A 50,921-nucleotide genomic window follows, 5' to 3' on the forward strand; every position below is an offset into this window, starting at 1 on the left:
TACAAGACATTTACATTTATTGCTTTGGCAGATATTTTTACGACGACTGATTTGCTTTTCCTTCAGTCCAACAAATATTTGTTTTACGTTGATTGTGAAAGGGCCGTCTGTCAACAAGTTGTTGCACATTTTTGCATAGCTTAGAGGCCAATCAGCTTGTGTCATGTAGGAAACTATGTGATTTCTTACAGATCACGTCAAGCCTGCGTCATCTAAAGTTTCATGACCAAACTAGTGATTTATAACACAAATCATCTTCATGACATTAAAATAGATCATAATCGTGCACAGCAGTTGTTGACCAGATTTGATGAGATTAAAATGACTATTGAACTCATCAGTGATCTTGACTTTGAGCTTCACTTTTCATTTCACATTTGTCTCTCATTTGAAATCTCACATGATTTAATGTTTCTTTTAGATCTGATGGACGTGAACAAGAAAGGAAAAACAGAAGCCAAAAAAGTCTGTCTGTAAATCAAGTCTGAAGATTCACAAGAGAGTTCACACTAGGAAGAAGTGACTCAGGCTTTCTCTCTGAAATCACTTCTGCTTCTCATTCTGAAGAAAGACCATTTAACTGTGATCAGTGCGGTAAACAGTTTCATTGAGCTTCAGTCCTGAAGAAACACCTGAAGATTCACACAAAGGAAAAGATTCATTAGTAATATTACAGCAGAAAAGACACGGCGGTGTGTGTTTCAGTGCAGAAGTCCTTTACTACAGAAGATGAACTGAAAGAGTGCCGGAAAATTCACACTGGAAAAAAACATCTCAAGGCATAGTTCAGGAGCTGAAGAAGAAGCCATAACACTTTTAGAGAGACATGAATCTGATATTAATTTTTCTTCTTCATTTTTCATCAGAACATCTAGTGTCTCTTCCACTTCTACTCTTTGAAATGCAAGATATACTTTCATGTATCTTTGAAACTGGACTCTTTTTCTTCTCCTCTTCTCTTGTGATGCTTTGGCTCTTATAAGTCAGTAAAGAGAGAGATCTGTGTCATTCTCCTTCACTTTTACTTTGTGTTTGTATTTGCTTCATAAAATGATTGATTAAAGTCTTCATGCATTTTATTAACATCTCATTGTTATTGTCCTTTATTTTCTGCTGATTCTGCTTGAATCAGTTCATTATTTTAGTTATTTACTTTTGAGCTCTCCATGTTTAATTTTCTCAATAGAGCTTTTAAATACCTAACTAATTATATTTCACCCACACATGACTGACATTGAGTGAGACTGCTGTCTGTCTATATTATTAACAGTTTCGCCCTTGATATCCAGTATCATTTATACATTTCAAAGTGTTTGTTCTAGTCAGTTTGATGTTTCATTAAACAATGAGGCTTCATGAAGTCAGAACAATTACTATGAACTTTAAACAACACACAGTTTTTACTAAATAAACTGAAATGATTACTGTCTCACTCTCACCACAGCTTTACACAACCAGCAGAAAGAGAGCAGCTGGAATAAAGAGAATTGGCGTGTAATCCTTATTGTTATTTTTGTGTGATTATGCTTATTGATGTTTTGTCGTTGTGAACCGTATTAAAGGGACAAGTTAGTTCACTTTGAAATTCAATTTTGGTATGTTTTAGCTTACCTCATGGGCGTAGATTATGCGGGGGATAATAGGGGTGCTTCAGCACCATGCTTAAGCTATTGTTATCCATTTTTTTTGGCCTTCAAAACATCTTAAAATGCACATATGTAAATAAGAGAAATAAAAAAATTCTCGGGGGAGCATGCCCCCCAACCCCCCTAAATACCTCACATTTGGGACCTCAGTGATTATAAAACCCTGACATATGCATGTTACTGGATGAATGAATGAAACTAGTTAATAATTAGCATTAGATCCTAAACTATTTTTTTTTTTTTTTTACATCATACCCTCATTGGGGGCTGAGCCCCCCTAAAATGAAAATCCTAGAAAATCCTGCTTTCTTTCTTTCTGTTTTATTGCTTTAAACATAAATAGCATATTAAGCCAATTAAGCAAAAACCTGTCAACAAAGGTGTGCAAAAAAAAAAAAAACTGGTATAACGCTTGGCATTCTGTCCCCCTCACTTTTGAAATGATGGCTACGCCCCTGGCTTACCTCAAGGGCATCCAAGATGTAGGTGTCTTTTCTTCCGCAGTAGTTTCAATTTTGATATTTTTAGGTCAAACCGTTCTTGTCTGTCAGTCATTTAATGCAGGTCTATGGTCACTGTCTCAAAGGGCATGCACAGAGTCCAAATTAAAACAATTCCCCATCGTCCAAATTAACCAATTCCTCATCGTAAGTACACATTGATGGCCTAAGACACGAAACGAACGGTTTGTGCTAGAAAACGAACAGTATTTATATCGTTTTTACCTCTTATACACAGCCACGTCCAAGTGATCTGAGGGCGCGCGCGCATCCTGCTGGTCTTAACGAATGCCGTAGCCAAGGCGACATCTAGTGTATATATAACTATGCACCAGTCTGCGCACACGTCACACACCAGGATGTGCGCGCCCTCAGATCACTTGGACGTGGCTGTGTATAAGAGGTAAAAACGATATAAATACTGTGCATTTCGATGATGGACTGCCTGCAGACGCACCAACGCTGTCTGGTTAATTCCTGTGTAAAGAGTATTACAATAATAGAGTTGTGAAAAAATAAAGGCATGAATAATTTTCTTACGGTCATTAAAAGAAAGAAAGGTCTTTACCTTGGCTAGAAGTCTCAGATTGAAAAAGAAGGGTTTAACAACATTATTTATTTGCTCATCAAATTTGAGTTCTTTGTCAAATAATACACCTAAGTTGTTCACAAACGTCTTATTGTACACAGCCATGGGACCAAGATTAGAATTGAGAGAAACAGAATTTACAATTGGTCCAAATAAATAAGATTAAAGAGGTTATTTAAAACATTGTACTAAATATACTACAACAATATACTATCAACATTGCCTGTAAGACGCTGATCTTCAGAAGGTGTCAGAAGTGAAGTGTCTTCTTTTTTTTTTGGTGTGCCTCTTTCACACTTTCTCCAACAAAGACAGGATGGGAGACATTTAGAGCCTCAAGAAGGAAGGACGATTTAGCTTATCATAACAATCAATATATAAGAGTATATAATGTTTAACTTCCTGACCATTTTGTTTTGACACCTGACAGTTTCCTGAAGATAAACATCTATTTCTATTGATCTTACAGCCCTGGTCAGTGTAAAGGTGTCAAATTGATGTATTGTCTGGTCTCCCAGACAATACAGGTTAGGAGACAGTTGTCTGTGATGGTTTATGTTCACGTTTACGAGGTGACTACCCTGCCTTTTAATTGTTTGATGCTTCCAGAAATAGATTGCAAACCAAATATACAACAACAACACACTGACAGGATGGGGACCGGTGCTCCTGCCATGATGGAAACATTCTTCATTTTCAATTTAGCAGCAGACCTGCATGGATCTCAACACATCTCAGGTAAGTTTCTCTTTCATCTCATCTTATTTCTTATATCTACTATTTGTATATGTTTTATTTATCAGCAATGCTTATTATTTCTCTAAACTCATTTCAGCTATGGCACGTTCTCAAATGTTTCAACTTGTGTTTAAAAGATTAAAACTAACTTTAAAATACGTATGATTAATACAATTTCATCTTATTTCATATATCTACTGATTTATCTGCTTTTATTTGTCAGCAATGCTTCTTATTTCTCTAAAATCATTTGTATTATTTAATTTTTAATCTCTTTTGTTCTTATTATTTATTTTCTTTTGGATCTACAAGAAGATATCCCTCATAAGTTTGGGACTAATGTTTGGTGCTACACCTTTCCATCCTCTTGTTTATCATTTCATTTTCACATAGACATTACGGCTTGTTGCATTCCGAAAACAAAAACCACTGACTGAGAAGAAACCATATTTCTTCTGTTCAGAAATATAAAATTTCATCTCATGTTCATATGTCATAATTTCATCTCACTATTTCCATATGTTTTAGGTAACCCGTTGTATCACTCCAGTGTAGGGTTCTAAATGAACTGATCAGGTTGAATGGGGACAGTAGCGTTACAATATAGTTAACGTCTAAGTTCGTAAGGAGGATTTGAGACAGCAATTTCACTACAACTTGTGAAAAAAGAAAATAAGATTTATTGTATTGGTACCAGTTCAAAGTTTGTAAACATACAATCAATAGAACAAAAAAGTACAATCAATAGAACAAAAAAATACAATTAATAGAACTGAAAAAAATACAATCAATAGAACTAAAAAAAAATACAATCAATAGAACAAAAAAAAAACCACAATCAATAGAACAAAAAAAAATACAATCAATAGAACAAAAAAAATAATACAATCAATAGAACAAAAAAAATACAATCAATAGACCTAAAAAATAATAAAAAATACAATTAGAGCTGCTTGGTATGACAAATAAAATAAATGGTTCCCCAAACACAGTTTAAAAAGTCTTTTCCTTGTGTTTTTCTTTCAGCTAGGCACTGTTGGCTCGCCATTCACTCGTCCACGGTCAACTCAAGAAGTACACATCAACAGGAAACAAGAAGAAGAAAAGAAACCTGCATAATGCAGAGAACTTGTCACTCATTCACATTCACTTCATCTGAATTGACAACAGATGTCTGTCATTGTTATTGTATGACTCAAACACTAAATGAAACTACTGAATGTCATACATACATATTCATCAAATCACATTCTCTGATTCTTTTACAACAATATCCCCAGAGTTAATTAACAATATCAAACTGTCATCAAATGTCTCTGTTTACACAAACCAATGCACATTAATTAGTATGTGACGCAGTTGATTTTAACATCACATTGGATTCAACTCCAATTGGTCTAATGACAAAACTATCCTTTATCTCTTCGTCACAACATGCATATTTCAATATTCACTCATCATCAGTTAGTTATCAATCATATTTCAATCAATCATAATCATATATTCATATATCATATTTCTTACCGTAAATCATTAATTGAACAGATTAACTGATTACAGACCAACAACGGAGTAACAAAACACTCACCGGAGTTCCTCGAAATAAAAGTATGAAAATATGTTTCTTCTCCTGGATTTCACTGGAAATGAACTTAAAACTTTTTTTCTTAACACACTATTACTCTCGTTTTAACTATTTACACTCTGAATCATCTTTTTTTTCTCAACAATAAAAAGACAACATGAAAAAAAAAATTACTTTCCTTATCACACAACAGATTGGGGTCATAAACACACAAACACTCAGGAAACGGAAGGTCAAAAGGGTCACAAACGCACACCTGGTCATAAAAGGTCATAAATGGTCATATAAAGCCATAAATCAAAGACACCTGCACCCCTATATAAACTACTCTCATGAGTTATTCAGTAAGTCCATATATCCCCCCTCCATTGAGATGCTACAAGGTGAGAGGAAAGATAGCTTGAGAGTATTGGCTGGTTAATGGGGTGAACGCTCAAAGTCTTTTCAGAGAGGGAGCCTTTCCTCGTGTCGCAGGTCTGTATCGTTGTATCGTCGTGGGCAGATGGATTTCGGGTGCAAGTATAAACCTAGTTTTAACATTAGTACAGTCCACTGGAATTACACTCTATTTCTGTTTTGAAGCATGTGTTCACAGAAGCGGAAGTTCAAAGGTCACTGAAGACAGCGAGTCTTGGAGTGCAGATCTGACGCCAACCGCCAGAAACTAGTGAAATACTGTCTTTTCTATATGAAGTTACATTAATCGCTTCACTCTGAATTAATAAATTCTTTAATTAGACTTTTGAGCTTTGTCATTTAGGCATTTGTTCAGAAATATGTTGTTTTGTAGTTCAGATAATGTATGAGGAACTGAATCTTGTCTTTAACTCTCTTCTGGTGTATTTGATGAAGCTCTGATCTTCTGAGGTGTAGATGAGCTCAGATTCTCACTGATGAATGTCAGAGAAACTCATTTCTTAATAAATCCGAGAAGAGACAAGAGTCTCTTTCTTTATCTGCTTCCTTACATGTATTGTAAACTCTCAATAGCTTCAAATTTTGAGTATTTTCTCCATTCATCTGGTATCTCACCACTCCCCTCAAATGTTTTACTGTAGTATGTTTCCAGATCTTCCTTAAATCTGCACACAAACCACTTCCAGTAGGGCAGTTCAGAGAGATCAGGGCTGATGCTCCATTTAGCATACTCTTCTCCTGCTGTTCTGTAATCTCTAAATAGGACTGTATCATCTGAATCATTGGGATAAAAAGATCGATCGTTGCTTGCTACAGATGATGTGCAGATCCAAACACACAAGTTTGTTGTACCCCTGAAAGCTGAACCCGTTACTGCTTTCACTCTGTGGAAAGGAACACTGTGATCTTCATCATGGTTGTCTATGGTGTTTGTGCAAATGGCATAACAGAACGGACACTGAACCCAACAGCACTGACAGAAGTGATCAACCAGAAGCTCATCTGGCCTGAATTTATAGTCCAGCTTTACTGGAAATGACTTTGTGCTGAATCTACTGCTGATGTCAGATATTATATCAGGAAGTTTGTGTCTTATCAACTCTTCTAGGAGGTTGAAATCATCAACATCATCATTTTTCACTCCACTGAGGTCTTTTTCAGAGAAGATCAGCTCATCTGAGAGCTGCTCTGTGAAACCCTTCAACCACAAACCAACATCTCCACTGTTCTCTTTAACATGTTCAGCAGATTCATGTGCTGCTTCCATGATCTTCTGCTGCAGGAGTTTAATGTTCTCCTTCATCCTGGGTAAAACACTGACACTGAACTTATCAGTGATGTACCGACTGACTTCACGTCTGATGAAGCTCCTGAAGTGATGTCTGGGATTATGAATGTAGTTCATGTATTTGTTAAAATTTTCCGCTTTTGCCATTGTCTTCAGGATGTGTTTCTCCAGATTTGATCTGTTTTCATTCAGTGATTCACAGTTTGCTTTCATTTCATCTCTCAGATCTCTGGAAGTCTTCTTGTAGACACTCTGCTCAATGGGATCTTTCAGTTTCTGACAGATGATCTCACCAAAAATGGCAGCTGATGTTGCTCCATGACAGTATTTCTGGAAAATACTATAGTACTCTTCTCTCTTCTTCTCAACATATATTACTGGATCATTGGCTTCTCTGAACAGTCTGTGTTGATCAGTGATCATCTCCTTTGATCTCTTAAAGATGGAAATAACCAAATCCATGAAGAATTCATTCTTGAACACATAATTCACTGATCCTTCCTGATGTTCTGTCACTCTTGTCTTGATGTAACTTGTGAGTTGTTGAATGCAACTGATGTTGTAGCCCATCTTTGAAATGTTAAATGACTGAATCCTTTTGTCTGTTTGCTCAGAAACATTTGTGACTAATGATCTTATTTGGGCTTCATCTTCTTTAGACATCCCTTGAACTGATCTAATGGCATTTGTAAAGAATCCTTTAAATCCACTGGATTTCTTTAACATTACATAATCAGAATAACTGGGCACAGAGAAAATATCCCTGCTCTCCCTCCAGTGATCTACAGGAGCACTTTCACAGATGTCATTGAGGAGCTTTTTCACATCTCTCATTACATCAATGTCTTTGATTGGAGGATTGTCTGTGATTATCTTCTTCACACTCTGTCCCCAAAACGAATCAAACTCTTTCTTCAGTGTTCGTTCATCTTTGGCTTTGTCTTTTAGTTTCAAGGCAAGTTCTTTGCTCTTTTCATAGAGAGTGTTTTCATGATTTATCTTCTGAGCATCGATCTTTTTCTTCAGGTCTCGCTGCTTAAGAATATTGTTTAATTTCCTCTTTGATTCTCTCACAATGTTTTCCTGAAGATCTTTGATTTTGTTTTCAAATGATGTTTTCCAGTGGATCAGTATGTCTTTATCTTTGTCTTTCTCAAAGAACTCTGCCATTGATTTTTTCACTTCTTCACTTGTCGTCTTCAGTTCTCTTTGAAGATCAGTTTCCTCAACCTCATGAATTGTTTCATTTTCTATTTTGTTGTGTAGTTTGTTCTCAGTTTCCATCATGGCGCTACGAAGACTCCAGGACCACTTGCTGTATTCGGTCTCCAGTTTCCTGTAGGCTGAAATCTCCAGAGAATTTCTGAAGCTGAAGACGAATCGTTCCTTCAGTAAAGCCTCCCAGAGATCTTTAACATGATCTTTTAGGTCTATCAGCATCATTCCATGTGAGTTTGAGGCATGAGACATAATAGTCTTCTTTAGTTCTTGTATATTCTCACAGTAGTTTGGGTTTGGTGGTGCCATTGGTGGGCTTCCCTCCCAGAGCTGAGCAAAATACTTCACATCTTTCTGAACATCAAATCCAATGACATCACTGAAACTTTCTGCATCACAGACTTCCTCTTTAGCAGCGAGTTTTGTCATCTCATCCAGTGTCTCCTGCAGTCGTCTCCTTCCCTCCATGTTTTTCTCTCCAGCTGTGATGTCTGAAACGTTTTGATGCACAAACACACAGCTAGGAGACAGGTTTACCTTCTTCATCCTCATGAAGGCCTGAACAACAATCTGAAGAATGTCCTGCATCTCAGATGGGTTTTCTCCAAAGATGTTGATCAATGTCAGATTTCCAAGACCAACAACAAATGTGGCCAATTCATTGTCATGATGCTGTGTTGATCTTCCAGCCAGTTCTAGAGCACGAAGACCCTCAGTATCAATGACCAGAATATAGTCAAAGTTAATCTGTGTTTTCATCTCGTCTGAGACTCTGACCAGCTGCATGAAAGCTCCTCTGGTGCACCTGCCAGCACTGACGGCAAACTGGAGCCCAAACATGGCGTTCAGCATGGTGGATTTCCCAGAACTCTGAAGCCCTAAAACTGACAGCACAAAGACTCTGGTCTGGTTCCCCAGTTTCTGGATGAGTTCTTCTAGAACAGCAGAGACCCAGATCACAGGAACATGAGCAGCATCTCCATCCATCAGCTCCAGTGGAAATCCAGAGATCATCATCTCTGCTGCGAGACTCGGGAGAGAAGAGAAGTCAAACTGCAGGCCTTTCTTGTTCTTCTTCACAGATGAACATGATTCATAGATCTGACCGATCTCCCTCATGATGTGCTCCAAACCAAAAGTTGCAGCTTGAAGATCGTCAGATAATTTTTCAAGGTCTTTTTGTTTATCTTTATGTTCTTCAGATTTATTATTGTCTTTCAGTTTTGAGAGACTTGAGACTTCTGACCATGTTTCATCATACTTGTGGAGTAGAGCAGAAAGGTCAGCTGATGTGTGTTCATCCAGGAGGATTCTGAGCCATTTGAGAAAAAACATCTTCTCATGTTTAGCATTTGAGTTCATTTCTTTAATGAATTTCTTCATAAAACTGCCGATGTCACATTCATGCTGTTCTACACGGATTTTCTTCATCTCTGTATTTATCGCACTTGTTACCATTTCTATATTTTCTCCTTGAGGTCGATGTAGTTCTTTGTTCTTCTGACTCCACTGATGCCACAGTTTCCCCTGATGAGGCAGAAATGATTCTTTGATTTCTGTCAAATCTTTCTCCTTCAGTAAACTCACCATCTGCTGTGCTGCTTCTCTTCCTCTCCTGCAGTCATCATCATCTTCCTCATCTACTCTGATGTCTGACTGGTTGGACACATCTTCAAGTCTGAAAGTGGAAGATGATTCTGAGAGACAATCATTTATCGCTCTTCTGAGTTCTTCAGATACATCTGACTGATTTCTGTCTTTCAGACCAATCTTGAATTTCCCTTTCTTCATCTGAGTTACAGCAGATTCATCCTCAGTAAAAAGACAAATGAGTGGCTTTCTGTCCTTGTACAGGTTTTGGATCATTGCTGCATTTCTGTCATTCCTGTCCAGTTGTGGTAAAAGAACAACATTGACTGAGGCCATTTCAGAGAGGATCTGCAGCTGTTTCTCATGGTCTCCTGCATCACCATGTAGATTACAGAACGCAACACAGTCATTGAATTTATCTGTGTCTTTCCCAGAGGGGCAGAACCAGGCAATCTCCACCACTCCATCCATCAGGACTCTGGTTCTGCTGCTGCCTGGGCAGTTCCTGTGAAAGAACGTGTTGTGTTTCTCGTTGATCAGACTGTTCATCAGCTGAGACTTGGATGAAGACATGGAGCCAAACCTGAAGAAAAACACAATTGGAGTTTCTGCTTTGTAGATAGGGAAGGTTTGACTGATGGTTTCATTGTTGGTGTTTCTCATCTTCCAGCTCTTGTTGATTTGTCTGAATGTCCAGAGAGGAAACTCAATCTGTTGTGTGAATGGATCAGGAACAAGCAGAGGCAGAGCGTACTGACACTGGGACAGTTTAGTGACCATCAGCTGCTTCAGGAAACCATCAGCACAGTGAAATACGGCCATCTGAACATCCATCGAGTGAATTTGCACAGACTGACTGGTTCCTGTGTTTGACAAAGAGGTGCTGTGAAGAGCATGATCAAAAATATCACCCTCATCGTCAGAAGAGTTAGTATCTCTTTGTTGTGTGTCATCCTGTCCATTAGTTTTAATATATCTTGCTCTGTAGTTCATCATCAGTAGTTTTTGTATGAAAGTTTGAATCAGCTCCCTTTCAGCACAAGACTCATGGGACTCTAATGAATGTGCAGATATCTGAAGAATGTCTGCAGCTCTCAGTTTATTGTGGTGGCTGTCCTCAAGATGAAGTCTAGCAAATAGTTTTCTTTGTTTCTCTTTTTCTTTTCTGTCAGTGTCTGGTTGATCTGCACTGACTTCTGCTGTACCAATGGATGTGTTTTCTCTCTGTTGAAAAAAATTAGCTGCATTACATTTACCGGTAACACTTTATAATAACTGCATGCTATTAATCATTAGTTAAGCATTCCTAAACAGTTAATTCATCATTTATAAAGCATTAATAGACATTAATAAGCAGTTTACAAATAATAAATACAAATAAATACAGCTATAAATGCTTTATTCTTGATTTATAAGCATATCTATAATGTGTTTAATAATTGTATTTTCATACTTTATTAATGATCAATTTATCATTTCTAAATGAAGTATTGCATTATTTACAAACCGGTTACATTATCATTATTTACAAACTAGGTGTTGTCATTGATTAATAAGATAACTTAGAAAGTGTAAGTAAATGTAGTAGATTCAGGTAGTTATAAAGCAGTTAGTAGTGGTCAGTTCACTATTTGTGTGAGCTCATCTAAAGTGAGGACTAGTTATGCTTTGTAAAGCATTTATAAAGGAGATTTAAAGACTTATTGGTCTTCTAAACAGAAAAAGGAGACAAACACAAAACGGTGATACAGAACATAAAAATATTGAACAGCCTTTAAATCTCCTTTATAAATGCTTTAGAAGCATGCTTCTTTGAACGCTGTGTGGGAACGCTGTGCGCATCTGGCTGCCGCTCCACGCTTCGTCGTCTATTGTTTACGTTTGCTGTGCCCGCTTCTTGGACAGTTGGTGTTTCCCTTTCTGCATCCTTCTACAAACTGGACTTAACTTTTTCTACTTGGCTGAGCGTACTTTTGTTGTTGTTACCGTTGGGAACTCTCTGCTGTCAGCCTGCTACGAGCCCTCTCACCCTTCTCTCCTCCATCTGTTGGACTGACTGTGAGGTGAGTTAACACTCTTCTTACCAGTAGTTCGATTAGCTTGCTGTCAGGTTGGGTAGCTTTCCTCTCCGTAAGCTTTTATAGATGTTGTGATGTTTGTGGTCCTGGCTAACGTGACTTTGCTGATAGCTGATTTTCTCATGGCGATTACAAACACACCAAAGGCTTTAGCACTCGTGCTGTCTCTGGTCTCCCTTATTTTTACTGGGTTACCTGCCAACATGGATTTTGGATACCTGTCACGCGAACTCAGGGCGCTTAATCGGCACCCACGCCTTGACTCTGAAACGTACGAGCACTGCCGCTCGCTCGGGATCACCCGGCGCCCGCGCTACGTGCACCGTTCAGTCCGAAGGATCATTAACTATCAGCAATCAACACCAACTGTGATCCCGTGCATCTGGTCAAATAACAGAACTCTGGTCAAACCGAAACGCCCACTAAGCGACTGTCGTCCACCACGATCGCTAGTCTGCGTAAAAAAGTCAGATTTCAATGTCAATTTAGCTGATAACTTAGTTGTGCTGCAAAACCACCTTGCTCTGCTGAACTGTCGCTCTATCTCGGACAAAGGCCCCTATCTAAATGAACTTATTACTGACAAAAACCTGGATATGATAAGGCCAAACATGAATGTTGAAATCCCCACAAATCAGGAGCTTATCAAATTTCGGAACAACATTAGCGAAAAACTCAGAAAACTCAGATAAAATCTCTGTTGGTTTTGGTGGACGATAAATGACAGCAAATAACACAGGTGAATTCAGGTCAGCCACAAACAATTGAAGCTCAACACTAGCATAACAGTAAGCAGGTAGTAATCTGCATCTATAATCATTCTTAAAGAGAGAAGCCAAACCACCACCTCGACCTGAAACTCGCGGGGTATTGAAAAAAGAGCAGCCTGGGGGGGAGGAGCTCCGTGAAAGCACAACTCTCACCTGGTTTCAGCCATGTCTCAGTCAGCAGAAAAAAGTCAAGAGCATTAGTCATAAAAAAGTCATTAAGGATAAAAGTTTTTACTCTTGACTGATCTGGTGTTGACCAGTGCCATGATCAAGCACGGTTCAGTCTCTCGTGAAGCCCGACGAAGCAGGCGGAGATTCCCGAGCACGCAGCCACATTCAGAAAGCCTCATACTCCGGCAGCGAGGAAACAGACACAGAGTTAGACAGATCCACAGTAGGCCGAAGCCACCGATAACAGCATGTCAACGATCGCCGCCACTTATAGCCGACAAACTCCGCTGGAAACCAGCCACAGGAATAGTATGGATCGCATATGGAAATTGAATCCAGGTAAGCTCGAAGCCTGACACGAACTCCACCTCTCTTTCCACGTCCCCTGCGATGGTTTTTATTTTTATTGTTACGAGGTAGAAGGCAGGGCTGACGTTGTAAAGAAGCTGGTATAGATGCAAGGAAAGGCGGTGGGGTCTTCGACTGTTTGCCAAAACCGTAGATTGGAGAAGTATAGTCCGTAGAATTGCCTATAGTTAAAAGGGTCAGGCGATCATACACCAGCAGCGGTGACACATTTTGAGAGATTAGTAATAGGAACTAGCCTGACGTCGTCATACTCAGATTCTAGTCAGAATGTGAGTCTGATACTGCTCCATTGAGCTTTGATTATGGGGCGTGTTTCAACCGAATCAGGAAGGAAAATGCCTCTGCACTCAATTGGATAGACCTACAACCAATCAGAGCAACAGAGTAAGTGACGTATGTTTTTCATTCATGTTTCAGATCGACAAATGCCTTGATCGCGGTTCTCTGTTCCTCATTTAAAATGAATGCGCTGTCGATATCTTCTATAACAGACGCGATGGCGGAATCTACACATGATGTTTCGTAAACAAAGTTCAGGAGAAGCACGTTCAAATAATCAATCTAATCTCAACTTGTCATCAAACGATTGCCATGCCTACCTTATCAGCATGAGAGGAAGCATATATTTATTCACTCTGTTAACTCACCTAACATTCCTTGACTGTTTTCAGCATCCCTCCACTCACTCTCGGCTTGTTCTTCCACAGCCTGGAATACGGGGGGAGTACCCTGGGTTCGGGCTGAATACCGAGCCCGCCCTCTCCTCGGACAGCACCCCAAATTTTATTCTATCTTTATATTTATAAGTGTGAAATCTAAATTCTCCAGAGGCAGTCATCTTTTCTTTTAATGTCTATGCATCTTCGTTGTAAACGAATTCAACCCAAGCGTTCTTTGATGACGTGGTTGATTACGTTACCGTTGCTCAACTGTCCATCATCGATTAAAGCCCGCCCTGCCGGCAATTTGATTGGCTCGGCCTTCTGGGAGCCGAGCATAATTACTCCTCAACGGATCGAGTCCAGACCGAACTTCCCGACCAAAAAATATTGTGGGCGGGGTTCGGGCTGGCACCCAGGCTAAATAGGAAAAAAATCTCAGCAGAGGTAAACGGCGAGCCACATACAACGGCGCCATCTTTTCCTGATAATAATATATGCATATATATATATAAAGAATTTATGAGAATTTATGATTTCTGTGCTTTTCACATTCACAATGTAATGTGCTTCGATTTAACTAATTGCTACATTTTATTAAATGCTGCATGAACTAGTTTCAGAGCTCTGTACAGTTCATTATACAAAAACGGCAAATCTGCATGTTTTAATTGGAAAGTTAGATTACATATTTACAATAACCTATGTTATATGAACATATTTCTATGATAATATTAAAAAGGTCTATGTTGTTAAAAATAACTATCCTGCAATGTTGCGGGAACATTATTTTATTGTTGCAAAAAAAATAAAAAGAGCATTCCTAGAGCATTATTATTTAGTTCCCAAAACAATGACAAAACAGGAACCAAATACCACTGTTAGGGGAACGTTCTGTGTTTGCTGGGAAGCCCCTGAAGCAAACGTAATACTTGGCTTGATATCATTACTTGAAGTACAAAAACTAATGAGAACAAATTACTAAAATAATTGATAGCTGCAGCCCTACTTTACTTTTGCTTTAAAAATGATTTCATAGAAATTTGGATTTTCTTGAAGTGGAAATGGCATATAAGACAATAAGTGCTCCTCTGCCGCCATCTACTGTTTATAGTGCTAATTTAAAATTTTTAAATAATTATGTTGGTTTGCCAAGTATAAGTTTTCCTAAATTTTAAAACGTTTAGTTTTACAAATGGAGACAATCTTTGAAGGATGAACAAATCATGTTTTTTGGTCATCACATTAAAAATAACGGTAACGCTTTAGATTACAGCCCAGAAAGTACTGTTTAATTAAGGCGAGACACTACAGGTGAATAGGGTAAAATTGTTAACTTACAGATATAACCATCAAACTTTACCAGTTGATTACTCACATGAATAGGAGAAAAAAATGCATTGCAAGTTTTCCGTAATTTTATTTTTAAATATGCTAATGAGGCTATGTCTAATTAAATATGCGCTAATTTGCATATATTTTGAAGTGACAAATCTGACCATTGAAAAAAACAAGGTTCAAAATTATTTTTGCATTTTGTTGATATAGCCTAGTCAATGAAAAGACATTTTCAGAGGGAATTATGAATATCCCCTTTTGTTACCCTGTAAATCAGAAAATACTGGCAATAGCCTTAAAACATTTATTTTGCCCTATTTTTAGGCATAAAATGTCATATAAATCAGGCCAAGAATGATATATTAACAAATCCCTCTGAACAAATCTTCACAATATAGTTAGGAATACGACTGTAAAGTTTAGTGTATGTTGGTGCTACAGAAGTGGAAAATCGTCACTAGGAGTGCAAGAAAAAAATCATTTTGAGAAAACGGCCTTTAAAGATTTTTATGGCAAAATTCCACTCATTTCTATTGAAAGCCATGAATTACAGACAAAATATGCTTTAGGTCCAAGTAAAATCCATGCATCACACTGTTTAACATCCAAAACTCATTATTGCTTCATCCATCACTGATCATAACATTCAAAACGACACATCAACAGTCCATCACTGCAGGTGGAATGGGAAAACTAAATACCGGTAGGCTATATCACAGTCCCTCAGGCAGATACATATTTAGCTGTCAGTGGAGCTGCTGTACCCTCTCCTAGGAGAACTTCCAGCTTCTTTTCTGGTGCTAACTGTGGGAAGTTTTATTCTTTTGGCTATTTGTCCAAGGTGTAAATCACTTAGTGAAGATATTTTTCCCAGTGAAGGAGGGAGTGCATCTCAGTTGGTGGTCACTGAGCCTGTTTTAGTAAGGATCTGTCTCTTCTTCTCTGACAGTGTGCAGATACTCTGTCAAAGAACAATTTAGTCTACTTTGTTTGCTTTCTCCAATGTTCTAAATATTGATATTTTGAATGATTCATTAGTTTTGTTCTGTTGAGTTGTTTTGAACCAGTGCTGAAGGGAGCCTGGTTGGTTAGCTTCACCATCAGCTGACTGAGGCGACTGTTTTAAGGATTTGGCTCGTGGGTTTTAAGTGTGACTATAGCTCCCTCATCCACCACCTCATCTGGTTAAGTTTGGAAACGAGTTCAGCTCCCTATTTATATACTTTTAATTAATTACCAAACTCATTAACCAAACTCACCAATTAAACACAAGTTTTGAACATTTCTTAGTGTATTTATACCTTATAATTTCTTACATTTATTAGTAAAGTACATTTCCTTATATATTTATTTATTTAATAGTGGTTAGGTAAAATAAAATGACATCGAAATACCAGCAGGTGAGTATAAATGGTATGCTCGTTAAGCCTGAACTCAGACTTAGGCCCCGTCCACACTACTGCGTTTTCGTTTAGAAACGGAGAATTAAAACGAATACGATCTCCGTCCACACCAGCGTTTTAGCTGCGTATTAGAATTGATCTCCGTCCACATTAAAACGACTGAAAACACGGATCACGTGACCATTCACCAACACTGGGCATGCGCGAGCCGGTGTAAACACAACTTCATTGATAAAATTATCCCACCATGCGCTGGTTCTTCCCGGGTTAACCCAAAACCGACGCTCCATGTACACGGTCGATACCGGGAATTGTCAAACGTAAACTATTTTATCGGGAATTGTCAGTTGCACACGGGAATTGTCACATTGTCACTATTTTACCGGGAATTGTCACAGATCGCTCGAATAATAGCTTGCCTCCGGCGCATGTAGGCAGTTAGCATTGTAAAATGTAGAATTTACTTGCACAACAGCTGCTAGAAAATATATAGCCTACGCCATGACTGATGACACCCAATCAGATCCGAGCGTGAGCCTCTACTACGTCATCGTTTCTAAAGTCCTCCGTTTTGACCCGTCCACACTAAAACGCCCTCCGGAGATTCAAAACGAAAAACGGGTCGGCAGCGTTTCTAAACTTCTCCGTTTTGGGTCTCCGTTTTTGCCGTTTTAGTGTGGACGGGAGGTGCAAACGTAGCAAAAGGTCTCCGTTTTTAAACGAAAACGCAGTAGTGTGGACGGGGCCTTAGCCTGACAGTTAGCCTGCCCTGGACCAGGCTAGTTTCCCAGCATAAGCTGCCGGGGTAACTGAGTTTGAACTTTTTTAAGTTTGATTTATGAAACCGAATCTACCAAAAATAAGCCTGACTAACCGAAATAAGCCTGGCTTATACTCTAATCTTGGTTTATGGAACAGCCCCCTGGTTGGTTAGCTTCACCATCAGCTGACTGAGGGGACTGTTTTCAGGATTTGGCTTGTGGGTTTTAAGTGCTTTGAAATGTAATGTGTCTTTTTGACTTACATTTAGACGTGTTCAAAATGTTACAGCTTGTTCGAAACGCATTGACGCACTATGGTTACTTCATTGCGCAGCTCGTGAGCATCATGCGGCCCGCCAAGCTGTAATTTGTGGCTCGCATGGCTGTAAAAATACGGCGATATCATGCAGCCCGTCACTACAGATATTTCTTAAAAACATTAAAAATAAGTAGGGCTATAACATAACCCATTACAAACTCAAAGTGTCAACTGTATTATAAATAATTTCGATCGGATTGAAAGAGAGAACATGTAAACAATTGGTTGATTGAGAACCGAAACTGAAAGGACGACGTATGGCTCTCCTACTGACTTGTCCTTATCAGTGCGGCTCTCATGAAAAAAATTGTGAAGACAATGCACTATGTGATGGCATTTCATCATCTTTTGTCTTCGTTGGTAATCCCTTGTGTTTTACAGCAACTGTTTTCGGCTTCTCTGAGAGAATTTTACACGCATATCTTTCGACATTTTGAACTACCACGGAAATGTAAAAGCGCGTCACGTGACGAATCTGAACGAATCACGTTGTCAGAAATTGGCATCAGCCAATGAGATTGCGCTTTTCGAGTTAAATTACCTGTTTTACTTTCATGATTGGTTGCTGATAGACAGGAAATTACCATATTCGGATCCGACAGCATTGCAAAGGAGAGAGAAAGCTTTCCAACGGTGAGATGAAGGGGTACAGAGAGCGATCGCGGAGCAGCGGGATGATTAAGAACGCCAACTTTTGATGAATTTAGGCAAAATCTGCACACTCAAACAGACAAAGTGTAGTAAAATAAAGACCTAAATGTGTATTTTGGACTTTTTTCAGCACAAGTATGAAAGAATACATGTTAGTGAAGACAAATAACCTCAAATCTCAAAATTGACCAGTGAAAAAAAAAGATGTTTTTGCTTGCCGTGTCTCGCCTTAAGACGAATTTACAGCGTAACTTTCAGTAATTATGGTGTACCTATAAAGTACTTACATGTAACTAGGATGAACTATCCCTTTAAAATGCTCTCTCAATGGATCTCCCAGCACTGCGTAGTAACATTGTTTCGTGATCAAGATCGGCCCACGAGTAAACCGCTGTCTAGTATTGCTCAGAGCTGATAAACTGTTTGCTCTGCGCAGCTCAAACGAGTAGTGTGGTTTCATTCTGCTTTCGTTTGCCATGTGATGTTTCTCGTATGTGGCAGAAATGGCAACTCTCTCGCACCGGCAGGAAAAAAAGTCGCAAAATGTGACCATTTACTCGCAGTCTAGAGCCCTGTATAGTGCTTTATTTTTGCTTTTACATGAGCGCCACCTACTGTCAGAGAGCGCATTGGTGGAATTTTTGCATTGATCTGAACTGACAAATTAGACATTCCTGTTGGTTGAACACGAGTTAATAGATGCCAATCAATCAACAAAGTGTCCTGTGTTCACCACACACCGGCTATAGGTGGAGAGGAGAGATTTGGCTATAGAGTGATGTGTGTCTAACTTACACAGAAGAGACTTTGTTGCTCAGCACATTAATATAATCTACTTACTTATTTGAGTCACGAAATATGATAAAAGCCTCAAAATATAACATGGATAAATCTTCAATGATAAAACTAAATAATTAGATAAATAGGCCTAACCTATCTTTATGAACCTCTACAGGGAAATAACTACAACACCATAATATGTGAATCTAAATATAGTTCGACTTTATAAAAACTATTAATTGCAATAAAGTAATTCCATCATTAACATGTTACAGATTTGTGTCTACAGAAACTACACAGGCAATATTAAGTGTTAGAATAGACATCAAGTTTAATAAGTAAATGTAATCTGACAAAGATAAATGTTGGTACTATGCTAGCGGTACCGTACTATGCATTGATCATTTACCGAAATTGTCACTGAACAAATCAATGAATGAATCATTTTTGTGAACGAACTGAAAATGAACGATTCTCTGGAAAGAATGAAAATTTCCACCACTAGTACACACACACACACACACACACCACCATCACGGTTCGGCACGGTTAGCCAAGTGTGCTGAGAGTTCAGGGCCGAGAACGGTTTGTAATTGTGCCGTGCCGTACCAGCTCAAGTGGAAACACAACTGGAACCTTTTCTGAAGGTGGAAAAACTGCTTTTGTTTCTCAGCACATAAAGATGAACAACTTACTGTGGTTTCTCCACTGCATGGACCTTCATGTGTCGGTTCAGGTGACTTTTAGAAGACAAACTCTTTCCACACTGATCACACGTGTGCGGCTTCTCTCCAGTGTGGATCATCTCATGTGATTTCAGATATCCTGACTGTCTGAATCTCTTCTCACAGTGTGAACACTTGTAAGGTTTTTCTCCAGTGTGGATCCTCTCATGTGATTTCAGAGATGATGAGTGCCTGAATCTCTTGTCACAGTGTGAACACTTGTAAGGTTTTTCTCCAGTGTGAATTCTCTGGTGCAGTTTTAAATTCTCCGCTGTAGTAAAAGTCTTCTCACAATCAAAGCACATGTACTCTCTCACACCAGTGTGAATTTTCTGATGTTTATGTAAACTATCCAGCTGTGAAAAACTCTTTCCACACACAGAACATGAATATGGCTTCTCCTTCGTATGGACTCTCTGGTGTCTCTTCAGGTGTGATGCACAGCGAAATGTTTTCCCGCACTGATCACATGAGAACGGCTTCTCTCCGGTGTGGATCCTCATGTGAATCTTAAGAGAGCTTTTGATTGAGAATCTCTTTTCACACTGTTCACACATGAACGGCTTCTCTCCGGTGTGGATTCTCATGTGATTTTCAAGGTGTGTTGATTGGCTGAAACTCTTCCCGCACTGATCACATGAGAACGGCTTCTCTCCAGTGTGGATTTTCATGTGACTTTCAAGGGGTGTTGATTGGCTGAAACTCTTCCCACACTGATCACACGAGAACGGCTTCTCTCCAGTGTGGATTTTCATGTGACGCTCAAGAGTGTGTTTGGTTGTGTAACTCTTTCCACACTGAGTGCAGGTGAAAGATTTCTTGGCTCTTCTTTTCTTTAAAAATTTTTTTTTAGTCTTTGATCGACTCAAAGTTTTTTCTCCAGGTTTGACATGATGTTCCTCCTTCACTTCACTCAGTTCTTCACTCTCCTCCTTCACTTCACTCAGTTCTTCACTCTCCTCGCTCTCTTTCATCGGGTCTGAAATCAAAGAAAAACGAATTGTCAAATTTTTTAAATAATCAAAATAATTAAAAGAGAGAAATATGGAGTGAATGGAGATTTATCCCAGATGTAACAGACAACTGCTATAAAATATTACAATAATCTGTCTTTTTATAAATGAATAATACGTCCCTGAAACTTTCCATGAATGAGGTACACTGATCTTCCAGTTATTATTTTGTAAACATTTTAGGCACAAATCCCATGTTTCTGTCGTGAGAACTATTAAATATATATTTGATTAATGATGACACAATTATCTTACATGTAATGATCATTCAAATACACAATTCTGACATATTTTGACAGCAACTGTTAGATTGATATATAGTTATGTAAAAAACTACTAAAACGTTTTAATTACTAAGGGTCATTCACACTAAACGTCTACTTCCATTGACTTCACACACATGTGAAAGTGTGACACAAAAAACACAAGATCAGGTGAATTTCACTGTGAGAAAGAACACAAGTGTTTGCAGTAAAGCAGAGTAGATTGTAAATTTGTACATTTTGGAATGATTATTATTTGTTATACATGTTTGTAAAAATATGCACTAAATTTAGGTCAAATTCTGGTAAAATTGTTACAAATTGTAAACCTTGATTGTATATTAAATAAATGTAAAATAAAACAGTTAAAATATTTAAATGGAGTTTGACCTGATGTTGACAATCAATAAGAAACCTCCTTTTACTGACCAGTTGTATAAAAAAAACCCAGAAACTTTTGCAGCCATTTCATATGTAGCCACCGAAGGGGTGGATTTCGTGATTCTTGACTCAATTATAATTACAACAACGACTACGCCACCCTGGGAAATTCACCCAGGGGAATAATGGTCCAATAAGGACACACAGGCTCGTTTCCACAACGATAGAGCAGAGACATGAATATAGAAAAAAATAACAATTCTTTATTATAACTAGAATAAAATCTAAACACACAATTCAGTACACAAGGGGTTAATATGGTTTCAAAATCAAAACTAAAGGAAGATAACAAAATCGATCAAAGATAACATGTCAGATGGCAAGGAGAAATAACAAACCTACCCAATTCCACTTCAATACAAGCACTTCAAACGTACACTAATGTACTCACTTCACCACAAGCACACGTGCATTCAAGTGACAGGAAATTCAGAAGAATCAAATCACTCAGTGAACAAGGGTACCCATTAACTTGGACCTAGAGTGGTCAGCACTCCTTCTCAGCCAGTCCAACAAAGTTAACGAAATCAACGTCAAATTGTCACAAATCAATAAACAAGAAAAAAAGAAAAATACAATCAAATTATCATAAATCAAATCAATAAACAAGGGAAAAAGAAAAATACAAAGTTGATCAACAAAATACAAAAGCAAAAAAATAACAGAAATCAAATCAATAAACAAGAGAAAAAGAAAAATACAAAGTTGATCAACAAAATACAAAAAGCAACAAAATGACAGATGCAAATCACATTACACCTGGTCCATTAACAATATACACACACACACACACACACACACACACACACACACAAGATGCACTCAAGATCACGCAAACTCACAACCAGTAATACTTCGCACGCGAACACACTCGCACATACACACACGCTCGCACACATTTCCAACAATAACCGAACGCACTCAAACAACTCACATCAAACTTATGAATTCATTCACACAACAATCTAATTATACCATACAAACCCCACAAACACACAAACAGTCTTCCAGTTGAAACAGTGCGGAGGTGGCCCAACGGCCACACGGATTAATACTCGGGTCTCACAATCTCCCGGCATCAAGTTCACTTGATGTGGGCTGGTCAAACAGGCGCAAATGAGGCGAGGCAAGACGGAACGCGCAACAAAAGTAGGTTACTCAAGACAACGAAGATAAAAGACCAAAAATGAAGGAAGGGGAAGCCAGGTCACGGTCCCAATCAGCTCGCTGTAATCATGCCAACATTACCAGCTCTTGGCCTCTTCAACTAAAACAGAGGAGGATATAAACAATGTCACGATATGTCTTTTCGCGGATATTCCCCCATTAACCCTCTGAGGTCGGCAAACGCACGGGCGCGTTTTGCCGGATTTTCTCCACATTGTAGCACTATAAACTTAAAGGTCCCGTTCTTCGTGATCCCATGTTTCAAACTTTAGTTAGAGTGTAATGTTGCTGTTAGAGCATAAATAATATCTGTAAAATTATAAAGCTCAAAGTTCAATGCCAAGCGAGAGATTTTATTTAACAGAAGTCGCCTACATCGAACGGCCCGTTTGGACTACATCCCTCTACTTCCTTCTTTAATGACGTCACTAGAACCGTTTTTTGACTAACCTCCGCCCACAGGAATGCTCCCTCAACTCTACCGAAATTCGTTTATGTACTTGCGCACTTCTTATAACTTACTGTGTTTACTCAGCTCTTATGGTGATTTTCTGAAGTGAAACTGACGCTTCATATTTTGTGTGATGTACAATAAACTTTATTAAACTCATCAGTATGTTTGATCATCATTCAGACAGCAGACTGTCTTGTAGGCTATTAATAAATAATGGATACATACAAGCAGATGACGAATAAGTTATAATAACCGTAATTAAACTACTAAACTATACCTGTTTCATCTCTATACAGCACTCTGACTCTGTAGGCACAGTGTTTCCCCTACCATTATATAAGGGGGGCGCCCCGCCCTCCTAACGGCTCCCCCCGCCCCCCTTGGAGGTCAAGTAAATTTGATTTGATTTTCTTTATAGCGACAGATTACAATTTATTTTATAAAAAAAAAAAAACCTAAATGGCCCTTATATTAAGTAATATGTTATTTATCTTATTTCCACGATGGCATGTCTTTTCTGTCTGCGTTTACAATTATCCCAATGAGTGCGCACACTCACACACAAACAAACACTTGCGTCACATACAGTTGAGCACTAGCGGACAGAGCGCGCGGCTGGAAATGTGTCGCTGAACTGAAGATGGCTCGCTCTACTGCGAGTAGCAGCCGGAGTAGCTCTCCTGCTCCAAGTCTAACGCCCGTTTCACATATATTTCGTTTGCGGTGAGTATTTTTTTTCCGTACCCATGTTAACAGAGCTTTCACACTGCACGAGGATGCAGTCCGTCGATGATCGATCTGTTCCAGTTGCGGTGCGTATACAGCAGTGCAGAGATCGTTTCTGCACCGAGTCTATTTCTGCTGTGCTGCAAACGCTGAATTAAAGTGACAGCGCATGTTTCGTGGTCAAAATGAACACCGATTGACCTGAAAATGTAGTAATTTCACCATAAGTGCGATTAATTAAATAAAATGTAGTAATCTCACCATAAATTTATTTAATTAATTACTACTTTTTTCACTTTAAGACTGAGTTAAAGCAAGGAAAACTACAATTTACCTCAACAAGGCGACATAATGAACAACACTCGTCTTATTCGTGGAGGTGGAAAAACAAGTTCTTTGTGACATGCAAGATTTATTGTATTAAAATTTAAATACAAAAGATTTTAATATAAGTACATGGTTAAATATTTTACCACTTGCTTGAGCAACTTAATATATAATTATATAGAAGTAATGTATTGAATAATACATTGTTTAAATTGTGTTTACGTGAACGCGCGTTCACAGCAGTGGTGCGTCTGACAGGATTATTCTCTCCAATAAATGCATCATAGAAATAAAAACTTCTCATAAAAAAAGCCCATTTAAAATTTATATATATTGGTAAGTATTTATAAATCTTTTTTTAGTTGTTAGTTAAAAAATAAAACTATTTAAGCTCTGGTCCATTAATATTAACAAATACTTCTATAAATTTAACAAAGGTTATTTGCAAAAGTCAATTTTAAAAAGATTTAAATATGTTTATTTATTTTTTTAAAGAGATATCTTATGTTAACATTTTTTAACTTTTACAAACCATTACCCTCCCAGACAACCAATTTATGTGATAGATAGATAGATAGATAGATAGATAGATAGATAGATAGATAGATAGATAGAGATAGATAGATAGATAGAGATAGATAGATAGCGTCTGTGTCAATTTTCCCCAAACCAACCAACCCCCCCCCCCCCCCCCCCCCGATATTATCATCATTCCGTGAGATGAAATTGTCCGCCTGTGCCGTCCAGCAGCAGCTCATTTGCATTTAAAGGGCACACACTAAAACAGCGCGTTTTTCTGTGCCCCAAAAAATGACAATTTAAACATGCTGTAAAAAATGATCTGTTGGGTATTTTGAGCTGAAACTTCACATACACACTCTGGGGACATCAGAGACTTATTTTACATCTTGTGAAAAGGGGCATAATACGGGACCTTTAAATTACTCCGTCATTTATGGTGATACAGAAAAAAGAAATATAAAAAAAGAATCTGTGATATTTCTACTTTTGTATGTGTCCACTTACAATCAAATCAAAACATTGTGCTTTTGTAAAATAAAGAAAATAAACAGGGTGTGCGGTTCTGGCTCTCCGTCGCAGTGAACTTTTTTTTCTTGAGCACGTCTATAAACTGAAACCAAACTCAGCGAATACTTGTCACACATTTATGAGCCATATACCTTTATAAACATTTAAGTGTGTACTTTTAAATGATCGGATTCAAAACGAAAACAAATATTCTCTGTTTAAGTAATTTGTATAAAACCAACAAGATGTCCAGCTTCTCAAACGCTTACTCATTAGATTTAATTTGGCCACGCCCACTCGCGCAAAAGAGATTGACATGCAAATCTCCACATGGAACGTGATCGCGCTCATTACCTCAACAACAAAACACCAAAACACTTCACTTTTCGTCGAGTTTGAAAGACGCGCCTGAGCTTACATTGGATTTAGGCTACCTCAGAAGAAGAAGAACGCGATTTGAAGACAAGAAAGATGTAAGGTAAGAAATTCTTACATATTAGTTTGTTATTGTTGCATAAATGTCACGTTGCAGTTGAACTGTTGCTAGATATATGGGGAATATTATAATATTTAGACCCGTGTTTACTGTTACTGTGTTTGTGGATATCTGCTCAAACGTAGATATGTATATGGCAACCATAATGTTTTATATTTGAGCGCGATCGCGTTTGAATGTATCATATTTTGGATCGCGATCGCATTTGAATGTATCATATTTTGCAGCGCGATCGCATTTGAATGTATCATATTTTGGATGAAAGCAAAACGCACCAAACGGCTTCATGTTTTACTATTATCTCATTTCATATCATCATAACGAATGGAAACATTTGAAGTAACATGATAATCAATATATTTTTCTCTAGCTTAGTTGTTACTGAAATCTTTTGGAAGATTTATACTGCTATAGGTTATTGTTATTATTATTTTATCCAGCACTGCACATAGCTTATGCTTACAAGGCACAACAAACCTGGTGTTCATTATATTATATATTGTTGGAAACATTTGTGTGTGTGTGTGTGTGTGTGTGTGTGTGTGTGTGTGTTCTGTGAATTTTAGAAAGCAATTTTAACCATAAAAATCTAATATTTATTTCCAAAATCGTGCAGGCCATTCTCTTGATATCAGTATGTTCACTTTTTTTTTTTCAGGGCCCATATGACACTGAGTCCTGCTGACTTCAACATTCACATGAGTCTCTGTACATGAACATGGTAAAGTGAAAATCAAACACCTTGGAAATGAAAGGTATGTACAATGTTTTTAGGAATGGCACAAAGGTCTCTGTCTTTGGATCATTGTTTTCAATAAGTGCTTTTTTGTATCTTTGTATTATGTTTAGAGATGCACCGATTGATCGGCTGTTGACCGGAATTGGCCGATTTTCACGTGATCGGCCGTGACCGGCGACCGGCCGGTCAGTCTGACAAATGCCGATTTTATGCCGGTCAAATGCACTCGGGCGCCGCATTAACATCGCGCAAAATCAGCATCACACGTGCAGACGGAACACACATGTAGGAAATCTTGTGAATTACGTCCGTTCAGACCGCAAACGCGTATTTTTTTTCGCCATGCATGTTAATCAATGAGTGCATTCACAATGGGAGCAGGAGCAGCGCGTGAGCGTCAAGCAGGAGCGTCGCGAGCAGTGAAGCGCGTGTTTCGCCGCCGAGTCTATTTCTGCTCACGCTCAATTAAAGGGAAAGCACACTTTTGATGGACAAAATAGCCTAAATAGGGTTTCACAAAAAAAGAATTTGCGTGTTTTAACAAGAACTGGAGTAGGCTATGTCAGAAAAGGAAATGAAGACTAATATTTGTATAAAATGTACCCATTTAAACTTGTTTTATTATTCAGTTTATACAAATGATTGCAATAGGCCTGTGAGTGTGTGCTTTGAGAAATATCTTTATACTGCAAGGCTATATTTATTTAATTTTTTATTTATATATTGTTTTATTGCCATTCCCTGTTTTCATAAAGATGTTTAGTTTGCTAAATACATATATCTAAAAATTATTGGATATTGAATGTGAAAAGGAAATGGTTCTTCCATAACACTGCACTTGTGTGTGAATTACCCACACCTGGAGTAATTTCTATAGTTCTATTTTATAGCGTTTATCTGTTCAAAAAAATATGTACTATGCAAATTGTAAAATGTTCTATTACAGAGAAGATATAAAATAAATATTTGTGTGTGCTGTAAAGTGGTTAGAAAAAATGAAATCGGAATCGGCTAAAATCGGTATCGGCAGGTCAAACTTAATGAAAAATTGGAAATCGGAATCGGCCCAGAAAATTGTAATCGGTGCATCTCTAATTATGTTGTGTTGTAAATAAATCCAAACAATTTAAAAGCCATTCTTTTTTAAATCTCCTTATTTACAGTATTGTGCAAGGTTGCTCAGAATGACAGGGCCTGATAACTCCTAATAGGGCCGTTAGGGGAGGGTCTTTGTCTTTCTCAGGTGTGAAAAGCTTAAATATTAATGACCTCCGCATAAAGCTTTTTCACACAAAACACATTGTAAAAATTTTAAATCAGGCCATCCTTAAAAATATTCTTGTTTGCCGTAACCCGACCGACCCTGTCAATTTAGTACTAACCCAATTATTTTATTTTTTTCCCTTTTAGTCCGACCGACTTGCCGGTTGTAAAATGCGTTAAAGGGTTAGTTCACCCAAAAATGAAAATTCTGTCAGTAATTACTCACCCTCATGTTGTTCCAACCATGTAAGTCTTTCGTTCATCTTCGGAACACAAATTAATATATTTTTGATGAAATCTGACAGAATTTTGACTCCTCCATAGGCTTCCAGTGTGACCGAAACTCACCGGCCCAGAATAGTTATTAAAACATCGTTAAAATAGTCCAAGTAACTACAGTGGCACTACATTAAGTTTATCATGCGACGAGAATACTTTTTGTGCGCAAAAACAAACAAAAATAACGACTTTATTCCACTTTTCATTTCCTTCTCTCTGGGCCTCGTAGTGTTTTTGCGCTGCGCTTCTGTGTTGCACGTCATCACGCAACACACACATGACTGGCGTCGGCCAATAGTGAGCCTACGTGGTGACGTGTAACACAGACGCGCTGCGCAAAAACACTACGCAAACCAACTAGACATCCAGAGAGAAGGAAATGAATAGTGGAATAAAGTCGTTATTTTTGTTTGTTTTTGCGCACAAAAAGTATTCTCGTCGCTTGATATACTTAAGATTGAGCCACTGGAGTCACTTGGACTATATTAACGATCTCTTTAATAACTTTTCTGGGCCAGCAAGTTTCGGTCACACTGGAAGCCTATGGAGGAGTGAAACATGGCTCAGATTTCATCAAAAATATCTTAATTTGTGTTCCGAAGATGAACGAAGGTCTTACGCGGTTGGCACAACATGAGGGTGAGTAATTACTGACAGAATTTTAATTTTTGGGTGAACTAACCCTTTAAGACAGACCGATTTTTTTTTTTTAACTCTTCAAACAACTAATACAAATGCAATAAAATAATATTAGTTATGAAGTATTGTGAATATAAATTGCCTAGACCTACATACAAACATAAGCTACGTTCTTTCTTTTAAATAAAAACTTGTGGTGCGTCATTATGTTTACACCATTGGTTTAACCGTTACGCATGTCACACTACGGCCTGCAGGCTAAGTTCGCTTCGTTTCATTCACTGTCAATGGTTCGCGCTTGGTAATGATGGCTGCGGCTTTACTCTAAAGATTATTTCATTTTTATATGTTGTTGAATATGGTTTATTAAAAAAAAAACATTGTTATAGGCTATATGTCATGTTTTAGTCAGATATGACGATGCTACTGCAACACGCATCGCCGCAGATATGAAGCTGAGCATCAACGTGCTATCGCAAATCAAAGTGAAAGTAAGTCGCAGACGCTTAACACACAATCATCTTCATTAAATGTAAAGAAATGATCTTACCAGGGCTGTTTCCGCTTTCTCTTATTGTGGGCTTTGATTCAGAAATTTTAGCTGATGATCAATAAAATAATCTCATAACTGTTGCTTTCGGTGACGTGCACTCCATTAAATCTGCATACAGCGGGAATTGAAGATCGGATTTATATCCGGAAAAAAAAACACACATTTAGCCTATGTAACCAGGTGTAAATGGAATTGTTTCGATAAATCATATTGCAATCCAATCTGAGAAACGCATGAAGTGGCCTGGTGTAAACAGCCCCTAGACATAGGTAACAAATGTTCTCCCCCCGACCCCCGATTTTTTTTTTTTTATAATTTTTTTTTACTTTTATATATATATTTTTTTATATAGACCTACCTACCGACCCTTTTTTTTTTTTTTTTTTTTGCTGTTACTGCAAACCAAAATATTTTTAAGGATGGCCTCAATATATTGTCTTATCTGAATGAGCAGTCAGGGTGATTTTCACATTTTTATTTCACAGATTAATTTCACAGATTATTAGCAAATCAGCCCTCCCAACGTCAAACCACGATGGATAAACACAGCCCGGGATACATACTAAAACAAACAGAACGCATACAGCCAACAGCTCACCCCAAATTAAATATATCTCTATCTATGGTAACGTACCCAAATGATATGCGGCTCAGCTCAAGGATCCCCATACGGGAACAGCTCGAAAAGACGGTGTCAAAGTTTGCAGCAGTCTACACAATTCCCAACCATGCAGAAACCTTCCTTATACACACTCACGCACCTATAGCGCACCTGGATCTAATTAGGTGATTACCATTCAGTTAGTACTCAGGTTGTTACTAAAATTAATTAGGCAGCTATGCCTGTTACACATAGTTGAACTGTTTATCTAAAAGTGATGAAGTGTTTGAATTAGGGATGCAAATTATCGATTAATTCATTAATCATTAATTGATTGACCTTATCGATCGATTAACGATTAACTGATAAGCGGCTATTTTCCTGAGAATGTAAATTTCTCACGGTATCAATCGTGTCTTTAACATAAAAAGCTAAATATTGCTTATAGGCTACTGAATAAAAATGCATGTTATATTGCTCAATTGATGTTTTATTGTAACAGTTTGGATAATGGCATTTATGTAGTTTAACAAAATAAATTATCTACAGAAAATTTAAATACATAAAAAATAATTGTGCACTGGATCAGCTGTTGCATGTGAAACATTAAGCAACATAAAATAAATTTTAAATAAAAATCTACATGGGTAGGCTTAGCCTACAATATTAAGCCTACATATAATAATCTATCTGGTAAACTACTTGAATGAAAAACTTGAAACATTATCAGCAGCAGCACATTATCTTTAACATCTCTAACGTAACGTTAGCCTAGCTTCTAGCTGCGTTGCAGTTTGACAAGAGTACAGTTTGACAAAAGCACAATGTTGTGTTTTACACAAATATAAGTAGGCTAAACACTTTGCAGTTTTAATGATGTCCTGTATGAACAAAATGGAGTATGTTTTTATGTTTCCACTGTTCGATCGCGCCCGCGCCTCTCTCTCTCTGACACACACACACACACACATTCCAGCATTGCGCAATCTTGACATCGCAGCCTGTTCATTACGCTGCGTTCACACCAAACGCGAATAGAGCGTCAAATTCGCGCGTATCGCGTCTAGTTCGACGCTTGAACATTTTGAACCCATTTGCGCGTCCAAAGCGAATAGGATGCGCGTATAAAGCGAGCGTTTAAAGCGAAATAGCACCAAACTATAACGTTACACACTGACCTGTAACGTTAACTCTTTGTCTGGAGCTGAAGCTTTTCATCGACCTTCTCAAAATAAAATGATTAATATAACCCTCCAATGCATAGTTAAGGCCCTTTTGGTGACTTTGAGATATATAATCTTTCTGTCTCCAAAAATCATCAATTGTCTCCTGTGAAATGTCTCCTAATGTGACAGCTGCCATAGCGCCTGTTACCGAATGTTGACTGTTTGTCCGAGTGAGTGGAGGGGGCGTGGCTTAGCCATAGGTCAATTAGCCGACAATTTATTTAAAGGAGAACTCCGGTCAATTTTAACATTGAGCTCATTTTTTTTGTAAGTTTGGAGTGCTGTCAATACAGAGAACAACGACAAAAATCGGTGTTGCCTACACCGTGTTATCCTCTTTTTAAAATTTGCACCCTGTTGACTTCAATGGGGCATATCTTAAACCTGCTTTTACCCTCTTAACATCCTTGATGTGTCATTACAAGTGCACAGCCAATGTGAGTGATTACTTTAGAGTTAACACGGGTGAATCTGACTGCAGTAGATGTGAAAGATATTAATAAAAATGAAGTTAATTCGGCCAGCGCTCAGACCTGTATTTACATCCTGTTTTCGGTTGAAGTCCAAAGTTGTCGATTGTCGAGTTCACGTGCGTGATCATAGGTAACTAAACATATGCGCGTGAACTCGACAATCGACTACTTTGGACCGAAAACAGGATGTAAATACAGGTCTGAGCGCTGGCCGAATTAACTTCATTTTTATTCATATCTTTCACATCTATTGCAGTCAGATTCACCTGTGTTGACTCTAAAGTAATCACTCACATTGGCTGTGCACTTGTAATGACACATCAAGGATGTTAAGAGGGTAAAGCAGGTTTAAAACTTGCCCCATTGAAGTCAACAGAGTGCAAATTTTAAAAAGAGGATAACACGGTGTAGGCAACACCGATTTATGTCGTTGTTCTCTGTATTGACAGCACTCCAAATGTACAAAAAAATGACCTCAATGTTAAAATTGACCGGAGTTCTCCTTTAATTTAATCGAGTAAATTCTTGTCGACAATTAATCGATAATCGATTAACCGTTTCCATCCCTAGTTTGAATGTTTCTAACATGAATGTTCTTCAGCATCATGAATGAATGAAGAATAAACACCAACCTCTTTGTTCTTCAGGATCTTCAGCGTGTTTCATTCTGCAGGGTTCTGGATCACTCATGTTCTCACTGTCCTCTTTAATAAACTCAGTCTTTGCAGATTTCAGCTCTTCCTGAGCATTTATTGGAGAATTACAGCTTCACTGATGATGTGACTGCTGATCTGCCAAAATCTAAGAAATATCAGTTACTGAGTGATTTTGTTTTGTTTTGTTTTTTGCTTATGGACAACAGAATATAATAATGTTAATTCTCCCAAACATAAATAATGATAAGAAAAAGAGTTATAAGCATAAACAGAAGTAAATCTACAGATTTGTCACTATCAAATACCCTCAGTCTGTTGACACCAATAATGAAACAAGTTTTAAGTGTCAATTTACAGGAGTTCTGAAGACATCAGCATAATAAATGAGGTGAAAACAGGAACTATTGTCATGAAATAAAGAGTGTTTTCAGCAGATCTGTTAATATTGATAAGCCTCAGACTATCAACACTCATTCAACAAGCCATTCAGGATCATCAGCAGATCATCTCTTTTTATTCTGAGTGTTTGCTGTTAGAAACACATTATTTGAGTTAGGATATATGACTATAAAGCTATACTGAACTATACTGAAAGACAACTATATTAAAAGACAATACTGTTTCTCGCAATGTTCCACATATAAAACATAAAATATGGCAAAAACAAAAACACTTTTGACACTCAGGTAACTACCCTACTAAACCATAAAATGTTCATATGAATATAGTTCAACATTCATTGCAATAATGTAATTAAGTTAGATCATTAACGTGTTACAGTTTGTACTGTGCAGAAACTGACAATGATCATACAACGGTTATTAGAGCACCACAAAACAATATTGTTTACTAGCTTATATCAAACTGTTCCAGTCAGCAGCAATTCCCCTCACAGATCTCAAACTTTGAATTTTGACTTGACACTCAGTAGTTCTCACTCCAAACATCGAGACAATCACACAAACGAACTCAAACTCGCTCAGGTCTGAATGAACTCAACATATTCTCCTCATGCTCGCTGCTGCTGCACTAAATGTTTACTTCAGTAGGAAGACGCCAGAAAAGACGCACAAGTATCGCTGTGATCGATGAAAATAATACAGAAATGAGCCTGTCGCTTAATCAAACTGTATAAAGTGTGTGTGATTGTGTAAATATGAGAAACACCGTGAACTGCTCTCCTCACCTCAGAAGACTCGAAAAACGGCGCTAGCCGCGAGCGGTTACGTCATCGGCCTCCAACCCCCGCAGCCAATGAGGCCCACGCAGATTCACATATTTACTAGTAGCATTCGATTAGTACTATTTTAGAACTGAAGTGACTCCAGTCCTGTTACTAAATGGGAAAGGAACTTTTTTAAATGAAGCACAAAATAGGAATAATTAATGCTGATAGAGCACATCCTGTATTTTATTGTATTTTAATGACTATTTAACTCATGTAGAATAATACATCAACGGACATATTCAGCACGTGGTTTCAAAGGTTATTAAATACAAACATTAAATCAGTTAATTTTATCACTTAACATGCATCATTTAATTGCCTCAAAACCTCAAAGCCATATATTAATATAGGTTTAGGAAGGATGGTTGGAAAACAAGCATGTGGAGAAGTAGAAACTGTGAGCCATGCTAATGGACTGTTTATCTCATTGTACAGAAAGAAATCTCATGTACTCAGAGCTGTCGGAAGCTGGAATATCAAGATATTTATAAACATTACTTTGTACTAAGAGACAACAAAACTTTTTTGCCCTTTTTAATTATTCAAATGAACTGAGGAGGGCAGCAATAGACCATTGTAGCGACTATACTTGGCACGCTATACGCATATAGGCCTGGCTACAGGAAATAACAGTTTATGTTTAATTTATGTGATATTGTGTTATAGATTCTCTCTAACGATTCTGTATCGATTAAGATAATTTCAGATTTATGTCTGAGCTTAGTTTTAAACACAGATAGGTGATGACGCGTGTGCTTTATAAACAACCGTATTCTGCTTGCTTCTAATTCCTCTGTCTCTCTCTCACACACACACGACACCACTCGAACCTTACGAGAAATAATCTTTAATAAAGTTTGGGAAAGTTGAAGTGGATTGCAAGGACATTCGCAGGCTTTGTTGCACAAGATATTAGAGACGCGCGGTCTGCGTGATGTTCCTTTTGTAGTAAGCGGTCTCGCACGCCGGCATTGCGATTCTCTTTGTACACATATACACTCTTTAATGGACGCATGCACGTTTAAGCACAATTTACACAACGTGGGGCTATTATTCCATGCATTACTTAAGTCTTCGGTCACTTCTGACCGAAAAATTTTCTGTTTTGAATTTTAAAAAATCACAGCTTCATCGGAAGGTTATGATACTAGGTGACTTTTATGGCATTAGGTATGTGTATGCAAAAAAAAAAATTGAGGTCATGATCCGAGCATGCTAAGTGGTCGTAAAAAAAATAGTCACACTCAGTGCCTTCGGTCAAAAATGACCGACCCATAGGAAATGAATGGGAAATTTACAAAAACACAAAAATTCTCTGAATTTTTGTCTTTACAATCTACAAATCGGCCACGATTCTAAAAAAAAGTACACCGCAGTAAAGGGGTGACACTCTACAACATCAAGAGTGCAAAAAATTCACACCCACCCACACACACACACACATACAAACACACTTTTATACACATACACACCAATAAATTCAGATTACAAAAAATATGTTTTGAATTTTTAAAAATCACAGCTTCATCGGAATGTTACGAAACTTGGTGACTTTTCTGGCATTAGGTATGTGAACAAAAAAAAAATTTGAGGTCATGATCCGAGCATGCTAAGTGGTCGTAAAAAAAATAGTCACACTCATGGTCTTCGGTCAAAAATGACCCCTATAGGAAATGAATGGGAAATTGACAAAAACACAAAAATTCTCTACAAATCGGCCACAATGCAGAAAAAAGTGCTCAGCAATGAAGGGGTGAAACTCTAAAACATCAAGAGTGAAAAAAATAACATAATTAATAATTATAATTAATATATATATATATATATATAATTAATATAATTATTATTAAAATTATTAAAATAATAATTAATAAAATGTTATAAACCTTGGCAAAAAGTATTATTTGAGAATTTCAAAAAAAATACATTCCATCCACATCTTAAAAGTAAGTAATTTGGTCCAAAAACAACTAGAATTCACAAACATCTCCATTTAGAGCTATTACAGGCATCTAGTGGTAAACCCATGCAATAACATGATTTATTTGATTTTATGTTTAATAAATTGATTTATTTTTTTTATTTTTATTTTTTTTCTGAAAGCCTAGTCTCTATTTTAACTGAAAATACCGTATATATAAAAATAAAAAAATAATAATAAAAATAAAAATAAAACATTATTTTCAATGGCAAAAAATGGACTATAAATATTGCATAAATATTAATAAGTTCAATCAAATTGCCTCAAAATACTAAATTAAAAAGAATAAATATTATAGAACAAAAATAAATTGCATTGGTTTTTACTGGGATGGAGGAAGTTTCCTTTTTAGGTGTCCGGTCACTTCTGACCGGGAAGGCACTGAGTGTGACTGCTAAACGAAGACTCTCTGAGGGTTAAGTTGCTCAAGCAAGTAGTGGCCAAATATTTAACTGTAAATTGACAAAAACAGCCGACTCTCATGCCTTTTCTTTTCTTTTCCATTAAAATTTTAATAAAATAAATATTGCATGTCACAAAGAACTTGTTTTTCCACCTCCACGAATGAGACGTGTATACGAATATAATCCCATCTAGCGGTGAAATTCTATTTTGCATTTAAACGAATAGAGCTCTCTAGCGCCTCGCTTTTTCAAATGCGTGTTGCAACTGCGGTAGCCGTAATGTGTCAAGAAGCTATGACAACATGGCTTCCAATAGCACATCATTGAGTTTAACGATTCATGTTCTACTGTTATGGCAGCTATATAATGATTTACACAACCAAGCAATGAAAAAAGCTTGTCATTGAGACCGTCATTTTGACTTACCTGTCGAGAAGAAAGCAGGCACCTGCAGCGTCCCTCTTTCTCCTTCATTAGCTCTTTCCACCTGGGAAAAGCTATCCCGATATTTATTTACATACCGATAAATTAAATTTTAGCTTTTTGGCGATGAGGATTCCTTCTCCCGTGGCTCGGCATAAGTAGGATAGTTGGCCTTCCACCGACAGTCCGTGGTCTTCATTATTCCTTTGTACAACAGTGTGCGTCGGTGATGATGTAAGTTACGTGATGAGTAGATGTTGTTTATATATTTGAAGGTGGCGTGAGTTATTAATATTACCGGGGTAATATGTTTATTTGTTAACTTCATATATAGCATGTGTTACTGAACCCCATGAAACAGACGGCCCGACATGTTATTTAGTTAATTACCTCACATTTTATTTCCTAATTCTACTGGTTATTTAGCTGTGTAGCCTCTGTTCATTGAGGCCGTTATTATATTGACGCTAATGTGTCAAATTACAGACTGGTAGCCGACAGGGCTTTCCCAGTTTAGCTTGGTCACGTGACCTACCTGTGGCGCGAATCTGTGGTGTTGTTTAATGATCTTACACTGACCCCTAGTGGCGATTTGCAGTATTACACGCTATTCATATCTGCTGTAATTCATGTTATTTTATGATTATTTACCATTGATGCCACTGAACTTTAATTAGTATTAATATTGTTTTACTGTTGTTGTCTTCTGCAGGTATCACAAACCACACATACACATATTACAATGCCCTGTAGAGTTGTAAGAGGCCAATAAATTCATCTAAAAGAAAGAAGTTGCTGCGTCTTCTCTGACCGGAGGATTAGGCCAGTATACATACAGCCAGCATATCATCACCGCAGCTGTTCCGTTACAACCAGAGAATTCACACTTGAGAAAAACCTTACAAGTGTTCACACTGTGACAAGAGATTCAATCAGTCAACACATCTGAAAATACATGAGAGGATCCACAGCGGAGAGAAACCTTACAATTGTTCACACTGTGACAAGAGTTTCAGTAGATCTTCATCTCTGAAAACACATGAAAGTATCCACAGCGGAGAGAAGCCGCACATGTGTGATCAGTGCGGGATTAGTTTCGCTATTAAATGCAACCTGGAGCAACACATTAAGATCCACACTGGAGAAAAACTTTACAAGTGTTCACACTGTGACAAGAGATTTAATCAGTCATCAACTTTGAAAAAACATGAAAGGACCCACAGCAGAGAGAAGCCGCACACGTGTGATCATTGAAGGACGAGTTTCTCTTTTAAAACTCACCTGAAGCGACACTGCCGATCCATTGTCCATGGTCTGAAAACCAGTCAGTATCTGGTGTGATCACCATTTGCCTCATACAGTGCAACACATCTCCTTCGCATAGAGTTGATCAGGTTGTTGATTGTGGCCTGTGGAATGTTGGTCCACTCCTCTTCAATGGCTGTGCGAAGTTGCTGGATATTGGCAGGACCTGGAATACACTGTCGCTGATCCAGAGTATCCTAAACATGCTCAATGGGTGTCCGGTGAGTCTGCTGGCCATTCAAGAACTGGGATGTTTTCAGCTTCCAGGAATTGTGTACAGATCTTTGCAACATGGGGCCGTGCGTTATCATGCTGCAACTTGAGGTGACATCCGTGGATGGCCCGTGGATGAAGGGACAGACAAAAAGCTGTGTGGTGCCCAAACAGGAGATGATCTAACTGGGTTTCAGACTGTCCTTTATCGAGTGTTTCTGGCAGAGTAGCGCATTGGGTCCATTCACGGCTGTACTGTCCTCCAATTGGTGTTCTTAACCAAAATTAGACAGCCAGCCAAACTCCTGTCATGAAAAACATGAGAGTCAGAATGTAGCTTCTTAGCTCCGTTTAATAGAGACTCTTGTTGAGCATGAAGAAATGAACAAAGTAGTGAAACTGAAAACAAGCACAAAAACTAATAAAGCTTAATTACAATGAAATATAATGTCTCAGTAAACAATTAGTTAACAAATTGAATTCAAAGATTTATACCCATATATGATATTAAATCAACATGAAATCAGCACAAATCTATTATTAGAAATACTGTAAAACAGAAAATATAAGGAGAAATTGAAACATAACAGAATTATTGCAGCTGGAACAATCTACACCATGTGCTTTTTTAAACTAACTTCCTGATTCAGACTGTGATACCATACTTGACCGCTAGAGGTCCTAATTACTCTAACAAGGACAATACCCAAAGGGCAGAACAACGGCTGTCTGTCCCTTTTTCAGAAAGGGAACAGAGTCCCATTCAGTCTGTTTATGTATTCTGGAGCTGATGGCCTGGACAGTTTCTGTCATTTCACTGGGACTATTGCAAGTGAGAGTTTCAGCACTGGGTAGCGGCATGTATTAAAGGCTCATTTAGTGGGGACTTTTATTATGAAACTGTAGTCATGGTAATGTTGTACAGTAGTTAGTTGAGCTGCCGCTATCTGCTGTGTCTGTGTGATCTGTTCGAGCTGTTAGCTGCAAAGTTGTTGATTCCTGTTGGTTCGTAGAGATTGCTGCAGATGGAATGTCATGATGTTAGTCACTGACCTCAAAGTAAGATCATTTTATTACTTTTGTGTTAAACATGATTTGAACAGAGTTTTTTTTGCGTCCGTGACATACGTGCATGCCCGGACATGTCCTGTAGAGATCGTTATGTTATTCAGATCGGTAATATTATTTAAAGTATGATTATTCATTCTTTATTAAGTTACAGATCAGTGTTATGGGTTATTCATGATATGATGTTGGTCTGTTAAGATGTTATAATACCAGACGAGTGATTAGCGTCATTTGAATACTTTTCATATTGCCACAATGTTATCCATATATGGGCGCTGTATGTTATTGGTGACATAGTTGCTTACAGCCTATTTCCCTGTGGAATACCTCGTTTTTGTTTATTTAACTGGATGTTGAGTAGAGAAATGTCACTGATGTGAATTAAGAATAATTATTTTACATTATGTAACAGTGAATGCTTATTATTGTATATATATTTAGTTTATTCATTATCTTTATTGTACTTATTTTCCAGACTATGTACATCATTGAATATACCTCTGTGGTTCATCCATCTACCTCCAATACACAGAGTTAATCTGATCACCTGTCTCCTCATTATTTGTGCTCTGACCGGCATCCCGAAGGGTTTACTCATTTATTACCAAATCAGAACCTAACAGTTCAAAAGTCTCTCCAACAAAATTGGTCCTTCGAGCCGGATTGAGTATTCCCTTCTGACGTTATGGACTCTGAGGAGGAGATGATTGGAGGAACTCGCCCTAAGCGCAATACTCGCCCTCCAGCTTACCTACAGCAGTATGAGGTACACTATACCCGAGGCAGACCGGTCCCTGAGCATGATGTTCCACGCACCTGGGAGGCACCTGTCCACCGGACTCCTCCCCCATCTTTTCAGCCTTATGCCATCACCCATGGTGGTGACCTGGAATGTTCTGGTAGCTCACAGATCATGTCCTCGGGTTATATGCCGCCTCAGCATGCTGCATTCCCTCAGCCATCCTTCTCGTCGCCTCTGACAGCTGATTTCCCTACCTCTGCACATGACAGTGAGCGACAGCATCTGCGCCAGGAGCATGCACAACTAATGCAGACCCATCAGGCTTTCCAGACCGACTTAAGGGAGTTGAGAGAAGTCCGTGCGGAAGTCAGAGAATTAGTTCAGGTGGCTCAGTCCCTTCGAGCCGACCTCAGTCAAGCTAGAGGACAAAACCTATCGCCAGCACAGCCAACAGCGTTTCAGTTATCCAGTTCCCACCCGAGGCTGTATGAATCCACAACCTTAGCGGAAGTTGGCCACGTCGCTGAGCTTCCCCCACCGCCGTGGCCTGAGCCTGACGTTGACCTGAGAAAACGGATGGATGCCCTTGTGTGGTCTGATACGGGTGCCACGACTTACCCACCTGTGATGCCAGGGACCAGAAAGTATCCATTTGTTTCCACAGCTACTCAGTCATGCCCTTCTCAACCTTGTGCTCCTGATGCTTGGGGATTTCCTCCCCCTCCTACACCTAAAGAGCTTCAAGACTTGTTAACACCTGCGGCCATGCCCTTGCCTGCCAACCACAAGTCAGTGCCTATCTCCCACCAGTTCAGCTCTGTGCCTGTTTATTCGAATCCTCCAGCCTTAGCGCCAAAGGCAGAACCCCATCTACGACCTGTAGCACCTTCTGGGTCTGAGTATGTGTATAGAGGACCTACACCTACAATCCCTAAGTTCAGCAGGCCTGATCCGGGTGAGTTTGCCCGACTCCGGATAGCTTTGGAGAACCTGCTCCCTCCAGACGGGACTGAACTTTTCAAATACCAGATCCTAGTGGATCATCTTAGGCTTGAGGAGGCTAGAATGATAGCAGATGCTTACTTGAACTCACCTACCCCATTCAGTGATACAATGGCTGCGCTCCATGAGAAATTCGGCCAACCGCATCAGCTAGCCTTAAGGAGGATTGCCATCGTTCTTGAGAGTCCTGACATCAAGCGAGGTGATATTTCTGCCTTCCAGAGGTTCGCTCTTCAGGTACAGTCACTAGTGGGCCTACTGAGAACTTTGGGACGTGACGGTGAACTGGAGCTGAGTTGTGGGTCCCATGTTGCGCGCCTTCTCTGTAAACTTCCCCCTGAGCAGCGCGCTGACTTTCGTCGCCATATGTTCCGCCAAGCCGGCACAACCCCTAATCTGGTTGACCTTTCAAACTGGCTCCGTTACGAAACATGGTGCCACAGCTACGATGCTGAGCCAATGTCTAAGGTTTTTCATGCCAAGTCAGACTCCGGAAAGAGAACTGTGACCATCCTGCATGGGATTGGAGAACCCTCGGTTGAGACTCCTGTCTCTCGGAAAGGTCCCGTTTCACAATCCAAGCCTTCTAAAGTGAAACGTTATTGTCCATTCTGTGATAAGACTGAGCATTACCTGAGCCAGTGTGCATCCTTCAATAAGCTTACCTCAGACCAGGTCAGGACATGGATTCGGAGTAACAACCGTTGTTGGCGCTGCGCTAGGGCACACCATGCTGCTCAATGTGACCTTAAGAAGCCCTGCAACCTCTGTCAAGGCACCCATCTCCGCCCTCTTCATGAGGTGAACGTTGGTCCATCCCCGAGGGAGGATTCAGCTCAGGTGGAGAAGAGTTGCCTGACAAATTCCTCTCCAGATCGGCTCTTCCTGGATAAACCCTCTGTCGGTGGTCGAGTCATGCTCAAAGTGGTTCCTGTAAATCTACATTATGAAGATCGCACCCTGGACACTTTCGCTCTTCTTGATGACGGCTCGGAGAGGACTATTTTGCTCTCCACTGCAGTTAAGGCCTTGGGCATCAAGGGTGTCCCTGAAGATCTTCCATTGCGAACAGTGAGAGACGATATTCAGGTCCTTCATGGTTCTTCTATATCCTTTCAGATCTCATCCCTCTGTAAACCCCAAACCAGTTATAAGATCAAACATGCCTTCACAGCAGATCGTCTTAACCTGTCACGCCAGTCTTACCCTGTAGAACAGCTACGACAGAAATACAGACACCTGCGGGGTCTTCCAATCCGTACACTTACTGAAGTCCAGCCTTTACTTCTTATCGGTTTCGATCAGCCCCATCTCATAACTCCGACAGAGCCTGTTCGATGGGGCGGCCCGGGTGCGCCAGCTGCAGTTCATACGCGCCTAGGATGGACGCTCCAGGGCCCCATACCTTCCATGGGGTGGCCTCCTGCAGCACGGCAATGCCTATTAACCTCCATGGCTCCAGTTCAGGATGAACTATTCCAGAACGTTCAACGACTGTGGCAGCTGGATACGGTTCCGCAGTGGGAGGGTAAAGAGGTAACCCGGTCAAAGCAAGATCAGGAGGCTCTTCAGCTGCTTGAAATGAAAACTATCACCCATCAGATGGAAGGCATCAATCGGTTAGCTACTCCCCTACTGCGGCGAAAGGACATGCCTTTGTTGAATGCACCTACGGAGTCAGTCCTACCTACCCTCCGCAGTGTTGAAAGGCGTCTGTTGAAGGACCCTGTAAAAGCTGAGGTCTATAAAGAGGAAATGAGGAAACTCATTGAGACAGGAGCTGTTCGGGAAGCGACTGTCCCTTTGCCTGATTCAGCTGAATGTTGGTACATCCCTCACCACATTGTTAGTCACAATGGGAAGTTCCGCATTGTCTTTAACTGTTCTCATCAGTATCAAGGACAAAGCCTCAATCAGTACCTGTTGCCAGGGCCTACCCTTGGGGCCTCGCTGTTGGGCGTCCTTATCCGCTTCAGAGAATATCCTGTTGCAGTGAGTGGGGATATCAAGGCGATGTTCCACCAGGTCCGTCTTCTACCTGGGGACCGTCCTCTACTCCGTTTCCTTTGGCGGGACCTGAAGATGGATGAGGCACCCAAGATTCTTGAGTGGCAGGTTTTACCCTTCGGCACGACCTCTAGTCCATGTTGTGCAACATACGCACTACAACGCCATGTACAGCAACACCCCCAGACGGATGAGGCGATTCGGTTTTCGGTGGAGAGAAGTTTCTATGTCGATAACTGCCTGCAGAGCCTGCCTACTGTTGATGCAGCGCGAAGTTTGATTGACCGACTACGGAATATCCTTTCTGAAGCTGGATTTGAAATTCGCCAGTGGGCCTGCAATGACCCTGGCGTGGTGAGTCACCTACCAACCAATGCCAGAGCTGAGAGTGTAGAACTGTGGTTAACGCAGGAGAAGTCAGACGTCCCTGAATCGACGCTGGGTCTAAGCTGGAACTGGCAGACGGACACTTTGTCCTACAAACACCGACCTGTGGTATATAACACTATTACTTTGAGGAATATCTATAAGGTCCTAGCTTCCCAATACGACCCTCTTGGCTGGCTTCTACCTTATACGACTCGAGCTAAAGTCATCATCAAGCAACTGTGGAACAAACAGAGAGGGTGGGACGACCCCAACCTACCACCTGAGCTCATCCAGTCTTGGAATACATGGGAGGAAGAACTCCGATATCTCCCTTGTATCACCTTTCCCCGACCTTATGTCCCTCCTGAAGTTGGAATGGGTAGAGCTACCCATGAGTTACATGTCTTCTCAGATGCTTCTGAGCAGGCATATGGAGCGGTGGCTTACCTCCGGACTACTGACCAGGAAGGTCGGACCTACCTGTCCTTCATCCTAGCACGTTCGCGTGTTACTCCTAAACGAACTCACTCTATTCCAAGACTGGAACTCTGCGGAAGTCTAGTTGCAGCACAGTTGGCTAAGTTGCTTGAGAATGAGTTGACCCTACATATCAAGTCTATTTCCCGTGGACAGACTCTACCACAGTCCTCCAGTGGTTGAATTCGGAGTCCTGTCGCTACAGAGTCTTCGTGGGAAACAGAATCGCTGAGATCCAGGAGTTGACGGATAAGTGTTCTTGGCATTATGTAAGCTCTGCAGACAACCCAGCCGACGACCTCACGAAAGGGAAATCTCTCCAATACCTTGCTGCACCAAACCGATGGTCCCAAGGACCCTCCTTTCTCCTCCAGGATCCCAAGGAATGGCCAGTAATACCTAAGACTGAGACCATGGCAGATAAGGTTGAACTGCGGAAATCTGCTTTCTGTGGGATCAGTACCTTCCCTCCCTCTTCTGGCAACACTGATGGATGGAACTACCACACCTGGCAGGAACTATTGGATGTGACAGCCCAAGAACTTCGAACTACCCTTTCTCCAGGGACTTCTCCACAGGCTGAGGATTACCATCAGGCTGAGCTTCATATCCTCAAACGGGTGCAGCAGGAATCCTTCCCTGAGGATTATAAACTGTTAGGGAGTGGAAAGTCAGTCAGGTCCAAAAGTCGACTAATTACCCTAGCCCCTGAAATGGATCCATCCAGTAGTCTGATTAGGGTAGGAGGTCGTTTGAGGAGAGTTGCAGGCATTGAGGACTCAGTTTTACATCCTTTGGTCCTGGATCCTAATCACCCAGTCACCCGTTTGATCATTCACCATTATGATCACAAGTTACATCATTCTGGATCTGAACGGCTGTTCGCGGAAATACGGAGATACTACTGGATTCTACGTGGCCGCGAAGCTGTTCGACGATTTCAACATGACTGCCCAGAATGTCAACGGTGGAGGGCTCAGCCGACAATCCCAAAGATGGTAGATCTACCCTCTGCTCGCCTTCGGCTCTACAAGCCTGCCTTCCATTCTTGTGGAATGGACTGCTTTGGACCCTTGCTGGTCAAAATCGGAAGACGTACAGAGAAGCGTTGGGGTATTCTCTTTAAATGTTTGACCACGAGAGCCGTCCATTTAGATCTACTCTCAAGCATGAGTACCGACTCCTTCCTCATGGCTCTTAGAAGGTTTGTCTCGAGGAGAGGGACACCAGCTGAGTTATGGTCGGATCGAGGTACGAACTTCCGCGGGGGTGAAAGGGAGTTACGGGAAGCTTATGCCGCATTAGTTCCTGACATACAGAGTCAGCTTGCCCGCCAGAGGATCCATTTCCATTTTAATCCCCCATCAGCCCCCCACTTCGGTGGAGTTTGGGAAAGGGAGGTGAGATCTGTTAAATCAGCCTTGTACACGGTCTTGGGTTCACAGTCAGTTCCAGAGGAAGTCTTAATGACAGTCTTGCTGGAAGTGGAGGCCATCCTGAATTCAAAACCCTTAGGGTATGTGTCATCAGACGTGGCAGATGCTGACCCGGTGACGCCAAATAGTCTCCTCATGGGGCGGCCTGATGGATCTCTGCCTCAAGTCATTTACCCAGAATCAGAGATGCTAAGTCGCCGGCACTGGCGACATTCCCAGGTCCTAGCTGACCGATTCTGGTCCAGGTTCATAAGGGACTATCTTCCTAGTCTCCAAACTCGGCAGAAATGGCAAGCCTCTCCTCCCGACTTGAAGGAGAAAACATTTGTTTTGGTTGTAGACCCACAACTACCTCGGAGCTTCTGGCCTGTGGGACAAGTCATCAAGACCCACCTAAGCCCGGATGGTCATATCCGGTCAGCTGATGTGGAGATCAGGGGCCAAGTTTATACCAGACCGGTAGCCCGCCTGGTTATCCTGCCTGCCTTACCAAAGAATGGCCCTAATGCTCCTAACCCTGATTAGTGAAGTCACCTTTTAAAGGAAGCAAAGATGCTCCACATCTTTGGGGGCGGCTGTATTAAAGGCTCATTTAGTGGGGACTTTTATTATGAAACCGTAGTCATGGTAATGTTGTACAGTAGTTAGTTGAGCTGCCGCTATCTGCTGTGTCTGTGTGATCTGTTCGAGCTGTTAGCTGCAAAGTTGTTGATTCCTGTTGGTTCGTAGAGATTGCTGCAGATGGAATGTCATGATGTTAGTCACTGACCTCAAAGTAAGATCATTTTATTACTTTTGTGTTAAACATGATTTGAACAGAGTTTTTTTTTGCGTCCGTGACATACGTGCATGCCCGGACATGTCCTGTAGAGATCGTTATGTTATTCAGATCGGTAATATTATTTAAAGTATGATTATTCATTCTTTATTAAGTTACAGATCAGTGTTATGGGTTATTCATGATATGATGTTGGTCTGTTAAGATGTTATAATACCAGACGAGTGATTAGCGTCATTTGAATACTTTTCATATTGCCACAATGTTATCCATATATGGGCGCTGTATGTTATTGGTGACATAGTTGCTTACAGCCTATTTCCCTGTGGAATACCTCGTTTTTGTTTATTTAACTGGATGTTGAGTAGAGAAATGTCACTGATGTGAATTAAGAATAATTATTTTACATTATGTAACAGTGAATGCTTATTATTGTATATATATTTAGTTTATTCATTATCTTTATTGTACTTATTTTCCAGACTATGTACATCATTGAATATACCTCTGTGGTTCATCCATCTACCTCCAATACACAGAGTTAATCTGATCACCTGTCTCCTCATTATTTGTGCTCTGACCGGCATCCCGAAGGGTTTACTCATTTATTACCAAATCAGATCCTAACAGTTCAAAAGTCTCTCCAACACGGCACATCGCTGGTGCCATCACTCTGCATATGTGCTCTCCGTCACTGGAGAGATTGTTCTTCAGAAACTCTGCGGAGGGCAGTTTATTTAAGAAAGGTGGTGATGACTGGTGCGTCGCCCTCAGGTTGGGGTGCAAGGGCAAATGGCCCGTTTCACTTCAGAACGCACACAAACTTCCTAGAACTGTTAACAGTGTTTCTAGCATTGAAACATTCTGTGCAGTTCCTAAGGAACCAACATTTTGATCAGATCAGACAACACAATGGCAGTGTCATACATAAATCGCGAGGGGGCACACGCTCCCCTCAGCTTTACAGTCTTGCACCATAACTGATTTTGTGGGGCATGACTCATTTCCAGTCATTAAAGGGCAATGCATGTCTCGGGAATAATGAATGTGGGGTCGGATCTCCTATCCAGAGGAAATCCTCTTAATGGAGAATGGACTTTCCACCCTCAGGTAGAAAGCCAGTTGTGGGACAGGTTCGCCTGAGCTGCTGTAGATTTCTTCACCTTGAACAAAATCGCTCATTTCCCCCTATTCTTCTCTCTGGGGAGAGAAGGTGTGCCATTCCTCTGGAACTGCCAACCCTAAGAAAAGTTGAGAGAGTACGGACACTCAGTAATACTGTTCGCTGGCTGATGGAGATAATACAACTCCTGTGCAACCAGCCTTGGCCTCTACTGTTGTGCTGCGATGACCTCTCTCAAGTGCACAGGGATGTTTTTCATCCAGCCCTGGACAAAGTGGCTTTCCGGGGATTGCCCATGAAAGGTTAAACTTAAGTGTTACAGGTTTACGCGTTGAAGCTGCTCTAGTGTTCTGAATTTTTTCAAACACCATCAGAGCTTATGATCGTAAATGAATGTTTGAGCAACTGTGTGCACAGACGCATTGTTCCTTTTCTCTGTTACTTTGTGGATGTGTCATGCTTCCTGCAGGAGCTTTTAGATAAGGGCAGATCCTTTTCTTTTCTAAAGGCATATTTTGCTGCGATTTCTGCATGCTGTGTGGGGCAAGAAACACTATAGTTCAACACCCGCTTGTCGGAGAGGTGCGCGGCATCTGAGCAAGGTTTTAAGCCACTGACTCGATTGTGGGATCTGTCTGTGGTCCTAAGCCCCTTTTGATCCTATATGCAGTATTGATTTAAAGCTCCTTTCGCTAAAGACTGCTTTATTATTATTTATTATTGTCTCTTTCAACTATGAAGCTGGGTTAGTGAACTCCATGCTTCGTTGGTTCATAACTGCTTTATGCAGTTCTCCAGTGAATCCAGTGTTTGTGCCTTAAGTAAGCTAAATAAAGTCTGATCTAGCCTGTAAACAGGTGGATATACTGGCTTACCATCCGCCACCTTTTTCATCATCGGAGGATGAGCTGTGTCACTATGCACACAGAATTAAAATACAAAGGAAGAGAAATCAGTTAGTTGTTTCTTGGGCTGATTCTCATAAGGGTAAACCTATTTCGCTGGGTAATGGAAGCTATTAGATTAGGTTATAATAGCATGGGACTCTTCTGGAGGGGTTGAGAGCTCATTCTGCCAGAGGTATGGTGGATTAAAAAAAAAAGTTTTCACATAAGCTTCATTCTATTCAGGGAATAGTTGGGATCGATTACTGCTTTTATTACCATAGTTTTCCGACATATATTAGATTTTAAACCATTTAATCATATGTATAATCATTGTATCTAAAATGAATAAGAAAATACGGTCACATAACATCTTGTTCGTTAACATTCTTAATCAGGCTGGAATTGGTTTGAAATTGATGCCATCCATAATAACAGGCGCTAAGCACTGCCAATCATAACACACTGGGCCAGCTAACCAATCACAGCACATTTCGTATTTTGGAACGAAACACTGGTTGAAGCATTCAACCAGACTAAGGACAGAGAAGCTGTAATATATGTAAAATATGTGAAAAATAATATGTTTTTAGAACAATCAAGCATGAAAGCATATGCTAGTACACCCCAAAAACAACATCAAGACTTGATAAAAGGGCATAATGGGACCCCTTTAATTACATATTTGATTAATTATTTTGACATTTGACCATGGAAAGGCCTAAAGTGCAGGCGAACTGGGAAGTCTGAAAGCTTTTTCACACTAAACACATTCTGAATAGAAAAAGTGGAGACATTCTTGCTGGACTGGAATATTCACCCACTTATGAGGCGAAGCTTTTTTCTTCAGAGAATATTTCTGCTATTTTCTTTGGTCTTTAAAGAAATGTGCTGACCAATAAGATGTAAACTTTGAGCTGCAGCAAATACACATTTAAAGGCACAATATGTATCTTTTTTGCTTTAAAAATAGCAAAAATCACTATATCTATGTTATATTTTTTTTTTAGTTGTGTACTTACATTATCCCCACTGTTTACAACAACTTTCAAACCAGGAGAAATTTTAATTAAATTTTTAGACACGGCACGTTTCTTTATTTCCGTTTTGTCGCAGTCAATAGCGCCATATCCGCGTTGTCCCTGGTTTCCGCTCGTACTGCCATGGTAACCAGAGCTATGACCCAGAGCCCTCTGATAGTAACCAAGGCGCAGACGAGGACAATGTAGTTCGCAATGTCTATTTGCACGCTGTTGTTGTTTCGTTCAAACATTATGGACCATGGCAAGCAGACTTTGGATAAAAAAGGAGAACTATTACCGAGAATCAATATCAGCGCAGTGTTTTCGAGATGCCTAGAGCTCCCACAGACAGTAAGTTATATCCAGAGAGCTCCACGTCCGAGACTTCGACCGCTCCTACATGTACTTTATTAAACAGGTGAGCACATTTACAGAAAACTAATCAATGTTATATAGTTCAACAATGATAAAATGTTATAATATGATCTGTATGTTATTCTAATTTTGATCTAGCGTACTGCTAGTCTCATACAGAAAACTACACATAGGCATACATTTCAACACATTTAAATGCAGTTTAGTGTGCTAGTGTAATGTTAGACCAAGTGAAACAGCGCTGCATTACCTCACAAGTTTAATTTGTCTAATAAACTGACCTGTGAGTTGTAATTCTGCTCTTGCGTGTAGTTCGGCATAATGAAATGTCCATATTCCTTTTATATCTGCGGGACTCGCGTCGCGTGTGGAGCTGATAGCTGTCTCTTAGCAATCCTGAACTGCTTCATATCACAGTCATGATAAAAACATCGATGTATTCAGTCATCCATAAACATTATTAGATCGGCCGGCTTGACGTTGACGACAAGATCCATAATTCTTAGCAAATGTTGCGTCATCAAACTACGCCTTTGTTATTGTAAGAGGTTAGCGACCCCTAGCGGCGAAAAAAATACATAGTGTACGTTTAAGAAGATTTGGTGGCACTAGTGAAATCAGCATTAAAGATTAAAATTACTTTAAATGAAACATTAGCCTTTCATGAACACTTTGAACTACACGAGTAATCCATGATTAGTCCATTGTGTAATTTTTTTTTTTACAACAGCTGAAAGTTTGCATGTATCGCCCTCTGTTGAACAGGCGTGAATTTGCTTTTCCTTCAGTCCAACACATATTTGTTTTACGTTGATTGTGAAAGAGCCGTCTGTCAACAAGTTGTCTCACATTTTTGCATAGCTTAGAGGCCAATCAGCTTGTGTCGTGTAGGAAACTATGTGATTTCTTACAGATCACGTCAAGCCTGCATCATCTAAAGTTTCATGACCAAACTAGTGATTTATAACACATAAATAAAATAAAATTCTGTATCAAACTTTATAAGGAAAGACCAGTACTTTGTTTAGGCTTGGTTTGTAGGGAATTCCAAACCTGCGCACATATATTCAAACGCACATAGAACCAATTCTCAATGCGCATGTGAACGCCATCAGCGTTTCTCACAGGTTCACGTTTAAAGTCTGTGTAGAGAGAATGGTGTCGTCTTAGCGGATCCTAATTTAATAACAAATGATCGTTGCGACGGAAGCGAATCAATCAAAACTAACTTTAGCTGGAAAATAACTTTATTAAAGAACCGCTATAAAGCCAAATCATTCTCTGATACCTTAAATTATACGTTTATCTCTTTGAAGCTGCTTTGAAACATTGTTAAAAGCGCTATATAAATACAAAAAAAAAAAAATCATCTTCATGACATTAAAATAGATCATAATCGTGACAGCAGTTGTTGACCAGATTTAATGAGATTAAAATGACTATTGAACTCATCAGTGATCTTGACTTTGAGCTTCACTTTTCATTTCACATTTGTCTCTCATTTGAAATCTCACTTGATTTTATGTTTCTTTTAGACCTGATGGACGTGAACAAGAAAGGAAAAACAGAAGCTAAAAATCTGTCTGTAAATCCAAATCTGTAAATCAAGTTTGAAGATTCACATGAGAGTTCACACTGGGAAGAAGTGGCTCAGGCTTTCTCTCTGAAATCACATCAGCTTCTCTTTATGAAGAAAGACCGTTTATCTGTGATCAGTGCAGTAAACAGTTTCATTGGGCGTCAGTCCTGAAGAAACACCTGAAGATTCACACAAAGGAGAAGATTCATTAGTAATATTACAGCAGAAAAGACATGGCGGTGTGTGTTTCAGTGCAGAAGTCCTTTACTACAGAAGATGAACTGAAAGAGAGCCGGAAAATTCACACTGGAAATAAACATCTCAAGGTAAAGTTCAGGAGCTGAAGAAGAGGCCATAACACTTTTAAGAGAGACATGAATATGATATTAATTTTTCTTCTTTGTTTTTCATCAGAACATCTAGTTTCTCTTCCACTTCTACTCTTCCATGCAAACGCAAGATATATTTTCATGTATCTTTGAAACTGGACTCTTTTCTTTTCTTCTCTTGAGATGCTTTGGCTCTTATAAGTCAGTAAAGAGAGAGATCTGTCTCATTCGTTTTC

At 39.5% G+C, this 50,921-nt stretch overlaps 3 protein-coding genes across 4 annotated transcripts in view; 1 reads left to right on the forward strand and 2 right to left on the reverse strand.

The window, feature by feature from the left end:
• The window catches only part of LOC311291131 (uncharacterized protein), a 14,079-nt gene extending 13,188 nt beyond the window's left edge, over positions 1–891 (forward strand). For both annotated transcript variants that reach the window (XM_084410004.1, XM_084410005.1), the window contains one exon: positions 422–891. In XM_084410004.1, the coding sequence (XP_084266130.1) occupies positions 422–488 (67 nt within the window). In that variant the 3' untranslated portion in view covers positions 489–891. The remainder of the gene's footprint in view (positions 1–421) is intronic.
• Positions 892–5,549: 4,658 nt separating this feature from the next.
• LOC311290854 (interferon-induced very large GTPase 1-like) lies at positions 5,550–10,717 on the reverse strand. Its single transcript, XM_084409570.1, has one exon. The coding sequence runs from the start codon at positions 10,565–10,567 to the stop codon at positions 6,023–6,025; it is 4,545 nt and encodes a 1,514-aa protein (XP_084265696.1). The 5' UTR covers positions 10,568–10,717; the 3' UTR covers positions 5,550–6,022.
• Positions 10,718–19,070: 8,353 nt separating this feature from the next.
• LOC311291434 (uncharacterized protein) lies at positions 19,071–33,197 on the reverse strand. Its single transcript, XM_084410469.1, has 3 exons — positions 33,127–33,197; positions 31,917–32,085; positions 19,071–20,574 (listed from the first exon to the last, which is right to left on the reverse strand). The coding sequence occupies exons 2-3, from the start codon at positions 31,972–31,974 to the stop codon at positions 19,562–19,564; spliced, it is 1,071 nt and encodes a 356-aa protein (XP_084266595.1). The 5' UTR covers positions 31,975–32,085; positions 33,127–33,197; the 3' UTR covers positions 19,071–19,561.
• Positions 33,198–50,921: the final 17,724 nt, after the last annotated feature.

Source organism: Rutilus rutilus, assembly GCF_951802725.1.
Source record: "Rutilus rutilus genome assembly, chromosome: 1".
In the NCBI taxonomy this organism is placed as follows: Eukaryota; Metazoa; Chordata; class Actinopteri; order Cypriniformes; family Leuciscidae; genus Rutilus; species Rutilus rutilus.

What these genes read in the sequence shown, in the direction of transcription:
- LOC311290854 (XM_084409570.1), bottom strand. Translation starts at nt 10,567, where the DNA reads ATGATGAACTACAGAGCAAGATATATTAAAACTAATGGACAGGATGAC.
- LOC311291434 (XM_084410469.1), bottom strand. Translation starts at nt 31,974, where the DNA reads ATGAGTGATCCAGAACCCTGCAGAATGAAACACGCTGAAGATCCTGAA. An exon ending in AGATCCTGAAGAACAAAGAG is followed by an intron (nt 20,575 to 31,916) that starts GTTGGTGTTTAT and finishes CTTTGATTTCAG; the next exon opens with ACCCGATGAAAGAGAGCGAG.